Below are 50,852 nucleotides of genomic sequence, written 5' to 3' on the forward strand. Positions count from 1 at the left end.
GCTGTGGACGTTTATTTTTGTAGGAAATTTGTCAGTGATCGTGTTTTGTTGTTGTCGGTGATGTCTGTTCATCGGTGATGGCATACTGTGGACGTCAGGTCTATGTGACCGCGATTGTGAGCTGTTGACGTCAGGTCTAAGTGACCGCGATCGGGAGCTGTGGACGTCAGGTCTATGTGACCGCGATCGTGAGCTGTGGATGTCAGGTCTATGTGACCGCGATCTCGAGCTGTGGCCGTCAGGTCTATGTGACCGCGATCGTGAGCTGTGGACGTCAGGTCTATGTGACCGCGATCTCGAGCTGTGGCCGTCAGGTCTATGTGACCGCGATCGTGAGCTGTGGACGTCAGGTCTATGTGACCGCGATCGTGAGCTGTGGACGTCAGGTCTATGTGACCGCGATCGTGAGCTGTTGACGTCAGGTCTAAGTGACCGCGATTGTGAGCTGTGGACGTCAGGTCTAAGTGACCGCGATCGGGAGCTGTGGACGTCAGGTCTATGTGACCGCGATCGTGAGCTGTGGATGTCAGGTCTATGTGACCGCGATCTCGAGCTGTGGCCGTCAGGTCTATGTGACCGCGATCGTGAGCTGTGGACGTCAGGTCTATGTGACCGCGATCTCGAGCTGTGGCCGTCAGGTCTATGTGACCGCGATCGTGAGCTGTGGACGTCAGGTCTATGTGACCGCGATCGTGAGCTGTGGACGTCAGGTCTATGTGACCGCGATCGTGAGCTGTTGACGTCAGGTCTAAGTGACCGCGATCGTGAGCTGTGGACGTCAGGTCTATGTGACCGCGATCGTGAGCTGTGGACGTCAGGTCTATGTGACCGCGATCGTGAGCTGTGGACGTCAGGTCTGTGTGACCGCGATCGTGAGCTGTGGACGTCAGGTCTATGTGACCGCGATCGTGAGCTGTGGACGTCAGGTCTATGTGACCGCGATCGTGAGCTGTGGACGTCAGGTCCATTCGACAGTAATCGAGTGCTGTGGTTGTTCTTTTGCAGGCTCTCAAAGTCCTACGCACTTCTGAGTTCCTCCCGTTCGTCGTGTTCATCGAAGCACCTGATTTTGAAGTACTCAAGGACATGAACAGGTCTGCCATCGAGGCCGGTGTCATCACCAAACAGCTCACGGTACGTTTCCAACCAAGCTTAACATTTAAACACATAACTCTTAAAACCGAGGGTTTCTAGCACTTCCCCAAAGTAGCAGGAGGAGAGCCATCATTTCAAATTGATGTCGCAAATTGTTGAATTTCCCAGTGCAAAAAAGCAAGGTGCCCCCAGACCCTGGGGTTTCCCAGCTGTGTTCTGCATCCCTGTTGTTTCATAACATGTAAGACCATTTTGTGCCAGAGTCCCTGTGAGAAACCTGCACACCTCTACTGAAACCTGGCAGAGATGCAGACAAGAACTGTTCTTACCCCCAGTCTCTCTTTTAACTGCTGACATGAAACGATTTGAAAAAATGACTAGCTAGCTGTTGAACTGGGGTCAGATCTGGTTGATACGTCACTGGATCAAATTGGTTTTATTAAGGTTACCAGTTATTCTCTAATATCCACTGTTTGGTTTTGGGTTTTTTTACATTCTTCATAAAGCATATAAATCCTGGAGGTTACTTTTACTAAACAAAGATGGTGTTTAGACACTAGGGAAAAATTTGATTTTGGTGCCAATTTCATCAGACGTGTCCACCTTCTATGTTCTTCTCCAAACGTTACACTCACAATCTTGCACCTCATCACGAAACACATAGCAGTTACCCCCCCAGATCCTCCTTAGCTCACTGTTGCAGTGAAGCAGTTATAACTGATGTTTAAAGCTGCCTTTTCCAGTGGGGTCACAGCATACCTTCCCATCAACTGACCTCAATACGCAACATATACTGAGGTTCATCCTGCTCTCCTAACCTGGGCACGTCAGCCCTTCAAAATAAGCCCGGCTCACGTTATTCCAAGCACAACATGGAACAATCGCTTCTCTCTCAGCTAAATTAGATCCATTTTTGCACTGTGGCAAAGTAAGTGCACTACAGATATCTATCCCAACGGGATCTTTGTTCACTTTACGGATCAAGTGCCTAATTTCTCACACACAGCCTGATTGGCTGTGGAGCAGGTTGCCTTTTAGAGGCGACCCTTCACATACAAACTCCTGTCCATGTCTACAGTAATCAAGTCCATAAACATCGCTGCTCTAGATAAGATAACGGCTAGCTGGGGAAAAAGAACTTCGTACAAAACATTCAGCGGAAATGTGGAATAGTGCCTTATTTTATTTGAACAAATACAATATTGAATATTTGTTTACTAGTTGACATATTTAACGTGTCAGAAAATCCCTTGAAAGAACGTATATCAGCGTACCTGGAAGGCGGGTTTCGGTGCAGGGTAGCAACGTTTAGGGTACCGTAGGTAGTGAATGCCACGGCCGTGAGTGCAGCCACACCGTGGAGCTCGGGTCCGGGGTGCTTCCTTGCCCCAGATGTCTTTCTGCTGTGCATATTCATCCAGCGATATTTTTGAGCATTGGATTCAAAAACTTTTCCCATCCCGTGAGTTTTATGTGCCATGCTCATCACAATTACCGTTAGCGTTGTTTACTTCATGTTCAATTATGGTAGATAAGAATTTGCAGTTGCATCAAAACAGACTGATCATTGTCGTGTAAAAAATGTGATCTTCACCCCCCCCCCCCCCCCTTCTGTCTGTAGGACTCTGAGCTTAAGAGGACGGTGGATGAGAGTGAGAGGATTAAGGGGGCGTACGGCCACTACTTTGACCTCACCATTGTTAACGACAACCTGGACGGCGCCTACCGAAGGCTGAAGGTGGCGCTAGAGAGACTGACCCTCGATCACCAGTGGGTCCCCGTGAGCTGGGTTTTCTGAGCCCCGCTCGGTTAAGCGGACGAGATCCAAGGAGGCGTTGAGTGTCAGAGACTTTCAGTGGAAGTAGGGGGTCTTCGTAAGAAACGCATGGCATGACCATGCGGAGCCCAGCTGGTTTTAAAGATAGCAGAGCAGCGAACAGTTGAAAGATGCCCGCAGATGCCCTGCAGGGGCCAGTGCATCACTGAGGCCTTCATCATCGTTAATGCAACCATCGGTCATCATCGTGAACGCAAGCATCGTGAGGGCGACGGCAGGTAGTTCAGGGGGACTGTCCATCCGATTTGATCCGGGCACCTCATGTAGGTTGCTGCATAGAACCAGATGAAATGTCATTAAAAAATAACATTTAATACCTTACAAAGAAGAGAAAATGAAATATACGTCAGTGTTTTTATGAAGGTACAGTACATGTGAGTAGTCAGAACTGTATATTTGTACAGATGCTGTGATCTGGAATACTTGTTTTAGCACTCCAAAGTTGTGGTTTTCATTTCAAACGGCAGTTATTTATGGGATTCGTGTAGTTTTGAAATCATGAAGATGGAATATGTCTTGAAAATACTTCTGTACATGTTGTGGCTTAGATTTCCTTCACGCTGACTGTAAATATCTGGAGATTATCAAACATTTACAAGAGACGACACCTAGATCAAAAGTGTGTTCCATTTGAGAAAAGAAGCAGCAATAAGTATCCTGAGAACTCCACCATAATTTTGTGACATGACCTCAACAAATCGTTTGATACACCAAAGCAAACCACAGATATGATTGTGTGTTTTTTTTTTAAATTAAACAGAATCTACTTGCTGTTGACCGAAAAGATACGCTTTCATTTGATTTTATGATAGGATGAGTGAGTCAAAATTACATTTAGTCATGAATGTAATAAACTTGAACATTATGAAATGACCTTGAGTAGCTCTTTGCTTTTTCTTAGCATTGACACCATTTGATAAACACTATTCCAGAACAGTTTGCCTATTATAGAAGGTACAACAATACAGGCATTGCGTGCAGTCCCTGGAAATTTAAACCCCCAGCCCACAACCGCAACGCTCTACCAAGTGAGCTACAGGAACTAGTAAAATTAACTACTCAAACACTACAGTTCCTCTGTATTCTGACTGCGTGGCTTGACCCGTTCATTTTTTTTTAAATTTTTTTTGCAGTTATTTCTAATACAAATGTAAATAATATCTTTACTGTAGGCCTAGATACTTAAAGGTTGTCACTAGGCTTTTTCCCCCAGAATGCTGTTGGTAATAAAAATGTCTTTATTTACATCATTGCATACACAGTCCCTCTTTCTGATGTATTCCTAGACAGATAGAGCGTCCACTTCAAGGGAACTTTAAAGCTGAAGTGGCAAAAATATCTAGCTAAAACTACCAGTCTGTCATCACAGGCTGAGCGGTTTATCTCTGGTCTTCCTTCCATTGTTCTATACTTTTGATGCGAATCGTTTGGTTTCCATTCATGTGGGAATGTGAATATTTTATCCATGTTCTTGCTCCTTTGCTAGACAGATTAAATCTAGTCTTGAACTAAATCGTATGAAGTGTCTGCTTTCAAGAATCCACTGCTCCACTTATTTCTGCAGCCAGCCGCACATGTGCCATAAGTGACGTTAAAAAAGGTTATGGAGGTTATGGAACAGCTTTTTCAGAAGACAGGACATAGCCACTGTAATCAATGAACAGTACAGCAATCGGAACAGTTTACTCAACAACATGGGCTTTTGAAAAAAGTCAAAAGTGTATTGTTATCGCTATAGCCTATTTTGTAACTGTTTACTGTTTTTGCTCAACTCTGGTATCTCAAAAATCATAATAGATATTTGTCTATACTGTTTATGTTTATACTGTTTACTGATTAACAGACAAGCTGTTATTGAACAAATATGTCATATAGAATCAAGCATTTAAGTGTTTTTCAGCATTGCCAAATCATTGAATTCTTTAAGGTAGTAATGGCTCCATAAACGTTGTTATAACGTGTAGCTGGATGTGAATCTTTGACACTGTTTACAGTAGTAGATCTCAAGTGAACCCTGGTAGTTCCTGTTCTCAGCCTCAGCAAGCCTCTATCACGCTACTGCTAACTCCAATAAAGTCTTCCTGCACAGGGCTTTGGTAAATGTTCCATTCCTGTCATCGGTCATTACTAAGGTAAAGTTTTCTTTTATCTCTGATAAGGTTTCATATGCGTCTTGTAAATGTTAATGACTTCCTGACAAATCTCAGATGACGGGAGGCAGCGATACGTGGCATTCACTTCCTTTTTAGCATAGTCATAATGAAAAGGTTTAAAGTGCCTTCACATGTTTTTCTACAAGGCATCAGAAATACATAAAACACTTACATGATCGAGGATCATACAAAGTCTGGACCGACCCAGTATGAGATCTGCAGACCTTTTATTCTGAAGTATAATAAATTAGAACTATAATTGTAAACTTTTCACATTGGCAACATGCAGTGCATACTCAGTGTAAAGATAGCTATAATGCTAGACATAAAAAAAAATTCACAGATTAAATAATGTTTTATGAGGAAAAAGGTTTAGGTAAATGTACATTTCCATCACAACTATTATCTGGTTGGTTTTTTATGCTTCGTTCCAGAAGGCCTAATACTGTTTATAGTTCGTTCCAGGAGACGTGTTGCATGTCTGGAGTCGAAGCAACACCTGGCCCGGTTTCTAGCGCAGTGGCTGTGAACTCCAGGTCGGCGTATGCTGGTGGCTCCGCTTTCGGAAGGTTCCACTTCCACTGTGGAGAAAAGGGCAGAACATCACATGCCCTGTTGAGCAATTGCTCAGGGAATCTGTGCCCGTTTTCAGCTGTGTCTCGATGAAAAGGCATCGATCAGGGATCCATATAGCACAATGCAAATGAGATCAGGTTCACCAGATCACACCAGCTCTTACAGGGTAATGGCTAACGCTGAGTGAGGAACTGCTTTAAACTGGTGTGTCTCAACCTCTTTAAATCACCAGACAGACGGTCCATGTTTATGTTCTAATTCAGTCCTCGGCACACATGCACTAGACACCCTGTGCCCTTAATGGCTTAGTTTAAAGAAGGTGGATGTAACTTGGTAGAGATGGCTGACTCTCTGCATGGGGCTCCACTCACCTCCGAGTATAGCGGTGGAGGGTCCAGGGAGTCATACGGAGGTGGCGCATTCGCATCCACCTCCACAGAGTCCTGGTCTGAGCCGTCGTACTCCGCCTGATCTGCGGAGATGGGGATGACGTAGACGCTTGGGTGCTCCTGAGTTCTCAATGTGTCAATCGGATCGTCCATGCAGGAGCACAGTGCACAGCAGAACTTCAGCATGAGCAAGACGCCGAGGAGAACCACCAGGGGAATTATGTATCTGCGCGTGGTGGGAAAGAGACTTTCATGTCGCACCGCCGTGGGAGCAGCAGCTTCAGACGTCAACAAGGTGGTGTGGAAATGCACACCCCCCCCCAGCCGCGGTGCAGATACTGTCTAGCTACACCTGGGATTCAACGCATTCTTCTTTGTTTGTGGCTTTGTATTCCAGTATTTTGGATTTGAAACAGAGAGGTATATAAAAGGGTCAATTTCACACACTTAAAGCTGTTTGGAAATGACCACAGATATGACACAGTAACCTCGTTTTGGGGTACTTTAAAATTCAATCGTAACTCAATCCAGTTCAAATCCAGAGTACAGCATCAAAGTGTTATCATGCATATGTTTATGGAAGCCACAGCAGACAAGCACACACAATTCAGATCACTGTTGCGAAAAAAACCCAAACAGCCAATTAATGAGCTATGAAGATATTAATCAGCTAAATCAGGAGCATTTTTATGTTATTATATCTTATTAGGCTCAATTGTATATTCAGAGCAAAATCAAATCATATCTGAGCTACCAGATCAGTGCAGAAAAATGAATTCCCCTTACATCCATGGTTATGATTAGTCCATTCTAATTTAGCGTATGCTTTCGGGAAACAGATTACGCAGTATGCAAGCTTACACAATGTAGCCTGTTATGTCCATGATAGTTGCTTTTGCTCTCTAAAAAAGAAACAGAAAACAGACGTTTCCTTAAAAATACAACACAGGGTTTCTGGGCTAGGCCCAGGAGAGCTTCACACTTCAAAGGGCGTTTCAGGGACCTACACAGTATCAGAGGCTTCACCTTAAAAATAATAATAAAATAACTGATACAATATTGGTGTGTTCAACATCTCCTCTGAGGCACTTCATGTCACAGCACTGTTCGCCACATCCGAGGAAGATCCCTGACTCTTCTGACAGCAGAAAATAATCAGTGGCTTTTAGGTACATGAAGAGAGGAACAGGCCCCCAAGGAAAGCAACCGCCCTCAAGGCAAGCTTGCCTCATCTGATGTTACCAGAACACCTGCCTTCAGGGGAATTCAGCTGAGTACAGGGTTAAACCTTTTCTTTTGTGACACAAATATGAATATATTCACCCGCTTCACTGAACGAAAAAAAAAAATCCACTAGAAAAATCAGCTCACATTTACCTCCCACTCCCATAATTCAGAGGTGAATGCAGATGCCATGGTGGTTTCACCAAGCAGTTTATAGATACTCGTATATTGAATTAGTGCACAGAATGAGTGATCCTTTTCAAGTTAACACCATAACTCCTGCCCGTTAAGCAGTGCTTATTTAAATCAACTGTCTACAAATATGATAAACTCACATTAACTTGACAAATCTTACAATATCACCACATTAAGAAGACAAATCTTGCAATCTTTGCACACTAAGAAGACAAACACTTACATTAAACAGGCGTCCTTTTGTTGTTTCAAGACGGCTGAAGACGCAGGTTCTTAGGTCACGTCAGGTGTGGCAACAATGTTTCCAGTGTCTGCTGGAGGACTTTGAGCAGGTGACCAGAGGTCGGATAAGCACTGGTGGGAGACAGTTGAAGTGACTGGTGCTCTTGTCTTTTGACCCACATTCTTTCTTGGGTGTAGACAGCAATAAATGACAGGGTAGAGCCTCACGATTTCATACACCACAGGCCATTATGTAATTTTGAGATATTCATGTGTAAATGTTTAGACATGTTGAAGCAGCTTCTCAACTGGAGTAGATTAATCAAGTACAGGGAATACTTGTCGCAAGTGTACTTGGTTAGGGGACAAACATGGACCATGTTGTGAAGGTAGCGGACTGGGTTGAGAAACACTACATTAAAGGCGCATTCTAGTGTTTTTGCAAACTGATCTACTGCATTGGAAACAAAAGGTTCATTTAGACAATTCACTGTACAAAAACAATGACAAACTCAAAATGTATTTAGGGAGTTGTTGGGGCATAAAACACACGTTCAAGCAAAAAACGCTCTTGGTATGGGATTACTTTTCCAGAGAGGAGGATTTGTGGTATTACCAAAGCCGCAATGTGGACTTTCACAAGTGCCACAGTGGCTTACAGCAACAGCAAAGACCTGCACCACAAACCCTCAAAAATCAGAATTGCTGTTTTTTGATTGCTTTGCTCTAGTGTTTCAACCTTTCATTCTCAGTCACGTTTACAACTTTTCTTGAACTTCCACAGATTTTAGGCTTCGTGCAGATTTGTGCAAGTACAGGAAAATGTGTTGAAATGATAGACATTGACAATGAGCTACAGGGTAGGCAGCAATTAGGTCGTAGAACAAAACACTGAAGGGAAACGAAATCAAATTTTCTCCTGTATGCCACTCATTTCTTCCACCTGACTCATTTTGTATTGGGAAACAATAAGAAACTGTAGTCTATACAAACCACAGAGACTCAAACTCTTTCACCACAAAACACCTTGACATGGCTACCACTGACCAAACAGGAACTGGTCAACAACGAAACCTTAGCACCCGATAGGAGCAGAAGGCCGATTTAGATGAGGAAGCCCATTGGGAGCTTTGCTGGTCCATTATAGCACCATTTCGTTATCAGTGTGGAATTTCACTTAGTCCTAGCGCCAAACTAAGGCGAATGTTTTTTAATGTTCTGGCTCTGAATAAGGTACTGCATTCTGGACCAACTGGAGATTGTTTACGTACGCAAAACCACCAGTGAGAAACATCTCCAGGGAGATTACAGTAGTCCAAATTAAATGTGGTAGTCACAGACACGATTAAATGTTGAATCGGAGCACAGATATTAGTCCGAATCCCTGTGAGGGCTGAAAGAGGAAATACATGTTTTAAGAGCATACATCTAAAGACGAGGGAGACAAATTATAGTCCATATCTCAGCGGGCTACACCATTTATTTAAAATAAATTTAGATAACAACAACTATAAACCAAGTCAAAAAGGGAAACACATGAGAAGATGTGAGGCAGCAAGGAGGTAGCTGTGGCATCTACTTCCAAAGCTTCTTTATAGACATGTTCTTCTCGCTGTCCTTCTGCATCACCTGCCAGTGGAGAACAGTGTAGAATTCCATTAATCCCGTTACAGTTACGCAGCAACATAACGGCTACAGCCAGATCCTCTACAGACTGACCCTGCTAGAAAGGTTCTGTTTTGATGAGCACCACTGAAGCAACCATTCTGCAGGCCATCTGCGCGCGTGTGTGTGTGTGTGTGTGGGGGGACAGTTTCAGCAGCACTCATTCGTAGCTCATTTCTAAAGTGGCACACAACATTACCTTGGCAACAGCCATCTCGAAATCCTCCTGGGTGACGTGGACCCTCCTCTCACGCAGGGCGTACATGCCAGCCTCCGTGCAAACTCCCTACGGGACACAAGCTAGTGAGCAAATGCTGCGACCAGCCAGTGGGCTTGCTACATCGACGCCAAACACTTGGGCTACGCGTTAGCCTCAAATGTTAGAGCTGCAGGACTGGTTTGATTTGTTTCTGGTGCTGCAAAGTATCAGTGCTTGCATGAGAGGTGTCTTCAGAGAACGCCAATTCTTCTCCTGGCTCACTAGCACAGCATTCAGCCTAACTATAACACTCTTGCCAACAACCCTGTGTTGCTGTTTCCTCTTGACCTGTGTGACGTTATCTTCGAAAATGTGTCCAAGAGGCAAAATGTAGAATGGGCAATGTAGGGTGGAGGGCTGGGGAAAAGCTCACCTTGACCTCTGCCCCCGAAGCACCTGGCATCAGCTCAGCAATTTTGCGCAGGTTGATGCCCCGTGTCAGGTTCATCTTGCGGGAGTGGATCTTCAGGATGTCCAGACGGGCCTGGCGATTGTGATGGCATTGAATGTGAGTGCACGAGTGCAAGGTAGGTAGAGGGGTAGGGGTGTGTGTGTGTGTGTGTGTGTGTGAGAGAGAGAGAGAGACACTGACCTCCTCATTGGGAGGGGGGAACTCTATCTTCCTGTCAATGCGACCCGGTCTAAGCAGAGCAGAGTCCAGAATGTCGATTCGGTTGGTAGCCATGATGACCTGCAGGGAAAGGTTACGCAGGGGTCAAATGCAGTAACTGGACAACACTTCATTCATAAAAAATGCAAATGAAATCTGACTTCTCCCTTAGGCCTTGTATGTGGTGACTTCAAATGTAGTGCATTACATGCCGGTCACTTGGTAAAAGACACTCAGCGGCTTGTCTAAGCATTCTGAGCTGTGCTCAATCTGATGCGCGCGCACCCACCCACACAGACACACCTTGATGTTCTTGGTGGCCTCGAAGCCGTCCAGCTGGTTGAGAAGCTCCAGCATGGTCCTCTGCACCTCGCTGTCTCCGCCCGATCCGCCCTCCAGACGCGATGAGCCGATCGAGTCGATCTCGTCCATGAAGATGATGGAGGGTGCGTGCTCACGGGCCATGACGAAGAGCTCACGCACCATCCGCGCACCTGCACCATCCGCGTCCCCAATAGGACAAAGACGATTACAGTACGAGAGGGACATGCAATCTCAGTTGGTACATTCCTTAACCCTAAAATGGCATGTGGACCTTGAGCAAAAATCAGGCACATGGCACTCTTCCCAGTACAGCTGTGGCCAGCGTACCATGCCCCCTCAAACCTACCCTCGCCAATGAACTTCTGCACCAGCTCGGAACCAGACACTCGGATGAAGGTGCAGTCCGTGTGGTGAGCCACGGCTCTCGCCAGAAGGGTCTTCCCCGTGCCCGGAGGGCCATACAACAGCACCCCCTGCAGGACATGGCAGGAACAACACTTAGTTTCTTTTACACTGAGCACTAAACAAGATCAGATGCTGACAGTCAAAAGATTCAAAAGATAAGAATTCTGCAGCTCTGACACAAAGTCTTGTGTAATCTGATGGAAAATAAGTCCTTCTGTACATTACCTAGGTATGATAGGACTTTTCCATATAATTTGATTACTACTACATTTTTGGATGCTCATTTTTTTGAAGAATATTGAACCCTAAAGGGAAAAAAAAAAAGTTTATTCTGGTCTATGCTGATACCCAAATGACATGGCTAACAAAACACGTGAATTGTAACCAATTTTGAGAAAAAAAGGCTTGATTGTGACAGTCATCATTTTATTGCACAGCCTTAACCTTTGGGCGGCCCACCTTAGGCTGTGCTATTCCGAGAGCCTCGAACAGCTCCGGGTGCTTGACGGGCAGCTCGATCACTTCCTTGATCTCCTTAATCTGCTTGTCCAGGCCACCAATCATCTCGTACGTGGAGTCAGGAACCTTCTCGACCATCATCAGGGATACCAGTGGGTCCACTTTGTTGGGCAGGATTTTGTGGAGGGTGTAACTGTCGTTGCGAAGTGCTACACGGCAGTTGGGGGTCACCTGTTTGGAAGGCAGGGTCAGGGTGCTCAAACTTGCGTGAGCTGAGGCATCACGAAAAATAAACAAGATTGTGTTTGCCAGCACGGAAAAGAGCTACAGTAAAAGTCCCTCAATCAGCATAGAAATGGGAGCACTCACATCATTAATGTCAATGTTCTTGTCCACGTCCACAACGAATTTCCCTTCAGGGTGGACCTACACGGCACACACAGATGCACAGAAAAGTGCATATGAACATTTGAAGTAACACTTCTCAGTGGAGCACAGCTTCTGAACTGCTACGTTAGGAAGCAGCGAGAAACCAAAGGCACGAGCGTGAGAAAGTGTCGGCGTGGCACACCTTAACCAGGACCTTCTTCTTGTCCATAGCGCGAACCACCTCTCCCACGTAGGAGCCCTGCTCCTGCAGCAGCTGCAGCTCCTCACGCAGGAGACGCACTGTGGAGACAACGCACGCTTCACAAATCACGTACAGATGCAACACCGTGGTTGCGACCACTAGCAACTAGCACTTGGAACCATTGGTGTGCGCCAGTATTCGTGGACAGTTTTGGGAAGAGACTGACCTTTAGCGTTTAACTCGTTTCTCTGGGCCTGCAGACGCCGGAGATTTTGGCTTTTCTCATTCACTGTCAGCTACAGAAAGAAAACAAGATTTAAATTTTGTTTACATATAGCAAGTGAGAGTACACAAAAATAAGACAGAGTTGACACTGATGCTTTGATGCTACTTTGATACAGAAAGGCGTAACTTGAAGTCGATCCCTTGTTTAGCAGTAGAATAGTTAACTCTCTTACCATCTTAAATTTCCTCACCTGTAGTTCTTCAATTTTGGACAGGTAATACTGGCGGAGACCAGAGCCTCCTCTACTGTCTTCCAAGTCCATTTGCTGTGACGAAGATAAAAAACAAACAGTCAGTCTGCGTTGGATATCTGACGATTGACACGCATATGAAAATACAACAGTAGCGTTGCTAGTTTAGCCGAATCAAATCTGCCCTAACGTTAGCTAATAAGGTAGATTCGGTCTGCCAACACGGCTGTTTGTACAAATGCCAAATGCGCAAACGAGCAGTTATTGGCATTACCCGTTTTTAGAGAATAAAAAACGACATGGTTAGCGTGTGAACACCGACACTAAGGGGAAAGGCAGTTTTAAATGTTCCCTTTCCCTGCAGCTAAGTGCCGTTAGCTAGCATGGCTAGGCTAACCTAGCTGGTTAGGGCCAACAATGAGACAGCAGTCTCTTCAAGTCTCCCTATAAGGCTAAAAGGACCACGCCGAAACGTCTCTTCCGTTACACAGATGCGGACCATTACCGACTTAGGCAACGTGAACCGCAAAACAACCATATTCCAGCCAAACCGGTAGCGGTTTAATTCCGTAGAAAGCAGAATGCCTTACATGGTCGATTCCATCTAACGCCATGTTGGAAACACGGAGCTGACGCGACTTCCTCCGAGATATCTGCGCGTCGTCGGTGTGCGATCCTACAGTCATACGGCGCCGCACACCTTTACGGAGCATTTCAACCTTTTCACATGTTCGTTTGAGACCTTCACCATGGTTTACCTTCGCAGTTCAAAACGAGTAGCCAGTTTTTTTTGTTTTGAAAAAAAAAAAAAAATCACAAGATCGTTAAAATTAATTAGCTCTGTGCTTTGAGAATTAAAATGAAGCTTAATTTAGATAGCACCTTTCTCATACCCGAGATCACTTCCCAGAATCTTAAACGGAATTAAATAAAATGTATTTAAAATGTAATGGGGTTAAAATAATGAATGGATTCATTAATAAATCAGGAATTAAAACAAAAATGCTTTATTTAGCCAGTGCTCCTCTGTCAGTAATCTCGTCAATCCTCATGTTCGGTCAGACGAACAAATCCACATACGGCAATATTGCTCAAGCCCGCTCTCCGTAAAGTTGAGCAAGCAGAGCCAAGCCCTACGCTGTAAACCGAGACAGACGGGGAGAACCGGACCCGTTTGGCCAGGCGGCGATGCATCACCAGTGCTTCGCTTTTCTGCGGGCCCCCGTCACGGTCTGAAACGGAGGCGTGCGGAGATCCTCCAGTAGGGTGCATGGGACGCACGGAGCGCAAACGCGCCTGTTTCCGCGTTTCAAGAATACAGCCAGCCACTTTTGTACAAGTAACAATAGTTTCACTCGTCAAGAAAGGAAATGATTGTTTAAGAAATTTTTTTTTTTGGGGGGAGGGGGGGTACACACCGAAAGTTAGTTTTATGTGAAAGGTATTAGAAATGAAACAATGACTTAAAAAGGTGCTGGCAGACAATTTTATTGTACAAAATATCAATAGAATGCCCAGTAAAAAAAAGTATAAAAAGCATTTGCTTGAAAACAAAAGCTAGGATACATGCATTTTCCTTTTAAACCATTTAAATCCACTCAACTGGTTATAAAATGTCACAGCAGACTTCAAGAATGTCACTGTCACTTTCTCTTTACATAAACATGTATAAAGACAAAAAAATATATATTCATTCTACTCAGATTGAGATTTGAAAGTACTTGTAAAACAAACATTTTAATAATGACTTAAGTGCCTGGGTCATCTATTAAAATCAACTCTCTTACCCCTTGAGCCAATCTCTGCCAATCTGTTAAAAGAGCAATGGCTTATCTGGTATTTGGAATGTATGAAGTGAAATTGCACACCAATCATTCATTCACACATTTCTGCCTGTAAACACACAAAAAATGGCTTTAATTTGAAAATTAAAGTGTGAAGACATTCCTCAACATTAATTTTGAAATGGCTTAGAATCCTACTCACTTATTACCAAAACTAGTAGAAAGCCTCTGTAGTCGCAGCTACGGTGACAACTGCCACAGTAAAATACCCTAACGACGCAAAAGAGCCTGTAAACACACCGGGAATCCAGGAGACTGCGCTCCGAGCAACTAGGCAGTCGAGCGTACACTGGACTGGCCAAACTGTGGCTCTGAAACGCATGTCGGCGGCATCTTTCTCAGAGATCAACGGACACAGATACCTGTATCCATGTTGCGTTCTATATTCGATACATATAATTCGCCAGAAGGGTCGTACCTATGCTAAGTCATTCTACGTCTGTGTCCTATAATCGTAATACAAAAGCTGAGATTTGGTTTTCCTTTTGCAGGTGAAAAAATACAAATGGGAACAAAAGCCATTTATGGCTTGATGGATCTGATAAAATTAGAAGAGCTTTCAAAAACACGACACGTGTGGTCCAAGAAAATTCTCAGGAGGCAGTGAAAACTCCGGCCAACTCCAACAGTTCCAACAGTTTTAAACAGCCCATTAGAGTTGATACCTGACGCCTCCTAAAGGGACCAGAAAACACGTCACACAAACCCCCCACCCCCAAAAAGCTCCAGACCGGAACTCAGCCAGCCCTCTCCTTAGAAAGCGATGGCTCTGGTTTGGACCTGCTGAAAATTACAATGAAGCTACGTATGAAAAACAAGAATAAGGCAGGGAAAAACAAACAAAAAACAAAAGCAAAAACAAGATGCATAATCATGCTGGTTCCAGTAGAGTCATCTGGTGACACCGTTTGAAGAAGCCCTCCTGCGCCGAAGCCTTCTCTGCTGCTGGAGTTAGCAGGACTGGAGTGAGCACCTGTTGCCCGTCCCATCCGTAGGGTATGGCAGGTCTTTGGCCCCGAGCCCAGGTGTGCTCTAACCCCAAGGGCCATGGGCTTCAGGTCAGCCGAATCCCCAGCACCTGCTCCAGCTCCTGTCTACGCTGCTGGACCTGTGAACCAGAAAACGCTTCCGGGATCAACGCCGATTGAGACTGCGGACTGCGTCCTGACCCGAGCTGTGCTGCGAGTCCAACACTCGGTGCCCAGCAGCACATACCTTGGCGAATACGTAGCGGCTCACGGCCTCCTGCGTCCACGATGACTGGAAGAAGGCACTCCTCCGCTCCTCCTCCGGGTTCCCGGCCGTGTCGGTCATCAGCTGAATCAAAAACAAAGTGGGCAAGCACACCATTGAAGGGGGCAAGAACGCAAGGCCACCCCCCCCGTGTCAGAGGCCAAGAACTCCTATTGGCCCAAGTCACCAGAGCCCCGGTAACATGAAGTGTTACTGAAAGCGGCATTGGCTCACACTTACTGCTGGGTTTTGACTTTGTTTCTTTTTTTAATCTTCTGACTCTTTCTGCTTTATTGCGTTTGTCTTGTTTATACTCTGAAGCAACACTGAGCCTGAAAATGCTACCATGTACACATATAGCTAATATTATCATTATCGCTGCTGCCGTTGGGGTGTGTGCGCGCATGCACGCAAGTGTCAGCGGTTCAGAGAACTACAGGCCTCACCTTCAGGTCTCTGCTCTGTGACTTCAGCCAGTCCTGGATGAAGTCCTGGGGGTTGTTACTGAAGCTCAGCATGAAGTCCCTCTGCGTCTTCAGCTGGTTTATGGACTCGATGGTCTCGTGGATCTGGACAGGAACAGCAAAAGGGGAGATCAACAACGCCTTTTAGAATGTGGGGGCTCATAAAATAAGCCCGACCCTGGTCAACTTCACACGGGCAGAAGAGCAGATCAACGTAGCACCATCAACGTACACATTCGAACCATAAGTCACCAGACGTATAATAACTATACAGATTGGTGGATTAGTGCAGCGATATGTGCAGGTTGGCCTTCTAAGTCCACCCACTCTCTCCCGTGTGCACGCACACACACACACTTTCATCTCCAGAGCGGCGATCTCCTGCTGGTTGGTGGTAGAGGACAGGAAGCTGGCCATCTGGCTCTTGAGCGGGTCGTCCACCTCTACATCAATGTCGAAACAGGCTGTCTTCTTTTGGTCGTTGGGGTCCACGCTGTCCATGAGTAAAGGGCACAGGACAGAGACGCCGTCAGTGTGGACAACACGAGTCTTACTGCGTCCACGCACGACACTGCTCGATGTAGCCCGTGCTGAACAAACCTTAAGCAACAAAAACCCAACCGATCCAGTGGAGGGGAGGACATGACAACCCACACACCCACCCACCCACCCACCTGATGACGTGGTTGATGACTATGGGATCGGGGTGTTGCAGGAGCCCAGCCAGCTTCATGGGGATCTCAGAGAACCTCATTCTGGGACAGGCAAAGATCTGGAACACCGCAGACAAAAACAGCCCCTGACCCAGCCGCCTCTCAACAACATGCATATGCTCCTCCCCACAAAAACGAGGAAACGGGACCGTCCTGACAAGGCCTCCACTCCCTACCTGCCGGAAGTAGCGGTTGCAGTTGATGAACTCCTTCTCGTGGCAATCCTGGAGCTTGTTGGTCTTGATGTAGAGCCACAGAGCCTGCATGATGCTGGCCCTGGTCTGGGTGTGTACACCCAGGAGACGTGCCAACCGTGGGTCCAGCTTGTACTGGGGAGGCTGGAAAGGAGAGCGAGAGATATGTACACTGTGTGTAATGTATGTAAACAAAAAAAAACAAACAAACAAACAAAAAAAAAAACACACACGTATATAAGCATAAACACCTCTGCCTGTGTGTGTGGGGAGTGCGTGTTACCTGGTGGTCCAGCATGAGGAGGAGAGTGCATTTTACGTTGACATCTCCGGGCCTCTTAACCTGAAAGCCATCCGTCTCCTGTGTGGTGGGCATCCTGTGCCACTGAGACACACAAAAATTACAACCATTCAAGCCCCAGCTTGAATGTGACCAGGGGGCTAACGTACAGATGCTTCCCATCGGGCCATGGGTCCACACCACTCCTGCAGCTGTTCTGGGCTTTCAGGCTTATTACTGTAATAATTAAGACTGCAATAGCAGGGACACTGCAGCAGGTTTTACCTCCACTAGATGGTTGTCTGGCCCATACAGCTCCTTGTCCAGCTCGATGACTAAACTTTTGAAGAAGGATGAAAACTTTCTCTTCTGTTTCCCAGGCTAATGTTGGTGGGATAGAAAACAAAAATAAATAGATTGCAAGGGAGGGAGAGAGCAAGAGCAAGAATGTTAACTGTGGTTAATGTTTCTAGTTTTCATGCTGTTGATTTCCACATTGTTTTGTGCTGACCACACTGGAGAACTTTGAGAGCTCACAGACACACAAACAGCCCACACACCACTTGCGCAACCATCTCTCTTCCCTAGACCACTCCCTCCATCCCACACATGCCTGAAACTCTGAGCCAGGGGGGGGGGGGGGGGGAAAGAGAGAGAGAGAAAAAAAAAGCACGTTTTGTGGCTACTGCTCGGCCAGTCACTGGGCCCTGCCCTTCAACAGCTCATGTCTTCATTACGACTCATTTCACACGGTGTACCAAACGTTGCAATTCCCCTTCACACTCCCCTTCTTCTCATAGGGGGGGGGGGGGGGGGGGGGGGGGTGGGGTATGTGAAACACATCTGGTTTGAGTTCACCAAGGACAAAAGCCCCAGCTATGAGAGCCTGGAGAGGTGTCCCATCAGCTAGGGAAGGCGAGGAGGCCTGGCCCTGTAAGATCATCATGTCTGAGAGAACTCCAGCCCTACTGAAGACCAGACGCTCGCAGCAGCTAACGCGAGGCTACAGCAGACTGCTACGACAGAGCCCACTCTATATATACAGGTGGTTAACATCCAACTCTGTGCCTGGAACGTCCTGCTTTGAAGGAACTCTGTTCTCTTGGAGACCAAACACAACAGATGCCGTGCAGTGACGGAAAGTCGTCCAGGATGCAGCCCCTAACTTACATCCTCCAGGAGTTTGCCTTCCACTCGGAGCTCCCACGATGCCACTTTCTCAGACTCCTCCCCCTCCAGTTTGCCCGGCGTGCAGGTGTTGGAGATATACACCCGCAACTTGCGCTTTTGCTGTGGGGGAAACAAACCAGTCACGGACCAAAAATCGGCTAGCCGTCTCTGCTGGGTTTAAAGGGAAGAGAGGATTATACAGCTACATCCGGGCCTGTGACCAGTTAAGGCCATAAAAACCGCAACATGCTCTCCCGAAAATCCAGAACGCAAGAGGCTGTAGTGTAGTCTTTTGGCTAACCCCACCCCTCAACGCGGTCCTTCTCGATGGTGACACACTGCACCTTCGGCACCCCCCACCCATTCGCCAAGTGGCACGAGGAAGGAACTTCACTGTAATGGGCTTCTTGATGGCCTCCTGGATCTCCATACGCTTGCGTGCGATGGTCTGGTCCAGCTTCCTCTCAAAGGCTAGGAGGTCCATGTACGCCTGAGACTCGGGCACCAGGTCTCGAATCTGCACAGCCATGCACAAGCCCAGTTACCTCAGCAGACGGGCAGTGTGTGGACAGATGGTCATACAGTGTGTGGACAGATGGTCATACAAGTATTAAAACTCACCCTCTGTGGGAGGACTTTGTCAGCCATCTTGCGCCTTTTGACCCTGTAGCCATAAAGCAAACAGGTTGATGCAGGCATTCTAACAGTCAGTCATCGGCAAAAACTGGAGGAACCAGATTTGAATAAACATGATCCAGGTTTTGTGGGTGGAAGCCATTACATGCAGCTGCCGCTTCACTGTAGTGTTCTCAAGTAGCGTTCCACACATTATTAACATCTGGAGAGAAAAAAAGGCTCCAACAACTTACTTCCAAATGTTTATTCTTCCTAAGTGCATTTAAATGCGTAGCCTATTCATCTTCTTGGGCTCCTCAACATGAATTCAATCAAGAGAAAACTCAACATGTGGTTACAAATGGCAGACCAACTAAATCACCCTTTAAAAAAACAAAAAAAAAACAGCAACCTGTTTTTTCCTGTCAACTAGTTTCAAACGTCAGATAGTTCACCTCTTCTTTGTGGCTCAGTCCACCAGCTAAGACCATGAGACATCTTGAAAGTTAAACTGCCTTTGTTTCAGGGCAATACCCCCCACCCGCCCACACCACCTGCCCACCCGCTCGCACGCAGGAGGAAACAAAAGAGATTCTTTCTGGAAGAGGGGAAGAGCTCCCATCATTACCACGTCATACCAGACATGTCTCTGCCAAACCTCTAATGATTAAATATTCTTTTGAACTGCTAAAGCAAACAGTAGATTTTTAGCCATGTTCAGAATGAACAAATACAGGAAGTTGTAGGCGCACAACGTTCTAAAAGCACTGACGACTAAATATGCATTTGAGACAAGTGAGACTACTATGCAATAGCCTTTTAAGAACTGCTAATCTAGCAAACTCAATTAACTAATCTAGCAAACTGCAATTAGCGTCATATCTTTTGATAGTTGGCATTAAAGCCAGCCCCAATACAGGATCAGCATAAAGCACATTTCGCATCATGAAATCCGTTGCCTTTCGTCAGCATTTTTGCTGCCACACCACAAAACGCGGCGCTGCTCTGAATCTCACAACGCCAACTAGCACTCACCCTCTTCGGGGACCCATCAGTCCCGAAGATTGCTGTTGCTGCTGCTGCTGTTGCTGCTGGAGGAGTCTCTTCCTCACAGGGTCCAGCGGGGTCTGGGGCATCCCGGGACGCACGGGCATGGTGCCACTGTAAGACGGCCCTGGCAGAGGGGCGCCCAGCGACCCCAGGCTGCCCATGGGCACAGTTCGGCTCGGTGGCATAACAGACCGCTGTACGCACACACACACACACACACACACACACACACAAATCTCTTTCGTTACAGGCTCGAGGATGATCCTTCACTGGTCATTTTCATCAATCAGTCGCCCATAACGTGATGCAGCATCTCACAAAACAGTCACATGCCAAAACGAATCTCATGCTGAACTGTAGCCAACTATTGTAACGTTAGGTAACTTTATTCGTAAATGAGATAGGATTAGCTACAGCCGTCTTCCCCGTTTCGTGGATCGTTTTTATTCTGATGAAGTAAATTCGTCGGGCGTCATTTCTTATTAGCATTGTTCAAAGGAGCCGCAGCTAGCTAGCGAACACCAAGCTAATGGCTGCACTTAAACGCGGAAGTGTCTGGAATCAACACTTATACTGCAGAGAAGCGGCATTTATACTACATTTGTTGCCAAAATATTTATACCAATTCGATTTGACCGAACCACCATGCTGATTTATCCCGGTAACTTGGTGAAAATGCGTCTTTTTGCAAACTACGACCCACCCCGCAGATAGCACGGCTATGTGATTAGCTACCACAACTATCTTAGTTTAGCCAGCCACTTTCTAGACAAAGCGGGCGCTGAGGGGAGACTGTGACGCAAGGCGCTAACGGCGATAAAACAGCAAAAAAACCCAAAACCCGCTCGGTAACGTCCGCAAACCGCTCCGACACCGAGGAGAGTCGGTAACGTCGGCACTTACCGGATACGGGCTAGCCGCGCTGGGCACCGCTCGGAAACCCGAGCTCTGCGGCATCCTCATCCCTCCCGGGTGGCTCGAGCTCATGGGGTTCACGGGGGTCCCGGAGTTAACGGGGAAGCCCGCTCGAGAGGCCATCTTAACGGCGTGCCGCGTGACGGGGAAGCGCGCGAAGTGTTTCCAGAAAGAACGCGATTGCGGCGCGAGAGCGAGTTACTTCCATCTAACTCGGCTCGCGCTAACTTTCGGTCTTCCGCGCGTGAATTTCACAACAAAGTTCTCTGGTGTTTAGCCCCAAAAATACCAAACCCAGTCCGCTAGGTTAGCTCGCGACGTTGTTGTTATTGCATTAAGTGATCGGTGAGCGTGTCAAACCGCCACCCGACCCGCCCTAACGGCTGGCTCGCGAGAACATTTTAAAGAGTTCCACCGACGTCTAAAGATAGCGGAGCGCGAACAGCGTCTGATTGGCTCCGCCCACCGGGGGTGCCAGATTACCTCAAACACTCCCACTTTAAGACGCTCTCTTTTTGTGGCGCTGTTTAAAACAAACAAACAAACAAACAAACAACAACAACTACTACTACTACTACTGCTGCAGCTGGAGATAAAATGTCTCCCATTTTCCTCTCAATCATTGTTTTCATATACACTGCTGTAATTATGGGTTAACATCAGAAACATGCTTTCTCAAATATTTGACATTGTAACAGGAACAGGTTTAACGTAAATAGCCTGTCGCATTTGGACTAGCGGGGATGGGCGAAACCAGAACCAACAGGGAAGGTTCCTCATTCATGACCGCCCGGTTCTTTGATATTGAAACGTACACCCGTCTTTGGCTGGAAGACTGAGGCTTGAGGAGGCTCTCGGCATAGCGCAGGTAACCGAACTGTTTTTACGGAGCAGACAGCTTCGTTCCCCGCTGACACCCACCGCTGGCAGGTGGGAAAGAAAATGCAGAAGTTACGTGCCTCCTGGCCTTCAGATCTGGTCCAGAAAGTGAAGCGCCTCCCTGGATATGCCAAAACCGGTTCGTATTAAATCATTAGTGATGGCAACTCGATACAAAATCACGGAGAGACTTTAACTTCTTAAGTCTTATTATAGTGAAGTGCTGTTTATCAGAAGGGCAGGAATAGCGGACGGACGATGATAAACAGTTCCGACAGTTTTAGCAGTTCCTATTTTGTGGTGATACTGGCGGCAGGCCGCTCCCTGCTCGGTGCCATCGTGGCCTTCCACTTCCTTTTTAAGGTCGTGGTGTGAAGGAAAAGTCACTGTTCCCCCCGTGTGAAGGGAAGGTGTGAGAGACCAGAGCTGGGAACATGAAACGTGGCCAGCATTTAACTCCTGCATATGCCCAAGTACCTTGACAAATCCTAGACCTCCTCTAGGTTGCGTGGAGACGAGGGAGCAAAAACTCGCTCCCTATGGTGTAAGGGACTTCGGAATAGCTTTGAAATTAAACACAGGTCAAAGTGTGCATCAGCGCAAAACCTTGGCTTCTACTGGAGACGAAGTTAACATTTTTATTGTACTCGCAACTTGCTGACCTGCAGGACTTCAAATGAACCCGTTGGAGTTTTGTTGTCCAGCAGATGGCGCTGTGTCTCCTCGTCAAATAAGTCTGGATCATTAAAAACATCAAACATTTAAAATCAAACGCAAGCTAGGACGGGAACGTGGTAGATATCAAGTTTCTGTCATACAAACAAACGTTGGTCTTGAAATCTTCTATTGGGGTAAATTTTTCTCCACCTGTGCAGGAAAAGGCAGAGCATGAATGATGCAGTTAATTATTGCGTTAATTAATTTTTGACCTGACTAAGTTACACAGTGACTTCCATACTAGTCAGAACCTGATGCCAAGAAACAGAGTAGTTAAACTGATTGCAGTCGCTACAGGGCTTTATTACTCAGGCTGTCATGTAACCATTTCCTCAAATGTAATGCAAATTGGCAATTCATGACTGCATAGTTAGCCAGCACCTATAGATGGATAAAAAAAAGTCCAATATAACTCTTTCGTGGTATAGAACGTAAGCAATCCAGTCTGTAAGCTGGTTGGGTCATGAAACCTGCCTCTTACAATCGAGATTCTGGGAGTGGACTCCCAGCCTGTAAGCCGCTGGAGTCGCATGCAGCTAGGATATGCAGTGGAGGGCATTTCGGAACAAAACAAACAACTTCACCCCCAGTAGTAGATTTCATAGAAATATTGATTTTATATGTTTCAAATGGACTGACCTCCCTGTGAACTGTTGTCCCCTAAAACTGCATGTTAAAGAGGACTGTGTGTGGGTCTCAAGCGCACGCGCACACACATTATTTTCAGAGTGTATTATGTTTATTACACATGTGACAAGTCCATAAGAATAAGACTCATGGCCAGGATAGCAGCATTTTCCAGCTAGTCAAACATGTCGTTACAACACAGTGAAGACACATGATTCCTTACACTGTAAACATCTAGTACATAAAAGTCAGACTTAAAAGCTAAACAAAGGGAAAAAATACAATTAAAAGAATAGATCTGAGTCAGTGGTAGATTCAAGTTTTCATATAATCCCAAAGTTTTTTTTTTTCCTCTTCCTGTAATCAGAGCGTGGTGCGTAGGACATCTACTCCGCCTCGAGAAACACTTGGAACAAACCATCTTGCTTTGCACAAGCTTCACGTCTGAAAACATACGCCATCTCCGAAAGGCAGAACAAGCAGCACAGAGAGGACTGTTGATATACGTATGGTTTACTCCTCTTCTCTTGGATGCCTTTCAAAACCTCAGCTTTAAACATGCACACCCTCAAAAGGGTGAGCAAGACAGAAAAATGGGGCTCCACCTCGGGAAAGGCAGGGGCACAGCCCACTGGAACTCTGCGCTCGGCTACTTCTGCCTGCTGTGGTAACATCCCTGAGGCCTTCTCACTGTTCAGCGAGTCAGGCTGTCACTCTGAATTAGGAGGCTACATTATCAAGACACGATCAACACAACGTTGTTAACTGTGCAAAAATTCCAGAAAAAAAAAAAAATCAGAACACCATCATAAAGAAATGTAAAAAAAAAAGAGAACATTTGTGTAAACTGAATGACAATCAGTCAAAGTTGCTTCTAGTGACCAACATCTTCCAGACCATCCGTTCAGTTTCCTAAGGTGAACAGAATGGCATTGCAGGTAGTGACTGAAGGGATCTCGCTGCCAACAACGTTACCGTGGAAACGCTTTGTCTCTTAGCAACACGCAAGGACTTTCCTGGGTCTCTACATGTCATTTAGGATCCAGCGAAGCTGAAGGATGAAGACAGATCTTTGGCTTTTAAAAGAAGACCCGAGTCAGTTAGTGTGTCATCCTCACGCCTACGTATATCTTAAATACTGCTGGAGCTGCCGTCATTAGCAAGGATTTGGGCATCACACACACACACACACACACATTTATGCCACTTTACTATTTACTTGATGTTAAATTTGAAAAAAAAAAATCTCAATATGGAATCTTCTACAGAAGATTCCAATGGACAGAAACAATTCTCTCCAAGTGCCTTCACATAAGCATAGCAGTTCTGAAAGTCTTTGTTTGGGGTTTCATAGACATGTCTATGGACTGCACATATACTCACCATTTTTATGTTTTAAAGATTTAGATCTTCTTGGAGAATTTGGATTCTGTGGAGAGAGAGAGAGAGAGAGAAAAAAAAAGAGAGGCTAGTATCCATCCCTAATTCTCTGGCTCACAGCGCGTTAAACGGTGCTAAAATATCAAGGGTGGGCGGCTCTGCTATCCTGGGATCTGCCTGTCTAGAAAAGGAACCCAAGACGCTCATTAGTGCAGAGAGGCTTCAAGTAGACGAGCAGAGATTACCACATACAGCCTGATCGGTGATGTGTTGTTGTACAAGATTATATTTTGCACTGTTTTGACACGTTTCTGATTACACTATGGTCCAAGGAGTAAAGTGCATAACTGGGAAAACACACTTACCAACTGTACAGGTTGTTTCAAAGAATGTAAAAATACCTTATCTGCCTTTCTCTTCTTGGCTGCAGCACAAAATGAGAACCAATATCAAACACACACTTAAGCTGAGCATTACTGTGCAAACACTACTAAAATTAGGGCTGCACAACATACTGCTTCTTGAACGTTATTGTAATACTCGTCTTTTGTGCGATGCTGATATCACAGAAGTCTGACACATGACAATAACTTTTGTCATCATGTTGTTCAAACTAACGCAGGCCAATCTTTGACTATGCTGAATCAAAATTTTTCCACCGTGAATTTAATACATTGCAAGGTGTACAATATTCAGCACTACCACTGCAATACATTTCGTTCCTCATCAACCAGCCAAAAGTAAAATTATAACATTTGACTGTTCTCTGGTGTGGTAAGACGCAATATGCTAATCTGAGGTACTCCTCAAGGTAAAAGGTGTAACCGTAACTATGGTAATTCAGGCATTTCTGATAGTAATTGGGCTCTCACCTTTCTTCTCTGCCCCATAGGACCAGTCATTATCATTGACATCATCGTTGTCTTCCTGATCACTTTCTGACTTGTTTGTGTTGTTGCCGCTGGCTATTCTGTGTAGGAGTAAGCAAACCAGGTCACAACAATCCACAAGCTCAGCAAAAAAAAAAAAAGTTTCTGTGATCATATATCAGGTGGCAGTTCAAAGCAAAATTAAAGGAATTTCTCAGAAACCTGTACCCATGAGGATTTGTCAGGTACCCGCTTACAATAACGGGGCTGGGGTGTCCCGGGTATCTGCTACCATGGGGTGGGGGTTTTGGGATTTCTGATTTACCTGCTGATGTGAGGGAGGTGGGATGCAGTATTTTTCAGGATTTGCTGTGTTGGGGGGGGGGGGGTGCACGGCGATGTGACTGAAGGGAGTAGAGGATTTCTCGAGTACCTGCGGTTGGCGATGCGGCTGCTGTTGCGGCCCATACCCAGGCACTTCTCCAGGTGGGGGGCGAAGCGAGATGCAGCAATGCTGCGGCTGCAGTTGGGACAAACACACTCCTTGTTCTTCCACTGGTTGTACACCTGGCCGAAGATGTCCACCCCGGGCTGGTCCACGATTTCTGCCAGCCAACAAACACCAGTGATCTTCCAGCAGATGGGCATGCATACACGTGTTGGGTGTTCGTGCGCAACAGTGATCAAAATCAGCCAGCAGGGTAAAAAAACAAGGTCAAACCAATGTATGAGCATGACCACAGCCGATATCAAACTCAGCTGAACCAAGATGCATGAAGATTTGCTAATGTTTCCAAACATATCAATATATGAAAAATAATATTTCAAATGTGAAAATGATGATCTCTCCAAAAATACCCAACACAAACAGATAAGACACGACATAGCAACAAGGGACACTATATGCAAGATGATCAAAACAATTCAAAAAGGAATCTTCTCCTGAAAGAAGCACAATAACATTCTGAAATATTTTAAATTTCCAATAAGAAAGAATAAAATAAAGCATACTTCTAAAACAACCCCAATTACAGTGAGAGGATTTGCCTGGCGCCTGATCAGAACAAGGGCTTCTGGGTAGAAAGGCACCTGTTGTGTGCGTGCGTGTATGTGTGTCAGCATTAAGCCCTTCATCCTCACTCTGAAAAGACCCGTTTGAGGCGTTAGCGCACGGCAACAGGACAGTACCAAAGTCCTTCATGCTCTCCTGGTCTGTGTCGTCCAGGAAGAAATAGCCCTGTTTGACGGCGCGGTGCACCTCGAAGCACAGTCCCAGGCATGCATCCTCCACCAGGTCGGACAGAATCTCCTGGGCGATGCCCTGAAACGAAGATCACGTGCCCAGCATCACACCAGCTGCACCACTGTAAACATCCTCCGTTTGGGGTGGAAAGAGTATGTGCGAACACTGAACGTCCAGTGGACGATTCTGTGTAATGGGTTAAGATTGCATGTGCTTTATACGTTAACCAATACACAGTGAGGGACGCCGGGAATGCTATATGGAAGTAAACATTATTGGAAGCGCACACACACAGAGACACACACACACACAGAGACACACACAGAGACACACACAGAGACACACACACACACAGAGACACACACACACACAGAGACACACACACACACAGAGACACACACACACACAGAGACACACACACACACACAGAGACACACACACACACACAGAGACACACACAAGGACGAAAAACACAGCAGCACTCGCACCCACCTCCATCTTGCTGTTGTCCATGTTGGACAAGGACCGCTCCTCCATTTTCATTTGCAAAAACTAGAGGAGAACTCGCTGCTGTCTACATGCTGTAGAGCACCGGGCGTGAGGGAAGTCAGGACTGCAATCAGAAGACGAACAAAAGGAAACACCCACACCCACACCCCATGAGACAGCAGTTATCCTCTTACCTAAAACCATGCGTCAAATGTCATTTGCAGTTAAAACTACAGCAGCTGAGGACCGGATCGTGAAGCGGACATGAGTCCCACGGAGGCGCGGATGGGGGCCAAATTTAGCCAGCCAAATCAGTTCCGTTCCGTTCCCCTACTCCCGGGCACTTGACACATCGCCACTCTTTCTAGACAAAACCTGACAGCCGACTGTTCTCTCGTCAGACAAACGATTCACGCCACGAGCACAGAAACAATGTAGCCAGGTTAAAGCGAAAACACTGGGGTTACAGAATGACCGCAGACTGTTTCAGATAACGCGCTACTACACAACACAGCATCGCCTGCCAAGCCAAAATGCATCTGTGCCGACAGTTAAACCCAAACTGCGTCTGTAATCTGGGACATGCACACGCGTTTGTGATCAGGACGCGACCATCACGAGTCGCTGGCTCCCGTTAAGAGTTCATTAGCCAAACGTCTTCGCGAAATGCAGCCGGATAACTTAGCTTCCGAAACAAATCTTAGTGTAAACGTCGACACGAAACGTCCTTACACTCGGTGCATTTTAACTTCAGTCTCTTAAGTTAACTTACCTTCTGCAGAATGGCCTCTTTCGGCTTTATTATCCTCCCACCGCAAGCGCCGACTTGCTCATCTGATTAAATCTGTCCTGCTTTGTAACTCTCCGCGCATTCAAGTCCCTTTAAACGTTTTTTTCCAATAAAAACACACACAGAAACGCCTTCCTATTGTGCCACTTCCCTACAGCGTTTCCTGACGGATTAAAAAAAGACGTTTAAATCGCGTCGCTGAGAGCAGCAGCCCAGTCCGCAGGCTTCCATTTTCTATTAGACTCAGACCTGACTAATCGATTCCCATCCCAGGGCGTGGCCAACGGGATTTGCTGAATCGCAATTAAAAAGTCGACCGGGCATTAAGGCCGTTCCGCACCGATTTTATTTGGTGCGTTTTATTCGGACGATTGTAAATGTAAATAAGCGCGTGTCTCCCACACCAAACGCGACTTTTCCGACAGCGAAAATGCGATTTAATATTATTTGTGCTGTGTCCGAACTTTTGTTTTTTGCGAACTTTCGCCAGCGACCAATCACCTTCGCCATCGGGTATGTGGGCGTTTCCTAGCGCACTGAAAGGGTGAATGGGGGTCTACAGCTTGATGCCTGGAGAATGGAAACTGGTCTATAATCTGATAGTGCAGGTGTCCTCTGCTGGTGAAAGCCGGAGAACACAGCCTTTCGCAGGGTCTCTGCAGAAGCTGAATGCTGCATTTGAACGACTGGTGCAAAGCTCTGGTGATGAGCAGTGCGGTGTTTGTCGGTCAGGCCCGTTGTTGGTCAGGGTGTGGCGGGCATTAGCAGATCACGAGTGAACCCGAGCACGGGAAATGCAGGTTTTAAGACTCTCTGATGAGCAGGGAGGGGTTGAGGGCCCAGGAGAGGCCTTCAGGGGCCCTTCAGATGGGCACCCCAACTCTCTTTGCATTTCAGTCCCAGTGAAGATTATGGGAACATGTTGCTCATGTGCTCCCACAGAGGAGAGCACTCCTTGTTCCTTGTGGTAAACACATGTACAGAAAAGGCCTCGCTGGATCTCCAGCAGAACAGTCTATTCTGGGTCTGCTCAGGTACTGAGCCTGAGTGTGGGCTTGTTTAATGACACTTTCAGTACTTCAGTATCTGTGCTTATTTAATGTCAGTTTCAGTACTTTAGTATCTGATGTAGTACTTACATTATTGAGGGGATTAGTCCTAAAATGTATTTAGTTTCATCAGTCATTCTAAAGTAATAAAATAGACGAGTAACTCGTAACTGTAAACATGGTAACATTGTGTTTGGCTTGTAACCTTTGATTTAAACTACATAAGCATACAAACAAGTGAGAACAACAAAGAGACAAATAAGATTGTTTCTTTGTCTCATCTGTTCTTATGGGCCTAGCAGCCTGGCAGAAAGTGTTTACCAGAGTTGATAGTGTTTAAAAAATGGAAATGGTTTTAGAAGTGAAATACATATCACAGATAATAATGCACACAATAAACAGTCAGTACTACAAGTCCAAATCTCTCTCTCTCTTGTAATCTCTCACAATTGATTAAATGATTCATGTAACTGGATTGGCTGCTTTGTGTTCACACCAACCTCCTAGATGAAGGGAGGGTGGAAACTATAGAGGACCTGGACTTTGAGGACTGGGATCTGAATACTGCTGGTCTATAACATACCAGATCAATTTAAGACATTTGACTCTTGTTTCCATATGCCTTAAACATTCTTTTATGCATGAAAAACTCATAGTTGATGAGTCCAACTTTTAAAGTGCTGGTTAAACAAGACTTTTATTTTGTATTGCATTGGTGCAACACAGTTCCTAGATTCAAATACCTGATATACATACTTTAGGCATTAGCCACCAAATACATGGGTGATCAAGGCACGTGTGGGCAGGAAGTGCAGTACACTCTATTAGAAAATCCAGAAAAAGGCACAGATGATTCAGACAGATAGCTTCATTAGAACAGTATAAAAGAGGCCGAAGTGTTACCACCAGAGTAAATGTGCGGTGCGTGTGGAATTAAATGAATCAAAAAAGATTCAGAAGTGTTCTTTATGAAAGTGCTTTGGATGTGGTAGTAGTGAGAGGCTTCAGAGAGGAGGACATGATCTTATAAGGCATCTTAACACAGAATAAAATGACAATGATATAATGATATAATGATATAATATAAACAGTGGTGTGTTGATAAAACACTAATACAACAAACACACATCAGTTAAAATGCATTCACTTACTTCACCAGTTGTATAAGAGGAAAATTTGGAATGAGCCTCTTTCTAAAATATTTATAAGTATTAATCAAAGCAGATGAGCAGTTGAAAGCAGAGCTGGGCATAAATGGAGATGCGAATGTGTCTGAATGTGCATGTCCACACAGTCCACACATGTGCATGAAAGGAGATGACTTGGAGAAAGATATGTCCTCAAATAAATCTCTCTTAGCTACCAACAGCATCCGCTGTCGCCATGCTTACGCTGGCATGCGCGTTTCTGAGTACATGTCCACACCAGGCTCCTCTTCAAATGTCGCTTTGGCATCATCAGCATCCAGCTGCGTTAAAAGAACAGATTTGAAACAAGAACCATTAAGGCTCTAACTGGATATGCCATTCCACTGAAGGAAATATAGAGCACTTGCAAAGCAAGAAAAATAGGCTTACAAGTTTATGCTAAAAGTTTTAAAGTGTGAAAAGCATTAAAATGAAGCCTCAGTTGTGATGAACCTTTCTTAAAAATAATTAACATTTGAACATGAAAAGTAATGAATTTTGAAACGAATTACTCCATATTTTAAAATTACGATAATATTTAATATGGTTAATTTAAAATTTAAAAGGTTCATAATGTCTAACAGAAATCTAGTGTTGACTATAAATTTCTTCTGAAGCTTTCTTACGCATTTCATCTCGAGCTGTGTGAAGACGCGGCCAGTCATGTACATGCGCAGAGGTACGGTGAGGATGAGGATGAAGGGCAGCGCAAGAGACAAAACGCTTGACTTCGCTGTCCACAGCATGGCCAGGCACACCACCTGGATGGCCGTGAACATGTGCATCCTGCTCGTCATCACCTGCAGGGGGCGCCATACGCTACCGTCAGTCGCTGCGGTGGTAATATTATGCCAAGCCTTGACTCAGCTCAGTAAAAAAGCTTAACTTCAAGTCAGTATGGATCACAACAATGCAAAACAACAGATCAAAAAGAGCACAAGCCTGAATAGCAAGAAAGCAGAACGCAGCCCTTATGATTTGCTTAGTGCAACTCGCATAGAACCAAAACACACTGTCTGTTGTTTGTGTTTATAATGTCAAGGCCATGCTGAAAATGGCGGACCTGTTTATTGTAACGCATTACTGGAGGATACGCACTCTTGTAGCGTACGGTTCATTGGGATGATACTTTTTGGGAACGAGGAGGAGCAGAATGCGATCCCACAGCTGAATGCCACTCAGCGATGTGATTCCCATGTAGAGGAAGATTCCGAACAGAGCCGGCATGGGAATCATCTTCAGGATGGGCTCCATGAAGATGGACAGGCCTGGGGAGAGTTCGGAGTTCGGAGCTAACACCAGGGCACAGTTACTTCCAGACACACTCCAGTTAAACAAACTAATCAAGAAGGAGATGACATGATGTGGGCCAGTGGCCTGATTCTGCACAAAGCAGAAACAACTGTATTAATTTTTAATTAATTGTGCACTTTAATAGAACTGTGTGCTTTTCCAGTGAAAAGGTCTTTTTTTTTTCCATTGTAAAATATTGTGGATCAAATATGAAACAAAGTTCTGGTAAGCCAGACCTATATATTGGCACATGAGCACTGGCTTTCTCTGTCCCAGTCTCTCTCTCTCACTCCCACCCGAGTCTGCTCAGGAAAGGGTTGCCAAGTACACACCTGTCCAATCAGGTGTGAGAGGAGATGGGTCACGCAGAGATGTGCTGTGCTTGGGAGCACGGAATGGACCCTACCGCTTCAACACATACATCTCTAGAGTTCTGAAGTGCCTCTAGTTCTAAAAATACTTACAGTTTTGTATGTCTAGTATTTCTGGCATTGTGTAGTGTTTCTAGTGTTATGAAATGTTTCTATTTTTTGTGTTGTATTTGTAGCATTCTAAAGTAATTTTAATGTTTACATTTTTTTCATATCTCTAGGGTCCTAAGGTACTTTAAAAATTCTGTAACATTTCTTGTGTGACAGAATATTTCTAACAATGGGAAGTATTTCTAAGGTGATCTGAGATTATACTCAATGAAAACACTTACCTACAAGTATGGCCACCAATACTCCACTGACCCTTTGTTCCAGAACTCTTTCTATCTGCGGCTTGGGCCCCTTACTCATGACGGTCAAGGCGTTGGCGTGGGTTACGGACCGTACCGTTGTAGCACTGAGCCAGGGCATTCCGAACAGGGCACTGCACCCCCCCAGGATGACAAGAATGAGAAGGTCCAGATGGAACCCAGATCCCTTCACCATCTTCCTCTCTGGCTTACTTATGATCAGCCTACAGTGAAAGATGAGAAGAGGAAATGCTAAGGTAGGAGCAACATATAAGGATTCAGAAAGAGGGAGAGGTCATATAATCTCCGGTGGCTCGCGTTTTGGTGGGCGTAAACACTAAAACTTTACTAAGAAATCTGTGTGGTAGTTGATCAAGGCCATTAATATCAACTACACTGTATTAATGTAGTGTAAAGCTAGGCTAACATGCCCCAACTATCTTATCATTATGAGTAATATTATCCATCGGTATTAACAATCAGAAGCGTAATACACAACAGGGAAGATTAGCCCCGGGCAGCGTCTGGCCAACCACATAGCACAGCGGAGAGAGAATGTTATGCTCACGTGGTGATCTGCGACTCGAGGAAGATGAGGATGAAGACGAGGAAGGCGGGCACGACGCAGGCGATCATCATCCAGACCGGGAAGGGTTTGCGCTCGCCAGTGGGGTTGATGAGCCAGCCCCGTGCGGCGGGGTTAGACACCTGCAACCCCTGAGGGACCACCAGTTTCTACAGCACAGAGCGGCCTTGTCAGGAGGTCAGCAGAGGTCAGTAGCGGTCAGGAGGTCAGGGCACAGTGGAAATCAAGGCTTTGGCGGATGGGCCTCAATATTTAAAGCACCCTTTTCTGTTGATTTCACTTATCATAATGGTAAGCTCTGTTTTCAGTATGTACTGAGGCTTACAGATGTTTCCAGCTCTGCCAGAAATGTCTGGCTAATTATGTCATTTTATGTCCTACTGATAAATATGTAAATCACTCTGCATAAGAGCATCTAAATGTTATTTTTAGTTCTCATCTGCTTTAGTTCTTTTTCAGCTTTCATTCATGTAAGAAGTGAGTCATTTTGTCATCTCACACATCCTTGCCTGAGTGTAGGTATCATTGATACTGATGTCCACTGCAACCATGAGTAAAATAGCGATGGGAACACCAAAGTCGCCCATCAAACGTCGGACCTGAGAGGCAAAGAGTTGACATTAAACATGCGTAAACATAACAGCAATGCAGCACAAATTTACTCTAACATTTACTGTAACTTCAATCCAAATGCAAGATTTACATATGCACAAACTCATTTGCATAATCCTTAGCATATTCAGGCTGACCTTGCCAGGCAAAAAGTAGCCATTTTTGAATATGCGCAGGAAGTATGCGATGGAGAAACAGCCGAACATCAGGCACATGGACAGCAGGGCGGTGTTGGGGTAGGAACGGTAGCGGATGCTGGTTGCCGTGGTTACGTTGCCCGTGGAACCATCCAGAAAGGTGTGGCGCACGACGACTGGCTGCCACGGGTCCGTGGTGTTCAAGTGCTCATAGTTGAGATTAAGAGGATGAGCCTTAAAAGTCTGCGATTGAAAAGAAAAGGCAGGAGTTAAATTCCATGTCATGTTTCAGTTTTTCACGTTTCTCAACGAGCTCTTGAAGCGGTACATTTGTGGAAATTATAACGTTGGCATGAAGCTAACAGGGCTTAGTTTTAAGCACTTAGACTTCATGTTGTGTTCTAGAGTTCAGGAAAACACCTTCATGAACGGATTACAAACTTGACGGTCATTAAAAATGAATCAAAAATCGGTATGGAAACAGCAAATAGACATGAGTGAGTACATTGGCAAGTTTGGTGAAGGTCTCGTAGATGAAGATGAGAGAGATGAGGATGGAGAAGATCTCCTGGGTGAAGCGAGAGATGAAGCGGACCAGGAAGCTGCCCTCGAGCGCCACAGTCAGTACCACGATGACCATGAGCCACATGCCGATCCACACCCTGCCTACGAGGTACTCCACGTCCTGAGCCCTGCAGAACTGGGGGACCACACACACACACACACACACACACACACACACACACACACACACACACACACACAGAGCAGTAAACAGCAAATGGTCAAACGGTCCCCATGTTTTTAACATTTGCAAGAACATGTTATAAATGTAGACTATTGTGATTGAGTGTGTATGGTGTGTGTGTGCGTGCATGTGTGTGTGTAGTAGAAAAAGCCGCTATTGTTGGCGATTTCAATATTCGCTTTGATAGTGATCCTCTGAGATCAGCCTTTAGTTCCACATTACAATCAACTGGTTTCACCCAATGTATAAGAGAATCCACACACTCTTGTGGACATAGGCTTCACTTAGTACTGACATATGGCGTACACACAGAGAACGCAGTTATACTACCCAGTTGGATGCCATGTCAGACCATTCCCTAATTTCATTTGAACTACGCATGAGCCACAATATAGTAACCTCGCCTCGCTACCACACCAGATGCACGATCACGTCAGCCACTGCATTTAGACTTATTGCAAATCTCCCAGACTTATCATTTGTGACTAGGAACCCCATGGATCTTGATTAAATAACCGAATGCTTAGATTCAGTATTCTGCTGAACACTCAATGATGTTGCTCCACTTAAGAATACAAAAAATTAGGGGCAAAAAAATTGTACATTGGTGCAATGATCACATTCACAATTTAAAATAAAACACTCAAAAAATAGAACTTAAATGGCGTTTTATTGTAGTCTTCCAGCTTGCATAGAAGGAGAGCCTTCTCAAGTATAGAAAAGCACATATGACTACTCAAAGAGCTTATCTCTCAACCCTAATAGAAAATAACAGAAATAATCTTAGATTTCTATTTAGTACAATTATACATCTAACTAGGAATAAAACTGACGCCAAAGCTCAGGTTACAACATCACACAGTAATAATCAATTCATGAATTTCTTTAATGAGAAAATGAAGCACATTAGAGATTACATCCAGAGTATTATCATGACATCGGGAAGCTACTTAGAGATCAGAACAACCAAGCCAAAAACAACTCTAGAATCCTTTACACCTATCCAAGAGCCAGAACTTAAATCTTTGATCTCGCACTCAAAATCCTCCACTTGCTTACTAGATTCAGTGTCCACAAACTTTTTAAGGTATTCCTACCTGAAGTAATTTAATCTTTACTACATCCTTGAAGTCATCCTTGAACCTTGGCTACATTCCTAAATCATTCAAATTAGCATTAATCACACCACTTATCAAAAAAATCTAACCTCGATCCATGTGAGCTGTCAAACTACAGGATGATCTCAAGCCTTCCATTTATTTTCTGAGATCCTAGAAAAAGCTGTAGCTTAGTAGCTAAACTCATAACTGAATCAGAACCCTGATACATGAAGTCTTTCAGTCAGGGTTGCTACCAGTTTGTTAACATAACAGACTTCTCAGCATACAACAAGGTTAGCTATGGTGTCCCACAAGGATCTGTTCTAGGGCCTCTGCTTTTTTTACATATGCTACCTCTAGGTGACATTATAAGTAAACACTGTGCTAGTTTCCACTGCTACGCCGATGACACTCAGCTATATGTCTCAGCCATCTTTCTTCACCTTAGGAACATTTCAAAGATTAGGAAAATGCTCTTCTCACATGAAAAGCTAGTCCATGCATTTACCACTTCCAGACTACCACTTGGACTACTGTAATGCTTTACTACCTGGTTGTAGCATTAAGTGCCTAAACAAGCTCCAGCTAGTTCAAAATGCAGCAGCCAGAGTTTTACTAGAACTAGAACATTTTTATCACATCACACCTATCTTAGATACTTTACATTGGCTCCCAGTAAAATTTTGTATTGATTATAAAAAACTTCTAATAACCTACAAAGCACTGAATGGTCTTGCCCCACAGTGCCTTAGACAACTCTTAGTGCATCGCAATCCATCATGTCTGTTTAGATCAAAAGGTGCAGGCTCTTTACTAGTACCAAGTATAAGAAAATCTACTGCAAGGGCCAGAGCCTTTTCCTATAAAGCTCCTACATTATGGAATAACCTTCCTGTAAATGTTCAAGATTCAGACGCATTCTCAATATTTAAGGTTAGGCTGAAAACCTCTCTGTACAGTCAGGCATTTTATTAACTACTTCCCATCTTATGTAAAGATGTAGATCTTGGGGTCCATGGGCATTGAGAGTTATAGTAAACTGGCACGTTATGATGCCGTCACTTCACCTCTCTTTTGTCACTCAAGTTTGATTGAGAGCGGCGGAGTGCTGATGTTCCAGGGTGCCCTCATGCCTGTGGTTCCTTCTGGCTCTTTCCTTCTAGCTGTGCTGCCGGAGTCCATCATTGCACATTAGAATTCCTCGTATCTAGACATGCTTAATCTAGTCTCTCTTTCTGCCGAGGCACACCCACCCCTGATGTCATGATATTACTGAGCCTCAACCCATCTCGGGTACCATGGCTACTCCTACCACCCTCTGATGTCCCCTGCTGTAGCCCACCACACCTCAACCCAATCCATCTACTCTTCGTTGCCCTTAATGGATGTTTTCTTGCGAAATGTCATGATGTTACCGAACCTCTACCTGTCTCAGCTGCCATGGCTCTTCCCACCGCAATTGTTGGACTAGCAATTGTTACTATTGTGGTGACTGTTATCAGCCAGAGGAGGATGTCCCCCCTTTTGAGTCTTGTTCCCTCTCAAGGTTTCTTCCTGGTGCTCTAGGGAGTTTTTGCTGGTCACTGTCGCCCTTGGCTTGGACTCAGGCATTTATAAAGCTGCTTTGTGACAACATCTGTTGTAAAAACATTATATAAACAATTTTTGATTTGATGTGTGTGTGTGTGTGTGTGTGTGTGTATGCGTCTGTCTGTCTTACCCCATAGAAGGCTTCCTCGAACACCAGCAGTGGTCCAGAGAAACCAATGATAAGGACTGGCTGAGCGGCGAGAAGACAGAAGATGACACCCTGTACTGCAGTAGACAGCATCAGCTCCGACACACCCATCATGTTGTCCACTTTATCAGCTGTGGCAGGGGAAGGAGCAAATGGAAACATGTCATTTGAATGTTTTTTTCAGTGCCAATCAAAGTAGCATGCATAGAAGCTATGGTTTTCTAGTCAGGGATTGAAATAAAATAAGATGCATTATTCTCTTTGTGTTACAGTCTATACACGCACACGCAAACACACAAAAATGCATATACACATACACACATCTAGAGATCGCTACAGTTGTAAAAAAATATAAGAAAACAATGATTATAATCCCTATAGTATAATGGCTAATATGGCTATCAACAACCTCCAATGTGCCTCAAAACATTCATCAGGGAGCAAAACAGATCTTACAGAACACCAGGCTCTTCGTACTGGTGTTCCACCAGTGGGAATCTGTGTTCTGCTGGTCTGTCCTGGAAACTTCTTTTTATAACCACTGCACAAAAATAATACAGCCCAAGACAAATATGAATTTCATAAGGAGTTCATCATTAAACATTTTATTGACTGTAATACCTCTTTTGTTATCTATAGGCTGGAATGCCCCAGTTGTAAAGTTTTTTTTTTGTTTGTTTTTTTTTACACTGGGAGGACAAAAAGATGTTTCCAGGACAGGATAGTGGAACACAAATATTTCGTTCACACAGGGAATGTAAATTAACCTATGGCTAGAAACTGTCTGGACTTTCATAACAGTAACACTAACCCAGTAACAGTAACTGGATAACAGTAACCCATCCACACGACGTGTCACATTCCACTTTCCATACAAAAGGGTGACAGGCAAAGAAAACATTCCCAAAAGGAATACCTTTAAATAGACAAATTACAGGCTACTAAACATCTGGGCCTAAATGAGGAACTGGGGTTTATTTTCTGAACATCTTTCTATTTTTCGTAAGCATTGTAAGTGTTTGTATTCATGTCGTTGCACTTTAATTCAACTATAATGAATATTCTGAACCAAGTCTGTTTCTGCGCTACAATCTGTTGTAGTTCAGCTTTGGCGAATACTCTGACGCCATCTACTGGAGGTTGTACACATTTACACCATGTCTAGGTCACATCATCGTCATGTCCTACAGGTGGAAGACCACTAGAAAAGTGACAGATGTTTTGTGAGACTCCGAGATTCTGTTTGTCTCACAAATTAATGCGTCAAAAGTTGTTTTAAAGTCTTTAAAATATCTTAAATATGTTAAATATGACTTAGGCGTTATAATAAAGACAGTATAATCATTAAAGAAATGCACGCACGCACACACACACACACACACACACACACACACACACACACACACACACACACACACACACAAACACACACACACACACACACACACACACACACACACACACACACACACACACACACACACACACACCTAGCAGGCCTCCAAAGGTGATTGCAGGGGAGAGGGCAGCGAAGTAGATGAAGATGACAGCAGCAAGAACCTGAGCGTTGAGGCCGTCGGTGATGTCACTAACGTAGTGCCGGTACCGCCTCTTCACGTCCCGGATCACGCCTCCAAACGGAATTCCCGAACGCAACAACGGGTCCTCCTCCGGACGCTCTCTTGCACTGGACACTGAGGACAGAAAAGTTGCAGGCTGTTGGTGTCCTGTTAGTAATATATTATTAGGATTTACCAATTAGAATTATTGGTAATAGGTTTGTTCATCGTCCGTAATTAACTCCATTTCCAGTTTATTACATGCAGTTGGTATGTAATTACATTTATGAAAAGTATTTATGTATGAGTCAACGTGTGTGTGTGTATGTCTGAGAGAGAGAGTGAGAGCATACGTAGTATATGTAGGTGTTCCATGTCTGCTTACGTTTGCGGGGTTTGAAGTCAAGGTGGGGCTGAGAGTCATGGGGGCGGAGCCTCTCCTGCAGGAGCTTCTTTTGGAAGCCGATGATTGGTGCGAGCATGGCTTCGTTCTGGATCTCGGTGGGCGGGATCACAACGCTGCAGTCCATGAAACTAGCCACGGCATCAGCCACCTCCCTGTCACTCTGAGCATGGCTCACCGCCTGACTGAACACCTGTGGTGTGTGTGTGTGTGTGTGTGTGTGTGTGTGTGTGTGTGTGTGTGTGTGTGTGTGTGTGTGTGTGAGTGTGTGTGTGTGTGTGTGTGTGTTTGCATGTGTGTGTGCACATAATGCACATATAGGTCATCAGTGACAGTAACGACTATTTACAACAGTAGATTTAAAAAACAAAACAAAAAGCAAAGTCATAGGACACTCAAGCAAAACACCCACTATTAGAAACCAATCCCCCACTATTAGAACCCAATGCCCCACTGTTAGAACCCAATGCCCCACTGTTAGAACCCAGTCCCCCACTGTTAGAACCCAATCCCCCACTATTAGAAACTAATCAGCCACTATTAGAAACTAATCTGCAAAGACCTTCCACAGGTGATAGATCCCGGGATGTAATAAGACTTATTATTCCTCTATAACTGATGTGAAGCACATTGAATTGCCGCTTTGTATAAAAGTGCTACACAAAAAACTTGCCTACCAAAATTCAAAAGAAGTGAAACATCTAAATCTTACTCCTATACTCATATTTTCAAAGACTAGTCACCCACACTTGTGGCCAAAGTAATCTTGTTTCATCAGTTTTAACCACAACAATACATTACTAAAATCATGTTTATTAGAAATGTTAGAAATAAAAAAATAAATAGATAAATAACTGGAGACTTTAGCAATTTGCTCAAAATACTTCACTTTTCGTACAATTCTTTACAATCTGAAATTATTTAAAAGGACCAACATTGCCTCAACATACAGCAAGTTGCCAGTCCTAAATTTGTGGGTCAACCCTTTGCAAATATTTCAGTTTTCCTAGTTTACACCAGATTTCTCACAGTTTATTTGCTGACTCATTTTCTGTCTTTGAGCAGAAAAAAGCTCAAGGAACCCTCAGGACAGGACAGGACAGATGACCAATGAGACAGAGTCCAGCTAGAGGGCAGGACATGCTACATAAACCTCCTGCAAACCGTTCCTATTAGGAATCACATGGTTGTGGTGCATCAGCCAATTACCCACGCCAGCCTCCTGGCCCTCATTGCCCTGCCCCCGTGCCATGGCCCCGCCCCTGAACCTGGGCCCCGCCCCTCACTTTATCAGCCAGCAGGGCAGCCATAGCATGTCCGGTGTCGTGGTAGTCCATTTCACTCTTGGTGGGGCCCACCAGGAGGAAGAGCAAGCGCACAGGGCCCAGGGCCTGCAGAGCGTCCAGGACTGCAGCCTCTCTCAGCTGGACCAGGGCCATGGCTGGCCTCTCCAGGGAGTCCAGCGCACCTGATACACACACACACACACACACACACACACACACACACACACACACACGCACACACAGTGGAGAAAATCATTATTTGCTCCCCTGCTGATTTTGTAAGTTCACCCCCTTACAAAGACATGAACAGTCTATAATTTTCATGGTAGGTTTATTTTAAGAGCAAAATAAGTATTTGATCCCCTACCAACCAACAAGAAATCTGACCCCTACAGACCAGTTATGTGCCCATGAGGCACACAAATTAGTCCTGTCCCTTTAAGAAGGTACTCTTAATCTCACCTCGTTATGTGTATAAAAGATACCTGTCACAGAATCAATATCTTCCATTCAAACCTCCCGACCACCAAATAGCTGTCAAAGGACGTCAGGGACAAGATTGCAGACCTGCAAAAGGCTGGAATGGGCTACAAGAACATCAGCAAGAAGCTTGGTGAGAAAGACACCACTGTTGGCACGATAATTCGAAAATGAAAGAAACACAAGATAACAGTCAATCGCCCTCACTCTGGAGTTCCATGTAAGATCTCACCTCGTGGGGTAGGATGATTCTGAGAAAGGTGAGGTATCAGCCCAGAATTACACAGGAGAAGCTTGTTAATGATCTCAAGGGAGCTGGGAGCATAGTCACCAAGAAAACCATTAGTAACACACTTCACCATAATGGATTGTGATTCTGCAGTGCCCACAAAGTCCCTCTGCTCAAGAAGGCTCATGTACAGGCCCATCTAAAGTTTGCCAGTGAACACCTGAATGATTCAGAGAAGGCTTGGGAGAATGTGATGTGATGAGACCAAAATTGAGCTCTTTGGCTTCAACTCCTGTTTGGAAGCAAAGAAATGCTGGATATGACCCCAAGAACACCATCCCCACTGTCAAACATGGAACTGGAAACATTCTGCTTTGGGGCTGTTTCTCTGCTAAGGGTACAGGAAGACTTCGCCGAATTGAGGGGCAGGTGAATGGGGCCATGTAGCGCAGAATCCTGAATGAGAACCTCCTGGGCTCAGCCAGAACACTGAAGATAGGTCGTGAATGGGTCTTCCAGAATTACAATGACCCAAAACATATGGCCAAGGCAACAAAGCAGTGGCTTAAGAAGAAGCACATTAAGATTGTGGAGTGGCCTAGCCAGTCTCCAGACCTTAATCTCATAGAAAATCTGTGGAGGGAGCTCAAACTTCGAGTTGCCAAGCGACAGCTTCGAAACCTTCAGGATTTGGAGAATGTCTGTAAAGAGGAGTGGGCCAAAATCCCCTCTGAGACGTGTGCAAACCTGGTGACCAACTACAAGAAACGTCTGACCTCTGTGATTGCCAACAAGGGTTTCTCCACCAAGTACTAAGTCATGTTTTGCTTGATCAAATAAGTATTTCACTTACTCAAATACAAATGAATTCATAACCTTAATAATAGTTTAACAGTGAAAGTACCAATTTTTGTAAAAAACAAAACAAAACAAAACGTGTACCAGAAGGTACCACAAGGTGGAGTGGAGTGTACATTAACAATGCCTGTACTTTAAGAACCATTTAAAAAGTCGTCTATTTAATATAGCAGTCACAACATTTGTAGGGAGTGCAGAGCAGTTAATAGATGTAATCCACAGTCATGCTTACCTACAAACAGCACAGAAACTTCCACACTTTCAAGAGCATCTCTCTGCAACAGACATATAACACAAATATTTATTTATAACAGAAAAGAGCTATACTGGGAAAGCCACAACCAGTTTTTAAAATATAATATTTTGGTTTATTTTCCTTTGGTTTGGTTTATTTGATACTTGATTTACTTTGTTTTCCATATTGTCATTAAATGACCAAAACTGGTACATTTGTCAAAAATAACTAAAAGAAATCATCAATTAGTGTTATGCAAATAAAAGTATATTGATTAGTTAAATTGCTTGCTTATATAAGACATACTGGTACAGTGAGAGAATTTTCTTACCCTCTCTGCAACAGAGAATGTTTGCATTTCCAGGGTTGAGGTCAGAGCCTGTGCTTCTGCTGATTGGCTAAGGAGAGTGAGACCAAAAATTATTAGTACCATAATAAATTATTCATGAGTATATCATTAAAAATATCATTGGCTTTATTGTTAAAATCTAAATCAATTTCTAAATAAATTATTACATAAACCGAAGTTTATTAACAAACCATTTTAGAGGTTTCAAACCCCGTTTCTGGAAGGAAGCTGCAGGTTAGAAGCATGAATTCACTTCAGTTTGTACCTGCCACTCTGTCTCACGGCTTGGAGAAGCCCATCCCGGTCTTCAGGCCTGATCTCCTTCTTGGTGACCATCTCGTCCACGATCTTCTCAGCGATGCCAGAGAGTGAGCGTTCCTCCACGTCCAACAGCACCACTCCTGACAGCATGGTGTGGAAAAAAGAACAAAACAAAAAAACATGCAAGATAAAGAGGATGGAAAAATGACCAGGTAAAGTCTAAGAGGTATTTGACAGAAAAGGGGTAGATGTTGGAGCAGATGGACTAGGGTCAGGGGCAGAGTTCTCAAGGGCCAGGGGCATTTGTGGTAGTTATCAGCCCCATCTCAACCAGCCAGTGCTTCTGTTACACTCCCTCTCACATTCCTCGCTGACCCTGGAAACCAGACTAACCTGTTCAGCTCACACTACAATAAGAAGAGGAGATGGGAGGCAACAGGATGAACTCTGGGTGAACTTCAACTTGGGCTTATAGTTCACCCTGGCAAATTAATGCCTGATATAAGCTAAATCTAGCTCAGGTGACAGTGATCTGTGACCTAACAAAGCTGCTGGTGTCATAGAGCTGTGACAGTCTGTGATGACCTCATGAGGCTGCTGGTGTCATGGAGCCCTGTGACTTGAGCTGTGTAACTCACTTATGACCTCACAATGCTGCCAGTGTGATAGAGCTGTTTAACTCAGTGATGACCTCACAATGCTGCCAGAAGAATAGAGCTGTATAACTCAGTGATGACCTCACAATGCTGCCAGTGTAACAGAGCCGTGTAACTCAGTGATGACCTCACAATGCTGCCAGTGTGATAGAGCTGTGTAACTCAGTGGTGACCTCACAATGCTGCCAGTGTGATAGAGCTGTGTAACTCAGTGGTGACCTCACAATGCTGCCAGTGTGATAGAGCTGTGTAACCCAGTGATGACCTCACAATGCTGCTGGTTTGAAGGAGTTGTGTGATTTAGGGATGACCTCACAATGTTGCCAGTGTGATAGACCTCACCAGTTTCCATGGTCCTGTAGACCTGCACCAGGCTCTTGAAGGTCAGGTAAGAGATGCGTGGTAATCCCCAGTGGCCCGCCTCAGGGTCATAGTTCTCCTTGTAGCCTGCCCATTGGCCCATCTCCTGCATGTGGCCCTGCTGGTTATGGTCCATCATCAGTTTGGTCAGCTCAACAAAAGCCTAGGGGAAAGGCAGAGGGTAAGGCTGCACAAAATATCATTTGTTAATTATTATTACAATATTGCAATGCTGATACTGTCAAGGGGGCACCATTTAACTAAGTCCTCTGACAGATCCCTGCTTTATGTTTCTTGGGTCTTTTTGTAAAGAACCACTTTGAATAATGTTTTGTATGGATCATTTGGTATAATTAAATGAAATAGTAAAATATTCACACAGTGTAACAAAACCTATGCCACATGCCTGGTGTAAGCAGATCCTGAGACCATGCTGAGTGTGTTACACTGACATTGTATTACTAACACTGACAGTGTGTTACTAACCCTGACACTGTATGTGTGTGTTACTGACAGAGAAATTGTGTGCTACTGTGCTGAGTGTATTACTAAAACTGACATTGTGTGTGTGTGTTTCCTCTTCCATGGTGACTGATACATGCTGGCTCCTGTTTAATCTGCAAATACCAGGAGTATAAAAGGCATGCTACAAGTGTGTGTGTGTGTGTATGTGTATGTGTGGTGTGTGTGGTGTGTGTGTGTGTGTATGTGTGTGTGTGTGTGTGTGTGTATGTGTGTGTGTGTGTGTGTATGTGTGTGTGTGGTGTGTGTGTGTGTGTGTGTATGTGTGTGTGTGTGTGGTGTGTGTGTATATGTGTGTGTGTGTGTGTGTAGTTTAGAAAACAGTACACAGAATATTGCTTTGCCATGTTAGCATGTTAGGTTTGGTCCTCCTTGAAGCCTGTGCTTACCAAACAGTCTCCTCGCGTTCCTGTTGTTGTTCAGGTTATCAGCACAGCACGTTCAGTGGGATAACAGCACAGTTGACAAAATGATCAGATTAACATTTTGATGGGACAGGTGGAAAAATGTAAGATAATAAATTCTGGCAGCTTTTCAACTGACCGAACACGTGTTCAGGATGTTGATCTAACAGTTGGATGATCTTTTCTCTAACAATGTATCTAATAAAGTATCACATTTTCCCAATGAATGAGGCATTCGTTTATTTCTCCAGTCTTTCAATATTTAATAAACTATGGGCAATATGGGCAATAAACTATGGGCAACTATGGGCAATATAGCGTCAAAGGTTCTGGTCCATTTTTAGTAGCCCAGTCATAGGTCTGTCCTCATGGAAAGAGGCAGGGATAAGATAGCATCTACCAATGAATGATAAAAGGAAGAGAGGCGGGGCAGGATGGCCTCTACCAATTAATGATAAAAATTATTTTTTAATTTCCCATAAGACATCTCAGTAAGCCATGTCTAACAGGAAATTGTATGATACATATTTGGGTCCAAGTGTCAAGTGAGTTTCTCTAAAGTTCCATTAAACTTTATCAATAATGTCTGATAATTAACGACTTCAACTATTTCGACTTGAATAATGCTCCTAGTAGTTTGCCAGCAGACTATAACTACTTGCTAATATGCATCTCAGCCAAGCAGGTTTTGAAAAGGATTGTTTTTCACTTTTACCTAGTATCTTGCTTTTAATTGACACAAAATTATACAAGTCATCTTCAATCAGGGCACTGAACAGACGTGCCCAGTGACTGAGCTTCGAGCTTGTATCCAGCCCAAATGAAGAGCAATGAGGAGCGATCACATCAAAACACATTCTAAGAGCCCCTGGCCACAAAACTGAGCACTGCATGTTTTCAGACCGATTTGAAAATGGTCTAGGCAAATTACGTTAGATCTCTAAATGCTACCAAGAGTTTCAGGTTTCAGTTAAAGGGCTGCAGGGTTTGCATTGGGCCTGTTTTGGCAAACCCTGTTCTATTCTTCACAGTGACGTTTGTGATCAACCCTCATCTGGAAGCCAACTGTTTATGACCAAGACAAAGAAGGAAGTGCCAAAGATCAAAGACTGGTGCTTTTTACGTGTGTGTGGCTCTGTTCTCTTTCGTATTGTGTGGAACAAATTAAAAACATGAAAATAGGAATAAGAAAAGGATGACAAAAGAAATTAAATAAAGGTTTGAATTTGTCTAAACTTAGTAACCGTCAATTGCTGGTCTAGATATTTTATTTCTGTTTTAGATCCAAATACAGGTTGCTGTTTCCATAACATCAGGGCAGACATACTGAGTGATACATATATTCAGATCAAAGGTGTCAAATCCGTTTTGACACACACAGGAACACAAACCTATATAAAAGTAAAACCTACACAGATACGTACACAGTGTAGGTGTGTGTCCATGTGTGTATGCGGCTCTGCGTGTGTTTGTGTGTGTGTGCGCGTGTGCATGTGTAAGTGTACATGTGCATGTGTGTGTGTGTGTGTGTGTGTGTGTGTGTGTGTGTGTGTGTGTGTGAGTGTGTGTGTGTGTGTGTGTGTGTGTGTGTGAGTGTGTGAGTGTGTGTGTGTGTGTGAGTGTGTGTGTGTGTGAGTGTGTGTGTGAGTGTGTGTGTGTGTGTGTGTGTGTGTGTGTGCGTGTGTGTGTGTGTGTGTGTGTGTGAGTGTGTGTGTGTGTGTGTGTGTGTGTGTGTGTGTGTGTGTGTGCATCAATATCGCTTTTTTTCCTTTTCATCCTCGTGCGGGTGTGTGTGGGGCCAAGTGAATCTTTGCGTAGGACATTTTAAAGAGGTCTATTGGCAACATACTTCCACTGTGATAAACAAAAACACAAACAATAAAATGAACAATTGTGTGCTTTTGCAAATCTCTAAAAGCTTATTTTTATTTGTTACATGAAACTAGAATGAAAACATTTTTATATGAAATCAAATTTCTTTATATAGCAGATGTTTTCTGTTACATAACAGATGTTGTCACAAAGCAGCTTTACAGATGTCCAAGTCCAAGCCCCCAGTGAGCAAGCCAAGGTTGACGGTGGTAAGGAAAAACTCCCTATAGAGTATGAGGAAGAAACCTTGAGAGGACCCAAGACTCAAAGGGGGGGGGGGGGGGGGAGACGTTCTCCTCTGGCCAACAACGGTCATCACTATACTAACAATTTTAAGAGAAAAATAAATAAATAAATAAATATTAAATTGAAAAAATGAATGTCTTGTCTTGTCCTGGTGGTGTATATGTGTTCGAACGTGAATGTCCATCATTTATATGTATCTAGTATTAATGTATTAATATTAATAAGTATTATTAATATGTAATAATAATAAGTATTAGTATTAGTATTAAAATGAGTATTAAAATTAATTGAACAGTGTCTCTTAACATGTTCTGAGCCATGCATCCCCACAGTAGTTGGAACTTCTCTCTATCTGGATAAGCATCTCTATTGGAACTTCTCTCATCTGGATAAGCATTAAAATTAAAAGTCCAGAAATGTTCAGAATTTTGAATTTTTTGGTCTAGTTTTGTCTAGTCCTGCTACAGTAGAGGGAGTTGCTTTCTTGACTCTCTCTTTCATATTCTGCCCATCTCAAATACGGAGGTTCGGTTACTAGAGGTTTAGGGTACTAGAGGTTTAGGGTATTATTACTGCATTATTATTGTTTATTAAAACAGGATTCTGTTTAGTCTTGCTGGAGTTCCATTTTGCAATACATTTTAATTTGTGTTATCGCAAATAATCTACAAATGATCTACAAATCGCATTTGTCATGATACTGCCATCTTTTACAATAAGCTAAAGTTTTTAACAATGAATGAGCTCAGTCACTGTAAACATGACTGTATTATATACTGGATAGATTTAACCAATTTAGACAGACTCACTTACCACCTGCTGTCAGTATCCAGACCACATGGAGAGAATAATATCTGACCTCCAAGACCACAAGAGCACACGTCATAGAAACTGCATTTGTATCTACAGCTCTGATATATACTACCCAGAGACACACCCCTGCACATATAACCACATACAGACAGGTTCTTTCACACACACACACACACACACACACACACACACACACACACACACACACACACTCTCTCTCTCTCTCTCTCTCTCTCTCTCTCTCTCTCTCTCTCTGTGTCTCTCATTCTCTCTCTATTCACATACACGTACACATACACACACAGGAACACAAACCTATATAAAAGTAAAACAGATACAGACGTACACAGTGTGGGTGTGTGTCCATATGTGTTTGCAGCTCTGTGTGTGTGTGCATGCATGTGTGAGTGTATGTGTACATCATGTGTGTGTGTGTGTTTGTTTGTGTGTGCGTATGTTAATGCATGTGTGTGTGTGTGTGTGTGTGTGTGTGTGTGTGTACACCTGTGCTCTTATGCACATATCCCTCGCCACATCTTATCACACTCACACCGGCTTGTTTAACCTAAACACACCCTGAATGTTCACCAGTCCCATACTCACCTTCAACAGCTCCAGGCACAGAGTACATCTGGAGGAAAACTGCTTCCTCTTCTCTCTCTGCGCCTCTCTCCTCTCTATTCCTTCCCAGAGGAGAACAGGAAGGAGCAGACAGGCATCTGGGCTCTCCGGGTCCCAGCACAAGACCGGGAAGAAAGTCCGGGGCGTCAGCCCAGAGAGAGAGATGTTATCTAGGATGGAAGCAGACACTGAGTCCCTGAATCTTACAGGCAGGCATAGAGGGCATACGCACAGCAATTAACATGACAGTGAGCAGAATCTTTCGCCTGCATCTTGTCTTTATTTCCTTTTTCTTCCACACTGAAGGTTAGAAGTCATGTGACCAATAGTGTTGCCCAACAGTTAGCGGATACCTGCATGTAACACACTGTTTACACTGAAGCGGCAAAATATTACATACTCCGTGTGATTGGAAGGGAAGCTTGCTGTCAGTTTGTCATGTGTGTGTTGTGTGCGCGTATTCTCTTTGGATCAGTGAACAAAGACTGTGAGTGGTTTGAAGAGACAGCTGACGGCTTACCGAGGGAGGCCTGGATGTAACTGTGCGTGTTTCCTTTATTATGAGATACAAACAGTAACCAGAGTTGTTGGATATATGTGAAAACAAGAGAATGAAAGTGAAGGGCAAGGGAGAAAGAGAGAGTGACAGAGCATGAGATAGAGAGGTAGACAGTAGGAGATAGACAGTATGAGATAGAGGGAGAGTATGAGATAGAGGTAGACAGTAGGAGATAGACAGTATGAGATAGAGGGAGAGTATGAGATAGAGGTAGACAGTAGGAGATAGACAGTATGAGATAGAGGGAGAGTATGAGATAGAGGTAGACAGTAGGAGATAGACAGTATGAGATAGAGGGAGAGTATGAGATAGAGGTAGACAGTAGGAGATAGACAGTATGAGATAGAGGGAGAGTATGAGATAGAGGTAGACAGTAGGAGATAGACAGTATGAGATAGAGGGAGAGTATGAGATAGAGGTAGACAGTAGGAGATAGACAGTATGAGATAGAGGGAGAGTATGAGATAGAGTATGAGAGAGTATAAGATGAAAGCATGAGATAGAGTTTGAGATAGACAGTATGAGAGAGTATGAGATTATTAGAGAGAGATGGAGAGAGAATGAGATAACCAGAGTATGACACAGGGTAGATTCCTTTCCTCCAAATATGCATGTACCTACAAAGAACGTCAAAGACACAGTCAAACCAGTGCACGCAGATTCACAGCCAGTAAAGTTCTGACTTACAGATCTCACTCTCTCTGCTTACTGCAATAACTGCACCGCTTGCTTTACTCAGATGGCCACGGGACTTTCTTGTAGCCAGATCGGCTTGCTTTCTAATGACAATGAGCTTGACATGACAGACTGCTTTCTAATGACAACGAACATAACACTACAAAACCGCCTTTTGATTTTTGAAATTTGTATAGAACAGAACAATCGGGGTTGCGGTTCTTTACCAGTATTGCATGCTGTGTGTAGTGTTCTGTGTTGTGAGTTATGTTACATGTTGTAAGTTATGTGTTGTGTATAGTGTTGTAAGTTGTGCTGTATGTTGCATGTTGAATTCTGCTGTATGTTGTATGAGGTGTGTAGTGTTGTGATTAGTGTTGTGATCTGTGTTGTGTGCATAGTGAGTTGTGTTGTGTGTTGTGAGTTGTGTAGTGTTTTGTATAATCTTGTGTGTAGAGTTGTGTTGTCAATGCCGTGGTCTCTCCTTCAGGTTCTGTCGCGTCGTCCGTGGCTCTGTGTCTCTTCTCACCTGTGCTGTGAAACGTGTCTGCGCTGGTGGCTGTGTTTACTGTAAACTGCCCCCCAAGCGCAGGGGTTAACCTCCAAGTTATGAGCACCCTGCAGGCTTTTTGTCAAGCTCCAGTGGAGGACGCTGCCACCATGACACACAGAAGACTGGGATTAGAGTTAGAGTTACAAATGACCCACAGATCACGGCTTCTGAGGATTACGGAATTTTGGTGTGTGTGGAAAGAAACACCCTTTCCCTTATAGAGCATCCTTTGAAGTTGACACTATCAATAAACGATAGGTATTAGGAGAAATATAGCCAAATGTGCAAATTATTTTTGTAAAGGGGTATGTGATTATATGATGCTATATTTACCACATATCAGCATATATTACTATATATATTTCTATATAACGATCTTACAATATGTCTGACAGTGAATTAAAGCAATCTTAAGATTTATGAACTATAGACAAGGAATTGAGGGAGTTGAGTGTGTACATGGTGTCTTATGTGAGCACTAATATGTCGTTACCAAGATTACCTGAAGTGAGAAGCATGAGGTTTGGGCAGTGTCCTGACTGGTTTGGGCAGTGTCCTGACTGGTTTGGGCAGTGTTCTGACTGGTTTGGGCAGTGTCCTGACTGGTTTGGGCAGTGTCCTGACTGGTTTGGGCAGTGTTCTGACTGGTTTGGGCAGTGTCCTGACTGGTTTGGGCAGTGTTCTGACTGGTTTGGGCAGTGTCCTGACTGGTTTGGGCAGTGTCCTGACTGGTTTGGGCAGTGTTCTGACTGGTTTGGGGATAACTACTAATAGGTCTTTTGCTGAATATTGTTCTAATGAATACCAT

General features: G+C 44.4%; 5 protein-coding genes and 1 long non-coding RNA gene across 12 annotated transcripts in view; 2 read left to right on the plus strand and 4 right to left on the minus strand.

The window, feature by feature from the left end:
- mpp2b (membrane protein, palmitoylated 2b (MAGUK p55 subfamily member 2)) overlaps window positions 1-3,805 on the plus strand; it is a 56,077-nt gene extending 52,272 nt beyond the window's left edge. For all 3 annotated transcript variants that reach the window (XM_035533425.1, XM_035533423.1, XM_035533424.1), the window contains 2 exons: window positions 1,006-1,134; window positions 2,717-3,805. In XM_035533425.1, the coding sequence (XP_035389318.1) occupies window positions 1,006-1,134; window positions 2,717-2,893 (306 nt within the window). In that variant the 3' untranslated portion in view covers window positions 2,894-3,805. The remainder of the gene's footprint in view (window positions 1-1,005; window positions 1,135-2,716) is intronic.
- Window positions 3,806-9,139: 5,334 nt separating this feature from the next.
- Window positions 9,140-13,154, minus strand: psmc5 (proteasome 26S subunit, ATPase 5). The gene is made up of 12 exons (XM_027009225.2): window positions 13,051-13,154; window positions 12,461-12,535; window positions 12,211-12,280; window positions 11,985-12,082; window positions 11,783-11,839; window positions 11,414-11,644; window positions 10,896-11,022; window positions 10,529-10,719; window positions 10,208-10,306; window positions 9,989-10,099; window positions 9,556-9,642; window positions 9,140-9,320 (listed from the first exon to the last, which is right to left on the minus strand). Exons 1-12 carry the CDS (start codon window positions 13,144-13,146, stop codon window positions 9,267-9,269), a joined length of 1,296 nt encoding a protein of 431 aa, XP_026865026.1. The 5' UTR covers window positions 13,147-13,154; the 3' UTR covers window positions 9,140-9,266.
- A 778-nt stretch (window positions 13,155-13,932) lies between these two features.
- Window positions 13,933-21,375, minus strand: smarcd2 (SWI/SNF related, matrix associated, actin dependent regulator of chromatin, subfamily d, member 2). The gene is made up of 13 exons (XM_027009209.2): window positions 20,927-21,375; window positions 20,009-20,217; window positions 18,980-19,022; window positions 18,753-18,875; window positions 18,359-18,478; window positions 17,474-17,569; window positions 17,192-17,293; window positions 16,891-17,052; window positions 16,676-16,773; window positions 16,359-16,494; window positions 15,984-16,106; window positions 15,520-15,621; window positions 13,933-15,412 (listed from the first exon to the last, which is right to left on the minus strand). The coding sequence occupies exons 1-13, from the start codon at window positions 21,059-21,061 to the stop codon at window positions 15,359-15,361; spliced, it is 1,503 nt and encodes a 500-aa protein (XP_026865010.2). The 5' UTR covers window positions 21,062-21,375; the 3' UTR covers window positions 13,933-15,358.
- Window positions 21,376-21,504: 129 nt separating this feature from the next.
- Window positions 21,505-23,980, plus strand: LOC113576891. Its single transcript, XR_003410564.2, has 2 exons — window positions 21,505-21,806; window positions 23,529-23,980. It is a non-coding gene; the product is annotated as an uncharacterized LOC113576891 (long non-coding RNA).
- si:dkeyp-118b1.2 (uncharacterized protein LOC559983 homolog) lies at window positions 23,252-28,271 on the minus strand. 2 transcript variants are annotated; one of them, XM_027009239.2, is made up of 8 exons: window positions 27,915-28,271; window positions 27,146-27,266; window positions 26,599-26,731; window positions 25,844-26,015; window positions 25,414-25,511; window positions 24,907-24,965; window positions 24,545-24,590; window positions 23,252-24,237 (listed from the first exon to the last, which is right to left on the minus strand). In XM_027009239.2, exons 2-8 carry the CDS (start codon window positions 27,194-27,196, stop codon window positions 24,197-24,199), a joined length of 600 nt encoding a protein of 199 aa, XP_026865040.1. In that variant the 5' UTR covers window positions 27,197-27,266; window positions 27,915-28,271; the 3' UTR covers window positions 23,252-24,196. The 2 variants fall into 2 exon arrangements, with proteins under 2 accessions (XP_026865040.1, XP_026865041.1); XM_027009240.2 differs by having other exon boundaries at window positions 24,943-24,965; window positions 27,915-28,263.
- Window positions 28,272-29,665: 1,394 nt separating this feature from the next.
- Window positions 29,666-48,515, minus strand: slc4a1b (solute carrier family 4 member 1b (Diego blood group)). 4 transcript variants are annotated; one of them, XM_035533422.1, is made up of 18 exons: window positions 47,637-47,687; window positions 44,691-44,710; window positions 43,762-43,942; window positions 42,768-42,903; window positions 42,485-42,551; window positions 42,151-42,193; window positions 40,352-40,533; window positions 39,048-39,258; window positions 38,594-38,797; window positions 37,086-37,234; window positions 34,023-34,217; window positions 33,518-33,760; window positions 33,278-33,367; window positions 32,751-32,917; window positions 32,165-32,406; window positions 31,267-31,436; window positions 30,795-30,968; window positions 29,666-30,449 (listed from the first exon to the last, which is right to left on the minus strand). In XM_035533422.1, exons 3-18 carry the CDS (start codon window positions 43,916-43,918, stop codon window positions 30,369-30,371), a joined length of 2,511 nt encoding a protein of 836 aa, XP_035389315.1. In that variant the 5' UTR covers window positions 43,919-43,942; window positions 44,691-44,710; window positions 47,637-47,687; the 3' UTR covers window positions 29,666-30,368. The 4 variants fall into 4 exon arrangements, with proteins under 4 accessions (XP_035389315.1, XP_026864969.2, XP_026864968.2 ...); XM_027009168.2 differs by lacking the exons at window positions 44,691-44,710; window positions 47,637-47,687 and adding an exon at window positions 48,240-48,515; XM_027009167.2 differs by lacking the exon at window positions 44,691-44,710 and having other exon boundaries at window positions 47,637-47,723.
- Between the last annotated feature and the right edge of the window lie 2,337 nt (window positions 48,516-50,852).

The sequence above is a fragment of the Electrophorus electricus genome, chromosome 14 (genome assembly GCF_013358815.1).
Source record: "Electrophorus electricus isolate fEleEle1 chromosome 14, fEleEle1.pri, whole genome shotgun sequence".
Classification (NCBI taxonomy): domain Eukaryota; kingdom Metazoa; phylum Chordata; class Actinopteri; order Gymnotiformes; family Gymnotidae; genus Electrophorus; species Electrophorus electricus.

Excerpts from the sequence above, each read along its gene's own strand:
- psmc5 (XM_027009225.2), bottom strand. The coding sequence starts at position 13,146 with ATGACTGTAGGATCGCACACCGACGACGCGCAGATATCTCGGAGGAAG. Across the intron at positions 11,840-11,984 it reads AGAAGAAGGTCCTGGTTAAG|GTCCACCCTGAAGGGAAATT; the intron begins GTGTGCCACGCC and ends TGTGCCGTGTAG. Across the intron at positions 11,023-11,413 it reads TCGGAATAGCACAGCCTAAG|GGGGTGCTGTTGTATGGCCC; the intron begins GTGGGCCGCCCA and ends CATGTCCTGCAG.
- si:dkeyp-118b1.2 (XM_027009239.2), bottom strand. The coding sequence starts at position 27,196 with ATGAAAATGGAGGAGCGGTCCTTGTCCAACATGGACAACAGCAAGATG. Across the intron at positions 26,016-26,598 it reads GGAGAGCATGAAGGACTTTG|AAATCGTGGACCAGCCCGGG; the intron begins GTACTGTCCTGT and ends GTTGGCTGGCAG. Across the intron at positions 24,966-25,413 it reads CTATGGGGCAGAGAAGAAAG|CCAAGAAGAGAAAGGCAGAT; the intron begins GTGAGAGCCCAA and ends TTTGTGCTGCAG.
- smarcd2 (XM_027009209.2), bottom strand. The coding sequence starts at position 21,061 with ATGGCCTCTCGAGCGGGCTTCCCCGTTAACTCCGGGACCCCCGTGAAC. Across the intron at positions 17,570-18,358 it reads AAGGCAAACTCCTGGAGGAT|CCTGGGAAACAGAAGAGAAA; the intron begins GTAAGTTAGGGG and ends CACCAACATTAG. Across the intron at positions 15,622-15,983 it reads CACAGAGCAGAGACCTGAAG|CTGATGACCGACACGGCCGG; the intron begins GTGAGGCCTGTA and ends TTTTTGATTCAG.
- slc4a1b (XM_027009168.2), bottom strand. The coding sequence starts at position 43,918 with ATGATGGACCATAACCAGCAGGGCCACATGCAGGAGATGGGCCAATGG. Across the intron at positions 34,218-37,085 it reads TCGAGGAAGCCTTCTATGGG|TTCTGCAGGGCTCAGGACGT; the intron begins GTAAGACAGACA and ends GTGGTCCCCCAG. Across the intron at positions 33,368-33,517 it reads GCTACTTTTTGCCTGGCAAG|GTCCGACGTTTGATGGGCGA; the intron begins GTCAGCCTGAAT and ends TTTGCCTCTCAG.